At 40.4% G+C, this 60954-nt stretch overlaps 2 protein-coding genes across 2 annotated transcripts; one reads left to right on the top strand and one right to left on the bottom strand.

Moving 5' to 3' along the window:
- Window positions 1-707: 707 nt before the first annotated feature.
- On the top strand, window positions 708-31507 carry fggy (FGGY carbohydrate kinase domain containing). Its single transcript, XM_056264673.1, has 15 exons — window positions 708-913; window positions 990-1101; window positions 1167-1318; window positions 1403-1491; window positions 6221-6336; window positions 6415-6543; window positions 8881-8984; window positions 9063-9170; window positions 16657-16718; window positions 16788-16938; window positions 17620-17694; window positions 17783-17903; window positions 30712-30806; window positions 30997-31058; window positions 31185-31507. Exons 1-15 carry the CDS (start codon window positions 734-736, stop codon window positions 31297-31299), a joined length of 1671 nt encoding a protein of 556 aa, XP_056120648.1. The 5' UTR covers window positions 708-733; the 3' UTR covers window positions 31300-31507.
- A 19707-nt stretch (window positions 31508-51214) lies between these two features.
- LOC130097676 (bifunctional apoptosis regulator-like) lies at window positions 51215-57576 on the bottom strand. Its single transcript, XM_056264619.1, has 4 exons — window positions 57329-57576; window positions 57026-57128; window positions 51463-51639; window positions 51215-51376 (listed from the first exon to the last, which is right to left on the bottom strand). Exons 1-4 carry the CDS (start codon window positions 57574-57576, stop codon window positions 51215-51217), a joined length of 690 nt encoding a protein of 229 aa, XP_056120594.1.
- Window positions 57577-60954: the final 3378 nt, after the last annotated feature.

The raw sequence follows: 60954 nt of genomic DNA, 5'->3' as shown, positions 1-60954 counted from the left end.
TCTCTCTCTCTCTCTCTCTCTCTCTCTCTCTCTCTCTCTCTCTCTCTCTCTGTGTTTGTGTGTGTGTGTGTTTGTCTGTCTGTCTGTCTCTCTGTGTGTTTCTCTCTCTCTCTCTCTCTCTCTCTCTCTCTCTCTCTCTCTCTCTCTCTCTCTCTCTCTCTCTCTGTGTGTGTGTTTGTGTGTGTGTTTGTCTGTCTCTCTGTGTGTGTGTGTTTGTCTCTCTCTCTCTCTCTCTCTCTCTCTCTCTCTGTGTGTGTGTGTGTGTTTGTGTCTCTGTGTGTGTGCCTCATACATCAAAGCAACAGGTATGAGGATAAAGAAAAGAGGACATTAAATGGCATGGTTAATTTGTACATCATTGTAATGTTTAATCATTGTTTAATAAACACCTATGGCACCTTTTCCCATGTCTTCATAACGTCATAACTTTTACAAATATTTGGAATAGAATTAAAAAATATATTTTACCACAAAATTGGTAAGTCTGAAGCCTTGCAATCCTGTCCGGCCACTGGCAGAGCTCACCTGTCCGATGCTTGGAGCGGTCGGGCAGTTAAAATAAGATAAGAAAAAGATAATTAGATAATTAACCTAATTGTCATGGGAGGAGCTCATCCAGTCAACTCCAGTGCTCTGGTTTCGGGCCAAAATCTGTTCCAAATCCAATATATTATTACAGCATCAGCTGAGGGTGCCCTTGCGTGTGTGTGTGTTTCCGCAGGTGTCCAGTGAGATGAGCAGGTATTATGTGGCGGTTGACGTGGGCACTGCCAGTGTGCGAGCGGCTCTGGTCACTCCGGACGGTCAGGTCAAACACACAGCAGAGGAGCCCGTTGTCATCTGGGAGCCGCATGCGGAGCATTATGAGCAGTCGTCAGCTGATATCTGGAGCAAGTGCTGCCGGACAGTGAAGGTGAGGCGACTATCTGTCTGGCAGGGACTCTGTTGGTGTTGTGTTGGTCAAACGGGCTGTTTGCGTGTGTTTTCAGAGAGTGACTCAGGACATTGACGTGACGTGTGTCCGAGGGCTCGGGTTTGATGCTACCTGCTCACTGGTGGCTCTGGATCGGCACTTTCAGCCCGTGGCTGTCAATCACACAGGTGAGGTGCGTTTATCACTCGTCCCGAGAGCGGGATCCGGCACTCTGACCCAGTGTTACTTGCAGGCGTCCGGGAGAGGAACGTGGTTATGTGGATGGACCACCGGGCCGCAGAACAAGCCGCTCGGATCACAGACACCAAACACAGAGTGCTTCAGGGGGTCGGCGGGGTGATGTCGCCCGAAATGCAGCCGCCCAAACTACTGTGGCTCAAAGAGGTGAGGAGCGCTGGGATCCTGAGGAAGAGCAAGAGGACTATAAACACTTGTGTTTCAGACGCTTGTTTCTTCTTCTACGCTTAGAATCTGCAGGAAACCTGTTGGAAAGAAGCGGCACATTTCTTTGACCTTCCAGACTTTCTGTCCTGGAAAGCTACAGGGTCCTTATGCAGGTGAGATGCAGGATCCGCACAACTGTTTCATAGACGACATTCATTCTGTGATAAAACACCTTTAGGGCCATACTGCCCTACAAAGGCAAAATACCTTAACTTGCTAGAGTGTGGAACTGAGAAAAATGACTTTAAAGATTTTAAGTTGTCCCGCCAAATTAATTATAGGTAGGACACTGGAAATCTGGCAATTAGATGTTTAAGTAATGAAAATAATTTACAGTACATAAAAAAATCTTGAGCTCAAACTTGACTTTTGACCACTATTTTAAAGGTACTGTACTCTGCCTTTGTATTGTCAGCAAAAAGTGAGAAGTCATGCCAAGACAAAAGGCAGTAACTTCCACATGATCAATATTTGGTTGCTGATCACCATTAACAAAATCATTATAGTAACACCTGTATAAAATCTAGTGATCATGTCATTTATTTTGAATGATTTACAATTACTTATAGCCATCTTATTGTGCTTTGATTGCATTCTCGTGGCCCCATTAATATACTTTAGACATGACAAAATACCTCCATATTGGTAAAGAGTAGGCTATCTTTAATTCGCTAGTTGCATAACAACGGAAATAGAATCTCCGGTTTGTCTGTGGTGAGCTGGATCACTTCCGGTCACTGCTTCCGTCAATGGCACTCGCTTACTTAACCGACCGTTCAGCATAGTGTAAAAAAAAACACACGAGTCTTTTTGGTATTAAAACAGGTGTTGTACCGAATTCCGACTCGCGGACAAATCACACGCCCCTTCCCGTGCACGCGCCTCTCACATAAATACGCGCTGAAGCGAGTTTGAATGCACTTCCTTTGCCATATGCGTTTATCGATTGATTTTTCTCACAGCAAGCACCCAGATCCTGCATGAAAGCTTTGTCTACACTTACATAAATTAACAGAAAGTGAACTAGTGTGGATAAAAGATGCAAACAAACAAAAACGTATGGCAGATCGATTAAAACTATAAACTTCGACGGGTAAAGCTACCATAATAAAGCTACCAGCTGTCAAAACATAACTGTTAATTTCACATAATTTAACTGAACGTAACTTTTGTGTGTTAAACACGATGTGGTTCATAGGAAAATATGGTATCACTCTCCCCATTGCACAAGAATGTCATTAAAAATAATATTTAACCTTTTTCATGAAGATAGGCTTTAGTTCATAAAATACATGTCTGTATATTGTATATAATAGACTATAGCCTATATGAGGCAAATACCTGTTTTTATGTTTGTTTTGTTTTTGCTTAATTGCATCTTAAAAATAGAAATTATAATTATAATAATGTGATCATTGACTAAAGCTAAGGTTAAATAAAGCTAAGGATGTAAAGAAACCTTAGACATTTTTTTTTCCATTATAGTTATTTTCCGGCACATTAGGACCACAAAAAACATTATTTATTTCATTCATTCTTTCAATTTCACATCTTGCATCCTAGCAGGGAACGTTCTCAGAACTTTGGCTATAACATTCCCTACAAGTTTGGTTTAAACTTGTAAAGCCCTACGAGGGTACTGTTTTAAAGAAAACATTTGAATGTAATGTTTTAAGGATGTTTTAACTGCAACATTTTGAGGATGTTTTGGGAATGTTGTTGAGATCACAGATTATACAAGGTTCTTTTTGGGAACAAAAATAAAACTACCCGCTGAAAACATTAGAACAGAACAAAAAAAATTCTAGCTGGGATTGCTTATGGATATACAATTAAAATAGCTGGAGCAATTGTTTTGCGTTCAGGTGCCCTTAAAAACTGCTGCCATATTACAAAAAAATAAAGATTGAGTCCATGCATAATAATTTGTTTATGAACTAAAGCCTATCTTCATGAAAAAGGTTAAATATTATTATTTTTAATGACATTCTTGTGCAATGGGGAGAGTGATACCATATTTTCCTATGAACCACATCGTGTTTAACACACAAAAGTTACGTTCAGTTAAATTATGTGAAATTAACAGTTATGTTTTGACAGCTGGTAGCTTTATTATGGTAGCTTTACCCGTCGAAGTTTATAGTTTTAATCGATCTGCCATACGTTTTTGTTTGTTTGCATCTTTTATCCACACTAGTTCACTTTCTGTTAATTTATGTAAGCAGAGCTCATCATAAAAAAAAATCCCCACTGGCCCCCAGGGCCAGTAGATCAGAGTTTTGCTGGCCCCTTCTATATTTTTACTGGCCCTGAAAGAAATAGAATCAAAAGCACTTTTCCATTAAACTGTATTTATTGTATACATTAGGATTAATTTTTCTTGTCCCCTCACAATGACAGTAAATTAACTTTATAACAAGTTTAAAGCAGCTTGCCCTGTCAGATGCTCTGACAGATACTGTTTACATTATAACACATTACATGAGTGATGAGTTACATGGGCTATATTTTCACTTCAAAATGGCGAAATTAGACAAAAGTGTATTAGTTTGCCTGATTATTTTTGTCATACGTTTAACATTTATGACCAAAAAACTGTCAATGAAGAAAAAATGAAGAACGCGCTGAATCTGATTATAACAAGACTGAAGCGAACACAAATTTGTGTAGCTTACACTTAATCACACATTTTTAGGGGGGCTAGGCAAAAGTTTAGGGGGGAATTTGATTACACTATTTTTAGATAGCCCGTCGGCACTCGGCAGGCCGGTTATGCATTTTGGTCGGCTTTTGTTGTAAATTTCCGGCAAACGATACATGCCCTCATTGCCTTTCTCCACCCAGGTGTACTGCGTTTTCCATGACACTAGGAATTAGGACTGGGCGATATGGCCAAAAAATCATATCTCGGTATTTTTTGGTTAAATGGCGATATACGATATATATCTCGGTACTTTCTACGTTTTTCTATTTGGATAAAGAAAATCTGTATTTATTTAGAAAAAAATATTTCACATCCTGCTTAATGATATCCAAACAATGTTGATATTGAAGGATATGGAAACAAATATAGTGAATGTAATGTAGGCTATGCAATATATTACGTGCAAAAAGGTGGTTAAAATCACATTACATTCTAACATTACAATCTAAAAACAAAAATAATGCTAATTATAACTAATTATATTAGCCTGCATTTGATTACCCGTTATAATACTCACTTTCATAAAAATATAGGCCTATTTTTAGGTTTAAAATTACACATATGGCACATTTATTGTCTCCAACAACAAATATTTTAGCAAGATGTATATTTTAGTCAGAATTATTGCGCTACTCTTCTATTGTGCTCCTCTGTTAGGCGCGCGTGCTCGCGGCAGCGCTCGTTCACGGAAGCCTGAATTTAAGCGGAGATTCACTTGCAGAAGCTCGTCCTCTCCTGACAGTGAAATGGACATATTTGTTTGACTTTCTAACATTTACGGATGGAGAATATACCTGTAAAATGTAAGTTAAGCACTGAGGAAAGCACCACGTCTCAAACGCATTAAACAGCGCAAGTAGGCTATTTATCTGTCAGTCAGCAACAGTATCTGTCAGAGCATCTGACAGGGCAAGCTACTTTAAACTTGTTAACTATATCTTACCAGTTATTTTGAAGTGCTTAATATAAGCTTGTGTCATGTTTAGGACAAATTGTAGGCTACTACGTTTTTTCACTGCAGGAGCTCACACTGCGTACTCCGCTATTTTTCAGATGTGCTCGTATCAAACTACTGTATCGAGATAAACGGTATTGCCTCATTCCATATCGTTTAAAAAAAATCGATATATTGTACAAACTCGATTTACCGCCCAGCCCTATAGGAATGTCCTCTTTCTCGTATCAGCCTCGTAGTTCTTTGACATTTTAACACGTTATTATAACCTGAAGTAACATTGACACTCTTCGCGCCACTGTATATGACGTTTGCTGTTTGTTTTGCTGATGGCCATTCACTGGCCCGCGCGGGCCAGTGACTGGCCAATCAACTAGCCCGACATACTCTTTTACTGGCCCCGGGCCATCGGGCCATTGCTTATGTCGAGCCCTGATGTAAGTGTAGACAAAGCTTTCATGCAGGATCTGGGTGCTTGCTGTGAGAAAAATCAATCGATAAACGCATATGGCAAAGGAAGTGCATTCAAACTCGCTTCAGCGCGTATTTATGTGAGAGGCGCGTGCACGGGAAGGGGCGTGTGATTTGTCCGCGAGTCGGAATTCGGTACAACACCTGTTTTAATACCAAAAAGACTCGTGTGTTTTTTTTTACACTATGCTGAACGGTCGGTTAAGTAAGCGAGTGCCATTGACGGAAGCAGTGACCGGAAGTGATCCAGCTCACCACAGACAAACCGGAGATTCTATTTCCGTTGTTATGCAACTAGCGAATTGTACCGAGTGGCATAAGACTTGCTAAACATGCGTTCAAAATGATCACAATAAAACCATAGACTGTAAGAAATAAAACAGATCCTCGCGCATCATTGCGACTTCCCAACTCGTAAATACAAAATTCAGAGGAGGACTCGAACGCACCACTGTTTTGAAAACATTATCCATATAAATGGTGATTTACAGACAAAGCATAACGAAATAATTTACTGACGGTTTGCGATGCAGCTGCTGTCAGATCAAATACAGTCTTCATCTGTCAGCAAAGCTCTGTGCCTCGTTTACAACACAATCTGCAGTCAAATGCTCCGAACAAACATATGTTTGATATCTTGACCCCTTTAAAGCGAGACATAAAGAGAGTTATGTCAGTGATCCACACAGCATCTCTTGCTCTCCTGATGCAGGTCTCTCTGTACTCTGGTCTGTAAGTGGACGTATTCTCCGTCCGAAGGCTGGGACGACACCTTCTGGAGCGCCATCGGCCTGGAGGACCTGATGGAGAACAGCTACTGTAAAATCGGTGGGAGAGAGTAAAGCTCAGGTGTCTGTGTGTGTTCAGCCATTCGTGTTGACTGATCGTGTGTGTGTGTGTGTCCAGGTGAGCAGACGTGTTGTCCTGGGACTCCTGTAGGACAAGGACTGAGCGCAGAGGCGGCTGCAGATCTGGGCCTGAGACCGGGAACGGCTGTGGCTGCTTCACTCATAGACGCACACGCAGGAGGGTTAGGTATGATACGCCACGCCAGCTGAGTGCTAATGCAGTGCTCACTCAGCCAGGGCTCTTTGAAATGAAGAGAAAACTGTGTCATAATGAGCGCATTTACACTGCGTTAAACTTCTATTTGAGTGTTTGACCTTCGACAACCCGCTTCACTCCTAAATAGATCAGGTCTTTATATAAAATCTGCATAATGTGAGCGTAACTAGTTGATGTGCGTCTTGTTCACAGATGTTGATACTGTCAGCTGAACCTCAGAGAAACAGAGCTGTAAACTAGAGGTCGACCGATTCAAGAGTGCGCTGTCATTACACAGAGCGAGAGCGGCCTCTAGAGGACAAATAAATACTTTCACTGGCTGAGTTGTTTACATGAACACGTGAGGCTGCACGGAGAGAACGCTTCAGGGAGAGCGCTGACACTTCAGATGCGCATTTAAACATTGACAGCGAAACGGTATGAATACAGAACACTAAAGTACATATTGCCATATCATTATAAAGTAATTAATTTTTTGACTAGATGCTGCATTAGCAGAGAAATAACAGCAGTATGTTTGCCGTCGAGTCTGAGAGGACTAACATTAGTAGTGGCTATACCTCAAGCGGTTAAAACAATGTGACAAAAACACATGCAAACCTCACCCAAATGTTTAATGTCGCAATTTTATATCCAGCTGGTCACTTTTATGCATTCATTAGCTGGCGAGTATGCATATTTAAAGCTAGTGAAGTGATTGCTTTCTCAACATTGATATGTTCATGTAGCCGGCAGAAACATAACTTCAATTGAATGCGTTTCTGATTTGTTTCTTTTTTTTTTATCACTACAATACATTTGTTATTTTGATTAGATAATCATCACGTGTTCTAAAATAGAAGCAAATAAAGTGAGAGACTATACATATAATATAGGTCTGCATTTATGTAAATGTAATGCTCTGGCCTTTGCAGATATTTAAAATGATGGCCATCTTTAAGCTCTTTGGATTTACATGAAAGGTTAACACTTTACAATAAGATTACATTTTTAGGATTAACTAAGGTTAATAAATGTTGTAGAAGTATTATTCATTGTTAGTTTGTTAATTTCCACATTTACTAATACATTTTAAATTGAGTTTTAATTTTTATTTTATTTTATTTTATCTGTTATTACCTTAGTCAATGAACTAACATGAATGATCAAGGTACAATTGTATTGCTCAAATATTAATACATGCAGTAAAAACATATATTGCATAATGCATATAGTTCATGAAAGCTAGCTAATACATCCTTGTTAACAAAAATGGACTTGCAAAGTATTACCTATGAAATTTACACATGTTCTAGTTTATAGCTAAAGAAACACACATTTGACCTGTAATATTTTAATGTTTAAATTATTAATTTAGTTTTATTTAATTTTAATATATTCATATTTATATATTTATTTCATTTAGCACATTTTAGTTCAGCACTGTTTTACTTGGAGTGTTTGTTTTTAATCCAATATCCATTTTAAAAATTATCGGTTGAATAATCGGTTATCGGCATGTACGGTCAAACCTAAATATCGATATCAGTAAAATCCACAATCGGTCGACCTCTACTGTAAACAACATGGATAAGCAGGAACACTTTAATTTCCTCATAATATCCACTGCAGCATCAGCTCTTTTCTCTCAGTGTCGGAAATGCTTCGATCAAGGATTCAGTCTCTCTAAACCCCTTTCTAAAGATTTCACAGGCAAAACCAGGGTTGTTCATCCACTGGTCAGTTTTGAGCTCTATTTTGCTTCCATAGCATGTCTTCTTTCAGACTAGTGGAAAGAAAACAAGTTTATTTTATTGCACTTTATCTATTAGTGTCTGTAGATTTCAATCTTTAAAGGCGGCGAGTTTGAGTCTGAATTCTCCACTTCAGCAGCCAACATTTTACAGTTTTATTCATATCTATATGAAAGTTTTTTCATATATCATTCACCACATTTATGCAACATTTTTACATTTATACAACTGCTAAAAACATGATGAAAATGTATTTGTGTCTGTCTGTTGACAGTAGTTTCTGATTTATGGAGTGATAAAAGAAAAATCAATAATCCCCGCTGGAAAAAAACAGCAATATGTCAACAAAATAAACAAAAATTATGAATCTGGCTTTATCCAGTGTTCAGGTTTCTGGGCAGGAAATATATGAATAAGAGTGCATATTTAATCAGATAGTGACTCATTTGTATATTGCAATACAAAAACAATTGTGTTACTGTACTGTGATTAATCAGCTGGGTAAGTATCGTGAGATCTGTGAGTTTAAATTTATGTAGGAGTGTGTTATAGTGTCAGTAATATTTTGTTGTAGGGGTCATCGGGGCCGATGTGAGGGGACACCAGCTGCCCTGTGAAGAGCAACCGGTCACGTCCCGTATGGCTGTCATATGTGGGACGTCTTCATGTCACATGGCTGTGAGCTTCAGTTCCTGGACGTGTGTGTGTGTTCAGATAGTGTGACTGTTGATGTCAGCGTGTGTTTGTATCCCTCAGGTGAGCACACAGCCGCTGTTCGTCCCCGGGGTCTGGGGCCCGTATCTGTCCGCCATGCTGCCGGGACTGTGGCTTAATGAGGGAGGTCAGAGCGCCACGGGACGACTGGTGAGTCAATCACATCTATCTTTAATATGGAAGGAAATCCCAGAATGCACTGGACAAAATACATATAGATTTCATTCAATACTGAAAGCATAATTGCAAAACAAACCAGTCTAAGAGACCATTCACACAGAACGCATTTTTGTGGTTAAAAATGCAAGATGTAGCGCAGTGGAATGGAAAAATCACTCTGTGTGAACTGGCCCCTACCTCAAAATGTATTATATCACCTCTCAAAACAAGAAAAACAAATATATGTGAACAAAATGCACGTTTTGGGCTCTTGTGATCCACATACAGCTCCTGCTGCAGTATTTTAATCACTACAAACAGCGGGACATTAACATGAAAAACACTTCAAGCTCCTTAACATACCAAAACAGTGACATTAAAATATCAAATTCAGTATACAGCTTTGATGATGCAGATGAGCACAGAACGTTAACGCAATGCTAAAAGTTTAACTATTTTCTTTATTTTGGTTTCCTTTCGAAACGTTTACTCGTATTGCGTCTTTGCTCGTAGCTATGGGGGAAAACTTCTTTTTCCTTTTATTTAATAACGCAGTGCTACTGCACAGCCATAATATTGCGGAGATGCACGCACGCTATTGGCTAGGCAAGTGGGAACTGCACAAACCTATGGCCAACTAGCATGTCTGCGCGAGCCAATCGAGGGGGCCGTCCCGCCGAACTGAGCGCAGAGCCCGCCAAAGAGGGCGGGGCATCTGCCTATACAGCAGCTCATTTCGCCATAGTAGCTGATCTCATCTTTTCCCCTGCGTTCATACGGCGAGCACATTTCAAAAGAGCTTTTTTTTTAAAAGAGCAAATTTGCGACTTTGTTGCAAATGTCACACCACAAGTTGGGTACATGCAGTGCTCCTCTGCATCCCGCCGACCTTCACCGTGTCTGTTAGGATGTACCAACGGCCAGAGGTATAAATGACGTGACAAGGGCAGAAAAACACAGTCCAGAGTGGTTTTAATTCCAAAAGGTGCAAAAATATCAATATCCAATAGGAATAGGGAAATAATAGAAAAAACAGATTATCAAAAATTATAATACTAAAGAAAATAAATCAAAATTGTTTACAATACACGGATGTAAGTTGGCTATGCCAATGTACAGGCCCACAAATACAAACGAGATTCAACCTCTCCACACCAACCTTCTCCCCCATGAGGTCAGAATCAGATGGAGTAATCTTCCATGAGCACATACTAGTTTAAATATGGCTACTTTCCTTGTGTACTGGTTTGGCAAGTGAGGGTGTACCAGAAGGTATGTATAGCTGTTTGAAATGCATGAAGTTAACTTGGTAACTGAATGAAATGAAATAAACCCCAAAATGGCTACAAACATACAACCACAAAAAGAATTGTGTATTTTGCCGGCATTTAGTTTGTGTGTATGTGTAATGGTGGAAACAGTTTGTTGTGTGCACATACCCATAATCAATCCCTTCAAAATAAAAGTCTTGGGTCACAGTCAGTCTGTGACATTTCCCCCTCCTTCTCCAGACACCTCTTGAGGTGTCCTTGAGAGAAAGTCAGCTGTGCAATTTTGAGTCCCAGTCCTGTAAAGCACTTCAAAATCAAAAGGCTGAATGGCCAGGAACCACCTTGTGATTCGGGCATTGGTGTCTCTCATCTGTCCTAACCAGGCCAGAGCCCGATGATCAGTCTCTAACCGGAACTTACGTCCAAGTAAGTAATAGCGCAGAGAGTCCAAAGCCCACTTAACAGCAAGACACTCCTTCTCGACTGTTGAGTACTTTGTTTCCCGATCAAGGAGCTTCCGACTGATATAGGCCACAGGCTTAAGTTGTCCTTGTGCATCTTGTAATAGTACAGCACCAATGCCCTGGTCAGAAGCATCAGTCTGTACCGTAAAAAGTTGTTCAAAGTCAGGACTCTGGAGCACTGGTGCTTTGCATAACGAGTCCTTCAAGTCCTGGAAGGCTCTTTCGCAGTCCGTTGTCCAGTCCACCTTGTTGGGCTGGCTCTTTTTAGTCAAGTCAGTCAGGGCAAGTGCCCGGGCTGAGAAGTTCGGTATGAAGCGTCGGTACCAGCCTATTAGCCCCAAGAAAGACCGCACTTGTTTCTTTGTGTTCGGTCTTTCTGCATTCTTAATGGCCTCAACCTTCCCGACTTGCGGCCTGACCACCCCGTGTCCCAGCACAAACCCCAAGTACTGAGTTTCCATCTTGGCCAGTGCACATTTGTCAGGGCGAATTGTCAGTCCAGCAGCCTTAATCCGATTTAACACCTCCTTAAGATGCCCCAGGTGTCCCTCCCAACTCTGGCTGAAGATGATGATATCATCAAGGTAAGCTGCAGCAAATGACTCTGTCCCACAGAGAATATGGTTCATCATTCTTTGGAACGTAGCTGGAGCCCCATGAAGTCCAAAAGGAAGAACCTGGAACTGATAATGCCCAAAGGGAGTCTTAAAAGCAGTAAGCTCCTTGCATTCCGGTTTCAGAGGAACTTGCCAATACCCCTTGCAGAGGTCTAATGTGCTGAGGTATTTAGCTCTTCCCAGTCGCTCCACCAGCTCATCCACCCTTGGCATGGGGTAAGGATCGAACTTACTGACGCTGTTCAGTTTGCGAAAGTCCAGACAAAACCGAAGAGAGCCATCCTTTTTGGGAACCAAAACAATAGGACTGCTCCACTCGCTAGTGGATGGCTCTATCACTCCCAGTTCCTGCATGGTGTTTAGCTCCTGCTTCATTACTGACAGTAGTCGTTCTGGTACACGGTAGACTGGCTGGCGAATGGGTTTGGGATCTTTTAGGACGATGGAGTGAGAGACTAGGTCTGTCCTACCGGGTGTATCCATGAAGAGCTGATCAGGCAAGCACTCTGACAGTTGCTGTCCTTGCTCCTCGCTCAGATGTTCTAGGCTCAGTTCACTATTGCCTTGCCGACCAGGGATATACTGCTCTTCGACCTCCTCCTCCTCCTCCACTGCTTTCACAAACAGGGCGTTGTCAACCACTGAGTCTGTCGCACCCCGCACAGGCTCTGCTGACTGTGCCCGCGGATGCCATTTCTTAAGCATGTTGATGTGGAAGATTTGAAGTGGTTGGTTCCTTGAGGGAATTTCAATTTCATAAGTCACTGGACCTACTTTCCGCTTGACTTCATAGGGGCCCTGCCACTTTGCCACCAGCTTATTCTCTGATGTGGGTAACAGTAACAGGACCTCCTCACCAGGTTGAAAGCTGCGTGTTCGTGCTGCCTTGTCATACCATGCTTTCTGCTGGGCTTGGGACTGTAGAAGATTCTTTTGAGCAAAAGCAGTGGTCTTTTGCAGTTGTTCTCTCATCTTGAGGATGTGGTTGAGGATGTTTTGCTTACTGGGCCTGTCTATGTCTTCCCAGCTCTCTTTCAGCACATCCAAGGGTCCTCTAACAGGGTGGGCATAAAGGAGCTCAAAAGGTGAAAATCCTGTTGAGGCCTGTGGTACCTCTCGGTAGGCAAACAAGAGGAAAGGCAGCCACTTATCCCAGTCCTTGCCTGTTTCAGAGACAAATTTCTTGAGCATTGCCTTCAGGGTTTGGTTAAACCTTTCAACTAAACCATCAGTCTGTGGGTGGTAAGGGGTGGTTCGTACTCTCTTAATCCCTAACAGCTGATATACTTGTTGTAATGTGCGGCTCATAAAGTTGGGACCTTGGTCTGTGAGGACTTCCCGAGGTATGCCTACTTGTGAGAAGAATTTTATGAGTGCTGTGGATATTTGCTTAGCAGTAACTTCTCTAAGTGGGAATGCCTCAGGGTACCTCGTTGCATAGTCACAAATGACTAAAATGAACCTATTCCCTGTCTGGCTTCTCTCTAAAGGGCCAACAATATCCACTCCAATTCTCTTAAAGGGCGTGTCAACAACGGGTAATGGTATAAGCGGAACATGAGCAGGTGTGCGACCAACAATGAGTTGACATTCAGGGCATGTTTTGCAATACTCTTTAACATCACTGTACATTCTTGGCCAATAAAACCTCTTAGAGATCCGCATGAATGTCTTCATAAACCCCAAATGGCCTGCCCAGGGGATTGAGTGTCCTATTGCTAACACCTCCCTCCTCTGTGTCTTGGGCACAACCAGCTGTGTTCCCTCCTCCTTACTCTCTCTGTACAGGAGTCCGTTTTCCAACACATAGGTCTCATCTGACAAAGTGGTAACCCCTCCCTTCTCGCTAACATGCTTAAAACAATCAGCTAAGGTGGGATCTTCTTGTTGGAGCTGTGCTAGATTGTTATGAATGACAATATCTGTCTCACACAGTTCAGGTTCCTCTGTCTGTATTCTAGCCGTTTCTGAGGTCTCCATTAACTTTTCTACCCATTCTCTACGCTGCTGCATTCTAGCTTCCTCAGTAGGTCTGGGTTCTCCTAACACCTCCTCTGAGCAAAAAGGCATCATCTGCAGAACTTTAACCGTTTCTGATGGTGGGGTAGACTGTACTTTCTGCTTGGCCTGAGCCCTTGTCACTACACCACACCATGCTGTTCCCTGCACCAATTCGGCCAAAACCGGAAAATCTGTGCCTAACAGAACAGGATATGGCAGATTCTGGGCTACTCCAACTTTCATCAGGTATGGCTGGTTGTGCACCTCAATATAGACTTCAGCTGTAGGCAACTCACTGTTATCACCATGCACACAACAAACAGTCACAGTTTCTTCCTCACTCCAGCTATCTCTGGGTATATATCTGGCTTGTATCAAAGTACGAGCACATCCTGTATCAACCAAAGCTGAAAGTGGTTTGCCATTCAACAAAACTGTGATAACTGGCTCTGTGTCATGTGTGGGAAATAATGTCTGCACTGGCCTTGGAACATAACAAAGACTAGTTGTGTTGGACTTTTTCAATGGACAGTCTGGCCTAGTATGTCCTGGCTCTCCACAATTAAAACACACAACTTGTTGCTGAACTGTGAGTTGTGATGTGGAAACAGGTGATGTGGGTTTAGGGTGGGTAGACTTCAGAATCTTAACACGGCTTTGAGAGGTTGAACTCACCCCAGACCCCTCAGACTTACCCTTAGAATATGGTAGTATGCCTGCATAACAGAAGTTTCCAGGGCCCCTCCTTGCAGCAATGTAGGTCTCTACTAGGATAGCAGCTTCGGCAGCAGTGGCTGGATTATGTTCCCTGACCCAAGTCCTTACATCTGGGTACAACACCCGCAGATATTGTTCAAGCACGATAACCTCCATAAGGTGATCTTTGCTATTTTGGCTGAATTGGACCCACTTGCAGAATAAGTCCTTAAGCCGTGTGTAGAGTTCTCGTGGTGACTCATCTGTCGGGGTGCTCAGAGCACGGAACCTCATCCGATATGTCTCAGGACTGATCTCATACTTCCTCAGTATAGCTTCTTTAAGCTGGTCATAGTCCTGGGTTTGGGAAGGGTTCAGGGCCACAAAAGCACTCCTGGCCTTGCCTGTAAGTAATGGTATGAGCCGAACTGCCCAGTCTCCCCTTGGCCACTGGTAAACAGCCGCCAGTCTTTCAAAAGTGGTCAAGAAATGTTCAATGTCATCAGTGTCCTCAAGCCTAGCCAAATGTGGCTCCTGGTCTAACACCCTTAGCACTGAACCATCTGGTGCTGGAGTTTTAACTCTGCTACGCTCCATATCCATCTGTAGTTGGGTGACCTGATGACTGAGTACTTTGTAGTGCTGCTCTCGCCGTGCAATCTCCCTTTCCTGACGCTCGTCTCGATCTTGCTGGAACTGCATGAACGTCTTGAACATCTGTGCAAGAGTTGTGATTGCAGCATCCCCTCCAGCAGTCAAAACCTCAACAGGTGGCCCGCTCTCTCCTTGGGTTCCTCCTACTGCACCTAGGTCCTCTTCCTGCACTGTGCATTCCTCAGGCTGACTCCTCGTTTTAGGAGGCATGTCAAAAAAAAAAAAAAAAAAAAAAAAAAAATCCCCACTTGTCACTCGACCGGTACTGAATCCCACTTCTGACACCACTTGTTAGGATGTACCAACGGCCAGAGGTATAAATGACGTGACAAGGGCAGAAAAACACAGTCCAGAGTGGTTTTAATTCCAAAAGGTGCAAAAATATCAATATCCAATAGGAATAGGGAAATAATAGAAAAAACAGATTATCAAAAATTATAATACTAAAGAAAATAAATCAAAATTGTTTACAATACACGGATGTAAGTTGGCTATGCCAATGTACAGGCCCACAAATACAAACGAGATTCAACCTCTCCACACCAACCTTCTCCCCCATGAGGTCAGAATCAGATGGAGTAATCTTCCATGAGCACATACTAGTTTAAATATGGCTACTTTCCTTGTGTACTGGTTTGGCAAGTGAGGGTGTACCAGAAGGTATGTATAGCTGTTTGAAATGCATGAAGTTAACTTGGTAACTGAATGAAATGAAATAAACCCCAAAATGGCTACAAACATACAACCACAAAAAGAATTGTGTATTTTGCCGGCATTTAGTTTGTGTGTATGTGTAATGGTGGAAACAGTTTGTTGTGTGCACATACCCATAATCAATCCCTTCAAAATAAAAGTCTTGGGTCACAGTCAGTCTGTGACAGTGTCTGTCTGGGGAAATCCCAAGCAGAAGCCGCACTCACCGAGACGAGCTGCTCTCACTGCGCGAGCATGTCTCTCTCATCTCTCCAAAAAAATGGCGCTTATGTTGTCATTCCCCTTCTAGCACGCGCAAGTGACGATTCGCTGTCAACCAATCAACGTTCTGCAGTGAGTCTAGCTCCACCCTTTAGGTACTGTACCACTGTGCTAGGTAACCCAACAGAAGGGTACCCAAAAAGTGGTACGGTACGGTTGTTGTTTTTCTTTGGTTTGTTGGTTGATTGGTTGTTGTTGGTTGGTTGGTTGGTTGATTGATTGATTGATTGATTGATTGATTGATTGATTGATTTGATTGATTGATTGATTGATTGATTGGTTGGTTGGTTGTTTTTTTGGTTTATTGGTTGGTTGGTTGGTTGATTGATTGTTTTGTTTTTGGATGATTGGTTGTTTGGTTATTTTTCTTGGATGATTGGTTAGTTTTCTACTTGGTTGTTTGGTTGGCTGATTAATTGATTGATTAGTTGGTTGATTGATTGATTGATTGATTGATTTGATTGATTGGTGTTTTTATTGGTTAGTTTGGTTGATTAGTTGGTTGTTTTCTTGGTTTATTTGATTGGTTGGTTGTTTTCTTGGTTGATTTGGTTGGTTGTTGTTTTTATTGGTTGTTTGGTTTATTGGTCTGATTGGTTGGTCTAGTTGATTGATCAGTTGTTGTTTTTTCTTGTTGTTTGGTTTGTTGGTTGGTAGTTTGGTTGCTTGGTTCCAGACAGTCATCACTACAGGACATTGTGACAAACGTTACAATAAACACATTATACGCTATATATACAGATTCATTTACGTGGAAATATATGAATATCTTAATTAGAGCGATGTCATGTGCTTTCAGGTGGACCATGTGGTGAATGGACACGCTGCTTCCAGGCAGCTGAAAGAGCAGGCGGCGAAGAGGTGAGCGTCAGTCGCTCTGATCCGTCTCTCTGATCTCACTCAGTCTGATCGCTGGGCTTTTCTCTGCAGTGGGAAACACTTTCACTCCTGCCTGAACCTCCATCTGGAGCACATGTCTGGAGACGCAGCACAGCTGGAGCAGCTGACGGCCGGCCTGCACATCTGGCCTGATTTCCACGGCAACCGCTCTCCTCTGGCCGACCACACGTCTCGGGGATCGGTGAGGAACGCTGTGCTCGTTACAGTGCTGATGAAAATATATATAATATAATATAATATAGAAACATAAGATTTAAATTTACAGTTACATTTTTGTATTTATTCATTATGTTCCCGTTTTCATTGTATTGCCTTTAATTTTTTAATTTTTTTATTGAATGAAGATTTATTATTAAAACTTGATAACTAGACGTACATTTTCTGCAGAATATGTGAGTGGTGCTTGCTGCAGCAAAATTTGGCTCCAGGCAGTTGCTCGGATGTTGTGGGTGGTTGCTAGGGTGTTGCTAGACAGTTGCTAGGGTAGTTAGTGTAGTTGGTAGGCAGTTGCTAGGGTGTTGCTAGAGTGTTGCTAGAATGAGAATATTGAGAATGAATTCCAAATGAACATTTATAGTTAAGACATATTATTTTATTATATTTTTGGGCTTTTTTCCTTTATTTCACAGGACAGAATGTGGATTTAAGAGGGACATTTGCTTAATGTCGTGAAAATAATGTTAATTGCCCTAGAAAGTACTTTTTACTTTATGTTCTAGAAAGACCGATTTTCTTTACGTTGCATTTTTCTTCTTTTAAACCATTAAGATAAAAAAAAAACACATAAGATAGTTTTAGCTTTTATAACTAATGTTTGCAGTGGTGAAGAGTTGTTTGATGATATCACTGCTGGTTTGTGCAGGTTGTGGGACTCACTTTATCACAGTCGCTGGATGATTTAGCTCTGCTGTATCTAGCAACTCTTCAGGCCATCGCTGTAAGACACACACACACACACACACACACACTAAATAAGTGTCCAGTATTACAGTGTTAATGTAATTCTGTGTCTCTGTTGTATGAAGCTCGGCACCAGACACATCCTAGATGCCATGAGAGAGGCAGGATATGACATCACAACCCTCTTCCTGTGCGGGGGGCTGAGCAAGAACGCGCTGTTCGTACAGACACACGCCAACACCACGGGTCAGTTCTCACTCACTCTCTCTCACACACACACACACACACACACACACACACACACTCATGTATCTGACATGACATGACCCACATCACTTTTCAGTGCTCACTCACAAACACTCATGTATCTGACATGACCAACACCACTGGTCAGTGCTCAGTCTCAGACACACACACACACACACACACACACACACACACAGACACTCATGTATCTGACATCACAAGACCAACACCACGGGTCAGTGCCCACTAGGAGTGGGCGGCTAGTCACCTTACCCACTAGCGACCTGGTAGCCCCAGGACGCGCCACCTTTGACTACGAAGCAACAAAAGAAAAAACAGCCCGAGGGCCCTCCGAGAGGCGGGATGGAAGATGGGCCCACAAGGATGGACCAAAAGGCAACGATAGGATCGAATAACGACAATGAGAAAACCCTCCGGAAGTGTGCGTGTGGATGGGAGAAGGTGACGTCAAGCAGGGGGTTGCGTATCCATTAGGGATGCATCGAATCCAGATTTGTGGGGTTCGGCCGAATACCGAATCCACTGGTTAAGATTCTGCCGAATCCGAAACCGAATACCGAATCCTACTCTCATCCTCAGTCCATTAACACAGTAAACACATTAATGAAGTAAACAAAGTGGATTTTTCATTTTATTTTATTACTGTAAATAATAAACACTACTTTTACTTTTATAAGTGTAAAAAAAAAAAAAAAAAGAATAAGCAACATTATGCATTTTAACAGCGGCGATGTTGTGTAGCCTATTGTTTAGAGTCCTTGCCACCATGAGACAAATCGGCATTGCAAATTGAAAACTTAGCTCGACTTGAATTGCCTTCTTTTCACTGAAAGTACTGCCAAACAACACTTTTTCTGCTCACGAGTTCCATTTTCACTTTCTCACAGCCTACTGCATTCGAACGGTGCACCTACTGTAACGAGTGGAAATAAGGTGTGGCCCCTTTAAGAACTGCGCGCTCCTGTTGAACTGTCTGCAGTCCGTATTGTTTGTGCCGTGCGCCTCGAACACATGCCCATGTATGCGGGTTATTTCTGTTTGATGCTCATTTTTACCTTATTTTGTTAAGTAACGCTGTGGAACATAGAACGTGTGACAGACAGTTACACAAGTTCGATTGTGGAATAAAGTGCGAGTTGTGAGATGCGAATCGCCTCCGTGAGTCTGTCTGGCCTCTGCAATAACTTTAGCTGTGAGCTATCCCTATTTTTCTTCCTGACACAACGCGTTACACTACAGGCTTGTTCGACTTGAACCGGCGCTGCACAGACAGATCAGTTTATGACATCAAAGTACCGCGAGAGCAATTCAAAAGCATAAGGAGCCGTCTGCTCTCTATTCGTTCACGCGGTACTTTGATGTCATTCACTGATCGGTGACTTCGACGTAGCGCGCGTAGTGCAAGCCTAGGGTTCGGTTCGGTGGAAAAAAATTCTGAGGTTCGGCAGAAACCGAACCCCGTTAAAAAGCCCAATATTCGTCCGAATCCGAATCCTGGATTCGGTGCATCCCTAGTATCCATCAAGGGAAGATGAGGTGTTCGAAGACGGAAGACCAGCAACCTCGCTCTGCTTAAGAAGCAGGTCAGACGATAGGGTCCAGAAGCCGGGAGTGCAACCACAGTGCTGCAGGATCCACTGGAGCTGAATCTCCGGAAGTGGCAGAAGAAACCCCAAGATGGAGAACGTACCCCACGAACACGAGGACACCAGCCCACCAGAGGACCACCCAACAAAGCCGGTAACAAAGCAGCCAGGTAGGCGCAACAAGATCAAATGACCAAAAGAGAATGACCGGGTGGCATGGCAGATGCTGACTTAAGGGAACTGTTGGAGCTGGCGTTGAGAGGGAGCGTCGAAAGCAAACTGAACATCATGGGGTACATCATCTTCAAGGTATGCAGAGAGATGTTTTGCGAGGTCAGGAGGAAAGAGCCCACAGCCCCAGGCAAAGGAAGAAGAGAGAGAGAGAGATCGAACAGCTCATTAAAGCAAGGCGCCAGCTCCGTCGGAACTGGATGAAGGCTGCACCTCAGGAGAAAGAAGGCCTGAAGGAGTTGTGGGATGAGGTCAGACAAAACCTTGCGAGGCTGAGGAGAGTGGAGAGGATTAGGAGGAGGAAGAGAAGAGAGAAAGAGAGAACCAATTTCTTTAGAGATCCCTTCAAGTATGGCCGGCAGTTGTTGGACGAGAAGAGAAGTGGAAAGTTGAACATCAGTAAGGAGGAGCTGGAGCAATACATCAAGAGCCAGTACAGTGACGGAAAACGAACATCACAGCTTGGTTCTCCAGGGTATGTACCACGGCCAGCCCCCCCAACTTTACCGTTCGACAGCTCTCCACCTAAGTTGCGAGAAGTGGAGGAGGTAATCAAGAAGGCAAGGTCAGCATCAGCCCCAGGGCCGAATGGGCTTCCCTACAAGCTTTACAAGAACTGCCCGCAGGTAGTCAAGGCACTGTGGAAGCTAATGAAAACAGCTTGGAGGAAGCAGCAAGTCGCAGCAGAGTGGCAGCAAGCCGTTGGTGTATTCATTCCCAAGGAGCAGAACTCCCAGACCATCAACCAGTTCAGATGCATTGCCTTGTTGAATGTAGAGGGAAAGATTTTCTTCTCCGTTCTGGCAAAGAGAATGACCAACTTTCTTATGGCAAATGGATACATCGACACAGGCTGCCAAAAGGCTGGAATCCCTGGCTTTTCAGGATGCGTCGAGCACTCTTCTCTGATTTAGGATCAGATCCAGTGTGCCAGGAGAGAGAAGACCGATGTGGATCTGGTTTGGTTTGACCTAGCCAACGCATACGGCTCAGTTCCACACAGGCTTATTGACTTCGCCTTAGCGTTCTTCCATGTCCCGGGTAGTGTAATGCTAGATACTTCAGCAACCTGCACATGTGTTTCACGCTAGAGAGCTACACGACGGGATGGCAGCAGTTAAAATGTGGAATAGCGATGGGATGCGCCATCTCCCCCATCCTGTTTGTGATGGCTTTTGAGGTAATACTCATAGGGGCCAGGCAGGTAGTTGGAGGTATCAAATTACCATCAGGCGTGAGGCTGCCACCCCTGAGGAGCTACATGGACGACGTGACAAGCATCCTGCAAACAGAAAAATCAAGAAGCTTGTCAATAAGGAAAGGCAGAGTGCAAGTCCAAGACAGCTTCGTCGTAGAAGGGGAGCCCATTCCACGGCTGGATGAAAAACCACTGCGAAGCCTGGGGAGGCAGTACATGGCAGACTTGTCAGACAGGCAGATGGGAAAGATAACCAAACATCAACTTGCAGAAGGTCTGGCAAAGATTGAGCAGAGTCAACTGCCCGGGAAGCACAAGGTGTGGTGCTATCAGCACATCCTGTACCAGCGTATCCTGTGGCCCCTAAAGATCTGCAAAATTGCTTCCTCAGATGTCAGCAGAATGGATACCCTAGCCAACAACTACATCCGCAAGTGGCTAGGCCTGCCCCGATGCTTTTCAGACGCAGGTCTTTTCGGTCGGAGCATGCTGGAGCTCCCCATTAAATCCATCAGCCTAGGATATAAGCAGGAAAAGGCTCGCCTTGTGCTGGACCTAAAGAACTCAGCAGACCCGCTCATAAGGAGTGTGAATGTCCCCATCCGCACAGGCTGCAAATGGAAGGCACAGGCAGAGGTGGATCGCACCATCACCAGTCTGCAACTCCGAGAAGTTATGGGGGCTCTCCAGACCAGTTGTGCTGGGCTGGGCTGGGGAGCAGCGCAGCAATTCTGGTCCAAAGCCACCAAGAAGCAGGAAAAGACCATGGTGGTGGACGACATCAGATGGAAGCGCTCCTTCTCCAGTCTGGTGAAGGCAATATATCCCAGGGCATGCAAGGAGCCTGGACGAGATGGGATGCTACCATCAACAGGCGTATAACCTGGGCAGATATCTGGAGGACTCCTCAATCCAGGCTCAGTTTCCTGTTGAGGGCGACCTACAACACCCTCCCATGCCCTAGGAACCTCACACTGTGGTATGGTGATGAAGTGGGCTGTCATCTGTGCGGGAGAGCCAAGGCAAGTCTCCAAACACTTTGTCAGGATGCAGAGTGGCACTGACCCAGGGACGATTCAGGTGGTGCCATGATAAAATCCTGATGAAACTGGCCGAGATACTGTAGGACTGTAGGGTGGCAGCAAACCGTTCACCGGCAACAGAAAAGCAGGCAAAAAGGGTTTGTAAAGCCTGGTGGTATACACCAACCTCTGGCTCAGAAGAAGAGCAGCATGCTCGCACCTGGTAAAGAGTGGCAAATGCTGGCAGACCTTAGGAATCAGCTGATTTTTCCAAGAGAGATCATGACCACCACTCTCCGACCAGACATAGTCATGTGGTCCACAGTGGCGAAGCGGGCCCTCCTCATTGAGCTAACCATCCCTTGGGAGGAGAATATGGCAGCAGCCCACGAAAGGAAGCACCAGAAGTACGCAGAGTTAGGAGCGGAGTGCAAAGATGCCGGCTGGAAAGCAACTGTTCACCCGGTGGAGATCGGCTGTCGAGGCTTCGTGGGAAAAGCAGCAGTCCAGCTGCTACACGGAGTGGGCGTAACAGGCTCAAGGCTGAGGAAAGCCACGAAGGTGCTAGGAGAGGAAGCAGAGCAACGGGAGCTACTGGCGTTGGTTGAGGAGGAAAGAAATGGGGTGGGGATCATCACCCCAGTGAAGGCAGCCACAGGGGGTGGCGGGGAGACGTCCCCAGCATGCCACCGGCCCCCCCGCCTGGAGATGTTCTGGTCTTGGGGGCGAAACATCTGTGAACAGCGGTGTCCAGCTGATGACCCTGCAGCTGTCCCAATGGAACCGGTGGAGGTGCGACAGGCGTGAAAGCTAGAGCAGGCAATACCATCACACCTGTACAATAAACACACACACACACACTACACTGCGTGAAAAGAGCTGTAATCGGGCATGTAAAACTCCTGAGTACTCCTGTGTACTCCACAAATAAACGGATGTGTACGGGAGTTTGCTGTCCCGTCACACAATCCCGAATACTCCTGGATATGTACCAAGTTTGGGGCACAGCAGGGAGCCACTAGGGCCATCAGTTACCATGGTGAATAATCCCCCGGTTGGGGTCAATGCCAGGGAATATTAGCATTTCACACCTTTGGGACACAAGGCAGTGGCCTCCTTCAATTGGTCAGAGATCTTACGGTCGGGCCAGCAGGATTGGGTGCTGAATGCTTTCCCCCTCCTCTAAACCCTCTAAACCCCTCCTCTAAAACCCTAAACCCCTCCTCTAAAACCCTAAACCCCTCCTCTAAAACCCCACACTATTGGTCCAGTTTAAGGCCTTATTTGGGTTTATTGTTACTCATCATTAATATTTATTATCATTGGTGTTCATGGTTATAATGTCAAGACAATCAGATAGACAAAGTTGAGTTTGTTATTTTTATTATTTTAAAATGACACGGGGCACATGACATATATATATATACACACAATCAAAATTCTATAAATAAAAAATATGTTAGCATAGAATACACTTTACTATTAGTCATACAATATATAACCCCATCTAATAATTAAGGCCTGTGTGTCTTGCAGGATGCTAGAGAGAGGGAGATAGTGAGGGGGGAGAATGTGTTTATTTATAACTAACTAGTCTATACAGTTAAATAGTTGTAGTCTTGGTATATTCTCTTGTGACTTACCTTTAACAACAGCAGGATCTACGTCCGGTACAGCCATGGAGACGCCATTAAAGAGATAGGTTGTGACCTCGAGGTTGTGGGGGGAGGATAGACTGTGGAGCAGTACCGGTAATTAAAGAAGGTTGATTAAAAATATAATTTGAAACAATAGTTTTAAAGATATAAGTTACCTTGTCTGTGGGTCATATTTGTGTGTGTTGTTTTCCCCATTGTGCAATCTGCGTACAGCTTCCTGTAAAAATCCAACATAGTATGAGAGCTCAATTCAAATACATTAATAAATAAAGCACACAAAGTTAAGCGGACACCGCAAAATGTTTGTGACTTAAAAAACTAAAATAAATAAAATAACTTACCGCAACAGATTTATTCCCAGCTCTCTTTAATTTCTTCGAAGCAGGCTCCTCTCTTGCCTCTTTGAGCTCATTGATGTCCGCCTCCATCTTAACCAATCTCTTGTCCATCGTCTCCAGCTTTTCAAATATCCGCTTCAAACTTGCATTCACCATATTCACCAGTCGGTTTTCGTTCGGACTCGGAGTTTGAAAAGCCACGTTGTCCCGGCGTAAAGGAGTAACATCTCTACTCTGCTCTCCGTAAAACTCCAGCGTTCTTTTGCAAGCCATCTTCGCGTTGTAAATAGGATACGGCGTACCTTTACTAACCTGTATATTTTAGATATCTTTTGTTTTATACATACTGGTAACACCCATCCACAAACAAAATTTGCCGCCTCTAAAGTTTTCAGGTAATGCTATTGGTTACTTTCACTGACACAAAACATAAACTGATTCCGTTGGTTGGAACTGGATGACGTCATTGTATTTCATCCAATTGCACGCTTGGAAAGTAGAAATACGGAAATCAAGCACTGTAGCGAAATAAACACAGCAACCTCAGTCACTCCTCAGTTTATCAGAAACATCAAACTACCGGATCGATAAAGGGTTTAACAATGTCTGCTCTGACGGAAATTTAAAAGAAGAAGAAGAACGGACCGGATTGCGAATCCCGATTTATTACAGAAGCGAATCGTAAAAAAAAAAATCTGTTTGCTTTCAAGCCATGGAGGGAACAAGGAAACGGAAGAGACAGTTTTGTGGTCATTGTAAAGATTTCGTTTCACATACGCTTTTTTATTCGCACAAGAAAACATATTTTTTAAATGGAGTTTGGATAAAAGACGCTACCGATAGGCCTACTCTGCGTGTTTCAGAAAGTTTGTTTATCACGCAACCAGAGGACAACGAACATGAACAACAACCGGAAAATGATGTGGACAACACTCTGCAAGGTATGAATAGGTTGTTTTCAGTAATTATAATTATGCCCAGTTCATTTCTATTTGAAATTTGAAAGCTATACTACCCAGCTGTAGTTTCAGTCATTATTTTACCCTGAACTAAGCCATGTGGAGGCGTAAATGCATATGGTAACCAAGCAACGTTAGCAGACTTGGGACCAGCTGACCACTTACGTCTTAACAAATCATGAATGCATACATGATAAATATATCCAAAGTAACATTACAAGTAATTATTTTTCACTAAAAATCTACTCAAGTAAAAGTACAAATATGTTGCATTCAAACTAAGTTACTTGTGGGATACCGCAAACGTTTGACCAAAGTTACTGGAGAACATTCTTTATTTGTTACATTTTGTGAGAAATATTGTGTAAAATGGCTCGTTTTTCTGTTATAGAGAACTTTGATTATGAAGATCTCAAGCTTCCCCTGGGTGCCAGTGACTCTTCAGATACTGCCAGTGCTCCACTGTTGCCATCAACTGTGTTTTGTATGCAGCAAGGGGACAAACAGACTGATATACAAGACCAAGAACTGTACGAGGACTGCACTTTGCAAGGTAAGATTGTGCACCTGTCAATAGTCTCAAAGCCTGTAACTTATAACCTACCATAATTCTTTGGAGACTGTTACTGTGCTAAAGCACCCAGAGAAGTCTGTGGTCCTTCTTTTGTATTTACAATAGTTTGAATGTATGATTACTCCTGTCCTCCTTAGTGATGATTTTGTTTGTGTGGTTTTCAGAGGTGTCAAAAGTATTCACATTCTTTACTCAAGTAAAAGTATAGATACTAGGTTTTAGAAAAGACTTCTGTAGAAGTTGAAGTATCAACTCAAGCTTTTTTCTAAGTAAAAGTGTAAAAGTACTGGTTTCAAAAACTACTTAAAGTATAAAAGTAAAATTTCTACTTAAGTAAGGTAACAAAGTATTTGTACTTAGTTACTTGACACTTCTGGTGGTTTTAAAATGGGTGTTGTGTTTGGGTTTCAGATGACAATGATGATGAAGACTTCGAGCTTTTCCTGAGTGCCAGTGACAGTGAGTCTTCAGATGAAGATGGCTACTATGACCAGGCAGACAGTTTCATGGAAGAGGATCAGCTTGAAGAGACTGACATTTTTGGGGAGGAAAATATGGATGCAGATGGGTTCAGGGTCACAGAAGACAGCCCTGAACATTTGATGTTGAAACTGCTTGCATTTATGCTTTTGGCATGGCAAGCTGTTTTCAAAATATCAGACCATGCAATTTTTGCACTCTTGCAGTGCATAAGACAATTAATTTGGCTCATGGGACATATTCTGTGTGTGAACACACTCTGTGGGCTGGCTGGAAAGATCCCTAAGACTTTATATTCACTCAGGAAATGGACTAACATCTGCAGAGACAGCTTTAGCCAGTTTGTGGTATGCCCAAAGTGTATGGTAACATACACAATTGAGGAATCATACACCACCTCTAGATCCGGTGCAAAAATCATCAACACTTGTTCTTCTAGACCTTTCCACAAACACCCACAAAAGAAATTAAGAAGCAAATGTGGAACTCCTTTGATGAGAAAGCTTATTGGCTCAAGTGGTAAAGAATACCTGTATCCCATCCGTGTCTACTGTTACAAAAAGGTCCGTCAGTCTTTGGAGACTTTGGTGAGAAGGTCTGGATTTTTGGAGAAATGTGAGCAATGGAGACACCGCAGCATGCCTGATTCTGTCATGGGGGATGTATATGATGGGAAAATCTGGCAGGACTTTCAATATGTAAATGGTCAACCATTTCTATCAGAACCTAATAATTTTGCACTGATGATGAATGTTGACTGGTACCAACCCTATAAGCACTCCCCATATTCAGTCGGTGTTATATATCTTGTCGTTTTGAATTTGCCGAGAGAGGAACGCTTCAAAGATGAAAACATGATTTTAGTTGGAGTGATACCAGGACCCAAAGAACCCAAACTCAACATGAATGCATATCTTGAGCCCTTGGTTGATGACCTCCGAGAATTGTGGGAAGGAGTTGTTCTAATGGACTCTTCACCCTTGGGATGCCAGGTTTACAGAGCAGCATTACTCTGCCTCTCATCTGATATTCCAGCTTCCCGCAAGTGTGGTGGTTTTGTTGGCCATGGAGCACTAAGAGGTAAATTCTGATTTATTATGCTGTTTCACACTATTGCTCAGCTTTTTCCTATTGTGTGCAATAAATCTAACTTTAAAACAATTATTATCTTTTCAGGATGTAACAAGTGTCTAAAGAAATTCACGAAAAAATCTTTTGGGGGAAAAACGGACTTCTCCGGATTTGACAGATCAACCTGGACTCTGCGCACCTCTGAGGAACACAAAAGATTTGCAAAGATGACAGAGAAGGCTACTACAAAGGCAGCCCAGAAGAAACTGGAAGCGCAGTATGGTGCCAGGTGGTCTGAACTGTTCTTCCTGCCATACTATGATGCCATCCGGTTTGTTGTCATTGATCCCATGCACAATTTACTCCTCGGAACTGCTAGACATGTTTTCAAACTCTGGATTGAGTGTGGGGTATTAAGTATCCAGAAGCTTGAAGAACTCCAAAAAAGAATGGACTCTCTCAAGGTGCCACAGGATGTTGGAAGGATTCCTCTCAGAATTGCATCAGGGTTTAGCGGGTTTACAGCAGACCAGTGGAAAAACTGGACAACCATCTATTCATTGTTTTGTTTAAAAGGCTTGATTGAGGATCCAGATTATGATATGTGGTTTGATTTTGTGCAAGCCTGCATTATTATGTGTTCAAGGGTCATCTCACATGATAGGCTTGAAGTAGCTGACTGTTACTTGCAAACATTTTTGTCGAAGTTTGTTGAACTGTATGGATCTCTTCATTGCACACCTAACATGCACTTACATTTACATTTAAAAGAATGCTTGTTAGATTATGGTCCCGTCTATGCCTTTTGGTGTTTCTCATTTGAGCGGTTAAATGGAATGTTGGGACAGTATCATAACAACAACAGAAATATTGAGGTTCAGGTCATGAGAAATTTCCAACAATGTCAACAGCTCCAGATGCCACTGCAAAGCGCCTATGCAACTGAATTCATCAACATCCTGTCTACAAAAGATGTGGGTTCCTTGTCAATCCATGACACCACTGATGTAATGTACATAAAACAGTATTCATGTATGTCATCTGCAACACTTGTTTTTCCAGATGTGGAGATGGTTAAAGCACTACCCCCATTTAAGAATGTAGTATTAACAGATTCAGAGAGACAAGCTTTGTTGTCAATGTACACACAAGTGTATCCTAACAGCTCCGTCTCAAAGGTTGGTCAATTATCAAAGACATGCTTTAGAGTAAGAAGCCTTGGGGTGACTTTTTGTGTAAGAGGCAGGGCTGAAAGGTCAGCGTGTGTATCTGCAAAGTGGTGTGTTTACAATTCAAGTTTTGAAGAGCCTGTCCTTGATCCTACTGCAGAGGTGCGTCCTGGAATAGTGAAACAATTCTTTGTAATTTCTGTGAAAACACAAACTTCCATTATTCAGCATGTAGTGGCAAAAATAATGTGGCTGCACCCTCACCCAGACAGGCATTTCTTTGGAAAGCCTGTGGAAGTTTGGGGTATCAAGGGAATAGAGTCTAACATTGCCTCATCATTCCTCCCTGTTGAGCGCATTACAAGCAGATGTGTTCTCAGTACCACAACTGTGCAGTTAAGTCACACTAGGGAGAGAGTGTCTGTGGTCATTCCAATGTGTACAGTGGTAGAGATTTAAAAAAGTTGTATCTCTGAAGTGACCATTTGTGTGTGAAACATTTTTGTTTACATTGTTTTACATTGTTTATTTTGTAGGTTTTGTATTGTTTGAGTGCATTTTACACTAAATAAATTTGCATAATCCTAATGAGTATTTCTCCTTTGTTATGAAGAGCAGTGGACACCCAGATACAAACTTCTTTTAAGGTACAGTCTTTGTTGTAGATTGACACAATGTAAAGCACTTAGCAGCCAAATCACCTTTCCTGAATAGTAAGGAGGGGGGCAGGGGAATAGGGGCAATCTTGAGCTGCCAGTCCCAAAACAAATTAGCATTTACAAAGCCAAGCCATCAACTAACAGCAGGGGGTCAGACAAGTTCCTGTTTTCGGGCATTTGCAGGCATTTACAGGTACGCATAACAAAGTTCCAAAGCTCCATGCTAAAGAGCACATTTAGCGGGCGTATTCATTGCCTGAATTCTCCCGTTTACACCTCTTTTGACGCAGTGCTAGGGATGCAGCGATCACCGGATTTCACAATTAACCGCGCTTTAAAACGTCACGGTTAATTAATCGTAAAGACTATGCTACACCGAGTGTTCTGCACAGAACGGAACTTTTGCAACTAACACAAAACGAAAACTAAGCTGGTGCACCGCTGGTGTAACTTTAAGTGCGGTGCTCATCAGCCACTATGGCAGAGGGACTAAGCAGCGACGCTCTATTTCCTCTGAAAAACGCCTTATGGCCTGTTCACATATCGCGTCTTTTGCGCACTCAAGTTCGTTATTTCAAATGTATGCGCGCTCACAATGGAAGCGACACGGTCGCGGTGCAACGCGCTCGTTTTCTCCAAGCGCGTCCGCGCTGCATCGAGATAAAAACATCTCATCTTTTTAGAATGCCGCAAGCGCTTTGATTGCTTAGCAACGACAGACGCCTCCGGAGCGCAACCGCCCTAGCGCTTTGGAAAAAGGAGAACGCGCCGCGCTTAGCGTTTTCTACGCGTTTTTTTAGGCGCTACATGTGAATTACTCTCAAGAGTTTCAGTCAGTGAACATTTAACTTAATATCCTATTGCTTTCTCCTGTCTGTGTTGTTTGTAGTTTTAATATGCCCGGTGTAAAACACTAACATAAGATCAGGGCCGTGTAGACTTCTAGGACTAAGCTACCAATTAACTGCATTCACACGGCATGAGAGATGTTTTCAATTTCTTTCTATAATTTTAAAAGTCAGCCTTTGACTTAATTTGTTATTTTTAAAAGAAAAATACTGGATGTTTACAAAGCACTTCTCTTTAATTCCAAAGGAAGAGATTGATTATTGTTTGTCATTTTATAATTTTGTACTGTGTAGTGGCAGCAATAAATAACACTTTAAAATCTAGTGTTGAGTGTTCATGTGATATTATACATTAGTAGTGTTGTGAAATTAATTGATGCATGATAATCGTTAAATCGTGATTATTTCTCAGACAATAATCGAACTTACAAAATCTGTAATCGTTGCATCCCTAACACACACACACTCAGGTATGTGACATGACGTGACCAACACCACGGGTCAGTGCGCTTCATCTGTGCGTCACATGACTTTATACACTGACGTCTCACGGCTGTGACATCATCACACGACTAACATCAGTCCGTCAGCTTTGTGTTTGTTTGTTTGTGGTTAGTTAGTGGATGATGTTGGTAAGCTTAAGGGTCATGAAACCTCCTGTTGAAACCTTAAAGATTTCCATAAAACAATTCATGATCACATGCAACAAAATCAACACATATATTATACATGGTTTCTAAGCTCACGTAAATGTGACGGCTTTAATTTAATGCACAAATAAGTGCTTCTCTTTTATGAAGTGACACACACACACACACACACTGTTCCGATCTCAGGAAATGTTCATGATGATTTAATGTGAATCTCTAGAGCTGTGAGATCATGAGCAGAACTGACTCCATACATCCACTCAAATCACCAAAACACATTTAATGATGAAGATCCTGCAGCGTCTCACACACCTGAGGGACGTGTGTGTGTGTGTGTTTTTCAGGGCTGCCGGTGGTCCTGTCGGCCGAGCCAGAGGCCGTTCTGCTGGGAGCCGCTGTGATCGGAGCCTGTGCTTCATCTGACTGTGGCTCCATACAGGTACAACACACACACACACACACACACACACACACACACACACACACACACACACACACACACACACAGCCGCTGTGATCGGAGCCTGTGCTTCATCTGACTGTGGCTCCATACAGGTACAACACTCTCACACACACACACACACACACACACACACACACCCTGAGGAACACTCTGTCTCTCTTCTCAGGAAGCAATGATGAAGATGAGCAGAATAGGGCATGTCGTCAGACCAAACCCTGCTCTAGAAAGGTGCCGTTTAATGATGTTTCTCGTAATAAAGCATTAATCCACGAGTAGCAGAGATTTAACAGTCATAGATCAGGATTCATGTCTCCTGTATGAGTAATGAATGATTATTGGTCTTTGTGTGTGAAGCTTTTACAGAAGGAAGTACGCCGTGTTTCTGCGTCTTTATGATCATCAGAAGGAGTGTGTGGCACTGATGGAGGATGATGGAGTTTCAGACACAGACGGCCAGATTAAACACTAGAAGAGTCCGCTTCAAATGACCAAAAACACTAGATGTTCATTCAGCTGTCCTTTAACTGAACATTATAAGTGTTCAGCCTTTTACACACATGAGCAGGAGTGAGGAAAATATCTCCCGATAAAACCACTTTATAAACAAGTGTCGACCATAACTGGAATCAGTGTTGAAATATGCATTTCAGAGCAATAAAAGGCTTTAAAAAAAATAATTTTGCAAGATTTATTCTTTTGTGTGTGTGTGTGTGTGTGTGTGTGTGTGTGTGTGAGAGAGAGAGAGGGAGAGACGTGCGCAGAACTCCTCAGGGAAGGAAGGACCAAAAAGGGGGGAAAAAAGTTCCTTTTATTTCTTTTTTTATCCTTTCTTTCCTTGGCATTTTATGAAAAGATGTTGATACAATAAGAATGCATAACACATCAAACGAACATAGGGAAATGATAATATTACTATTTATTTACTTTACCAAACAAAACAGTGAGAATCAAGTTTTCATTTTCAAGAATAATTTTGTTGATGTTGTAAATTGTATGTATTATATGCATGAAGTGTTAGCTATCATGAAATCAGTAACACTTTATAATGTTTCAGTAGTTAAATTTGTTAACATAATAATGAACTGCACCTCTACAGCATCTCTTAGTTAATATTAATTTCAGCATTTACTAAAACATTATTAAAATCAAAAGTTGTATTTGTTAACATTAGTTAAGCACTGACTGTAACATGAACAAACAATTAACAGTTGTATTATTATTAACTAAGATTAACAAATACAGTAACACGTGTTGCTCATGATTTCATGTTAGATACATGAATAATAAACAAATTAACCTTATTGTAAAGTGTTACTATGAAATCAAAGATATGAATTCCTTACAATTTAGAGTTGGAGATGGACTTAAGATTTAATTTCAATGTATTTCCCCAAGCTAATAACACTTGCCTTGGATAAAAACACATGACATTGACAGACTCGGAATGCGGCTGAAATCGAGTTACACCTTTATTATAGTTAAAGAGATAGTTCATCCCAAAATGTAAATTCTGTCAGTAATTACTCACCCTCATGTTGTTCAACCCCGCAAGACTTTCGTGCATCTTTGGAACACAAATGAAGATATTTGTGATTAAATCTGAGAGCTGGATCACTCCTCCATAGGCTTCTGAGTGATTGAAACTTGCCGGCCCAGGAAAGTTATTAAAGAAATCATTAAAATAGTCAGAGTGACTACAGTGGCTCAATCTTAAGTTTATCAAGCGACAAGAATACTTTTGAGCGCAAAAAACAAACAAAAATAACGACTTTATTCAAGTATTCATTTCCTTCTTTCTTGGCCTCGAGATAGTTTACGTAGTGTAACAGCGCAGCGCGTCTGTGTTGTATGTCACACGCAGGCTCACTATTGGCCGACTATAAGGCCTTATAGATTTTTTGGGTCGAATAATAAAGTTTCTCGGATCTTCTTGAAACTCTGGATTCGGATAGAGGGTGTTGAGACATCGACAGGAGTGCAAGATTCGAGACTCTAGAGCCTTCCAGAGCTGAGATATAGAGATCCCACGTAGCATTTATTACATTGTACAAAATAGTGGCTTCACGGACAGTGGAATTTTGGGATGAAACTTATGCTACAGACTCTGTAGCATAACAGAGTGCTGATAAATGGGTTTCATCAAAATATTTCGTAAGCTAAGCTTAAAAAACACTGTGTTCGTGAAGCCACTATTTTGCCGCCAAATAGTGGTTTAGCGGACACACCTTTTTATGCAAATTAAGCACTGAAATGGCCCCATGGCCCTGAAATCGCTCACTCTGCTGTGTCGGGCCCCCTGATCGACGTACCGAAAGAGCCCGGGCCTGAATTATTTTTTTTGTTATCATTTTTTATCCATCGCTCTGTCTGCCATTGAAGTCAACAGGCCCGTTTTCAGCCAGACACTCGTCCGGACTTGAAACGCTTGGCAAGCGGCGAGGGCCCTCAAACTCTGGGGCCCGACTCAGGGGCACTAGACGACGGGTTTCGCTGAGTTCCTACGACCTTCCGTCTCCTTACGGACGCGTGTTCCTTTTTTTGACCCCTGTAAGTGAATGACATTTTTGAATGGGGCCTCATTCGTTTTAAATAAAGAAAACGTGTATTAAACCACCTCTAGTGTACTTAGCATGCTCAAGTGGACATGATCCACTAATTTGAGTAATTTCAGTGCTTAAAAAAAAGAAAAGAAAATAAGGCCCTGGAAGCTAATAACAATGAAATGAATAGTTTCTATTAGTAATGATAGTTTCTGTTCCTTTGTCATTTTTAAATGAAGATCAGACACCAAATATCAAAACTAGATATTGTAAGCTTTCAAATGATATGTTTTTTTTATTTTTATTTTTTACTTTAGGTTTAGACTAAGAAATAATAGTTTTAAATGTAAAACGTCAACATTTTTGCTGTGACCCTCCGGGACCTTATTCAGTGTAAAATACAAAACATGTATACTAAACATAAAATACAAAACATGTATACGAAACATAAAATACAAAACATGTATACGAAACATAAAATACAAAACATGTATGCAAAACATAAAATACAAACCAGTACACAAATAGTGGTTTCGCGGACACTCATTTTTGTGCAAATTAAGCACTGAAATTACTTGAAAGTTAGATGAATGTGTTCAGTTGAGTGTGCTTATAAAGGTGGTTTAATCAACGAGAATCGACATCACGTATGACGGGAAAGCAAAAACACAAAAATGTCCCAGATCAAACCTATTTAGTGGCCGCCCAATAGTGGTTTCGCGGACACTGCATTTTTGAGCAAATTAAGCTTTGAAATAACTTAATTAGTGTGATGTGTTCAGTTAAGTGTGCTTAGTACAGTAGAGATGTTTTAAATAATGAGAATCGACATAATTTATGACGGAGAGTAGGGCTGGGCGATAAAACGATAATGATAACGATAATTATCGCAATATAATTTTTTCTCGATAAAACGATATCAAGAGTTTGATAAATGTTCGATAATGTTTATGCGCCAAAAGCGGAACGAAACTTATTTGAACCGCGCGCCACACGGACTGTGTGTCCGCTCGGCTCAAAGTCCAGACGGCAGCGCAGCGCAAGCTCACTAGAGCAGACGCGTTTACTCTGATCGTCTCGCTCACAAGATCCAGTGAGAAGCGCTTGAGTTCAGCGAAGAACACAAACGTCTCAGTGATTAAAACCAGTTTAAAGGCAGATGAAACAGCACTGACGAACAGGAGAAACACTGTGAGACACGATACAGTCAGAAGGGTTTTCCGTCTACAAACTCCCATCATTTACCATGGATTTACTGTAACGTCAGCCTAGTGATATTAACTGCACCATGAAATGTGGGATATTCACAATAGCGGTTTTGGGCACGGGCGATCCGGGCAGCCGCCCGGGGTGCATTTTTTCATGACACATGGGGGGCGGCACGAGCAGTTAAAAAAAAAATCCTCTGCGCTGCGAAGCAGTTTTCTATTATCTATCACTGGGGTCTCCTGTCTCCAACACGCCGCTCGCGAGCTACCAGTTCGTGGCCTGATTGGAGGTAGCTCGCCAAGGGACCGTTTACATATCGCGTCTTTTGCGCGCTCAAGTTCGTTCAAATGTAGGCGCGCTCATAATTAAGCGGCGCGCTCATTTTTTTCCAGGCGCAGTAAAATGAAAAGGTCTCTAACATGTGACAAGAACCAACTAATCAGCTTCAGGCTTTCCGTAACAACATTGAAATCCATTAGCTACTAAAACTTCTTTGTCGTTGTGTAGAGTGCAGTGCATGGTTGCTTAGCAACGACAGACGCCAAGGGAAAATCCAAGGGGGTTATCCACCAGCCGGAAACTGAAGTGTCGCCGGGGGCCGCCATCGGCTAGCAAGCCTTCACCTGCTGTTAGCATTCCATTGACTCCCATTCATTATGGCGTCACTTTGACAGCAAATAACTACATCTGAGGCGTTTAAAGACTCCATTTGTCCATTGTTTATTTGTAAAGAAACACGACAATGTATAAAAGGCTCCATTACCTTGTATCTTACGTTGTGGCCTTGTAGAAGCAGTTTTTGTAAAATAGGCTAACGATTGCGTCATAACACGCGACTCTCTGTTGCACACTAGAGAAATTACCCTATAGACAGAAGTAGAAGCTCGCGCGCAATCGGGGGGGAAGGTGGAGGCATAAAGTCAAGGGAGAAGCCCATAGAGTGTCATAAAGTTGCTCCCGCTGCTCATGGACAGCTCCTACTCACACTCTCAGTCTCTGCAAGATTCGGAAGGGAATGATTCAGATTCCTCTCGGCACCGCTACTAGAAGATGTACAACTGTGAGACAGGTTGCTCACGTCACATCTATGTCATCCAACACAGCATGCGCAGTCGCTCAGCCATCAGGAAGTGAGTGCTTCTGAAGTCAATTAAGTGAGTGCTTCTGAAGTCAATTTGCTGAAATATGTGAGGTTTATCTTTTTATAAAACCTTTTTGTCAAAGCTTTATTTGAACTTACATGTTAGTAGATAACATGGTGCAAGACACTCTTTTGAAATCTGGCAATCATTTTTAATGTTATTATTTTAATGTTTATGTAAACAAAAAGTGCATATTGATGCTAATTTTATTTGTTAATTGCAAATTTTTCGACCTAAAACTTGTTGAATTGATTTCATTGTGTAGTATTAGGCTACTTTTTGAACAGGATTCTGTAACCGTGATCATTTTGGTCACTATAAGTTAAACATGAAATTAATTGTTCATGCCATTTCATCTCTAGTTATGATCAACTATGATCAACTATAATTATGTAGCCTACTTTTACAGTATAATATGCAAAGTACAATTTTCTATAAAACATGAATCTCTGATTCTGTTATTTTCTCTGACATTTAAGGGTGACATATACAGGCCTACAAAACTCTTTTTAGGTATAAAACAGTTTGGATAGTTTTTAATAGGATAGTTATGAGACATTATTTAAGAGATTTACCCTACTAAAGATTTAAGTATTGTATTACATGAGTAGCTCTGCCACTTTCATTTGTAAAAAGTAGCTCTCAAATGAAAAAAAGTTGGAGATTACACACAATTAACGCTCTGGTTTCTACAACTTTCACTTAGGAGCAAACATCTGCCTTTAAACTTGAAATAAATAAAGATTTGACATTTATTGTGATAATTATCGATATCGAATAATATAAAAAAAACTATTGTGATAATCTTTTTTGGCCATATCACCCAGCCCTAACGGAGAGCAAAAACACAAAAATGTCCCAGATCCTACGACTTTCGTCTTTCTTTTTTACCTTTTGACAACAGTCAGCTTAATGACATTTTTCAAAGGGGCCTCATTCATTTTAATACTAAAAATTAATTTAAAAAATTGCATAAAAAAAAAACACAAGACAAATGGAACTTTTCAAACATTTATTATAAAAAAAAAACATTGCATTAACACATAAATTGGAAAAAGAATGAATGAATTGGAAGAATTGAGAGGGGTTCTGGGAATGAAGTCCCTCTGCCGCGGCTTCGCTGGGCTCGGCTCCTCCTGCAAAAAGTGAGAAAACCAAAGAGTCAGCGAACATGCCCACTCAAACTTAAACAGACCCACCAAAAGATGGACTTACCGAAGCGGACTTCCTCGTATCCGTCTCCTCCGCGGGTAATCTCGGCGGGGTGGCGGTGGTTGGGGTCGGCCCGGCCGGTGCCTTACGGCTCCTATTCTGAAAGGTCTCCTTTCGCCCAGAGGAGGTGTCGGGGGCTTAGGGGTCCCAGGAGAGCGGACAGGTGTCTTTCTGCGTACCTCCTCAGCCGGCGGTAGTGGCGGCTCACGCCTCTGAGGGCGTGAGCCAACACAATGTAATTCATAAAAAATTCATAATACTAACTTCTCATCCTCTCTTGCTCCCCCTCCTTTTTCCAGAACACAATAACAACAACAAAAACATGACAACGGATCCAGAATTTAAACTACTCACCAGAAAGCTATACAGCTACCTAAAAACCTTACACCTTAAAGGAGTATCAGGAAGATTTAGTATCAATACAAACAGACATCATGGCCACATCCAGAAACAGATGGAGAGAAGCTTGGAAAATGGCGATAAAATGGGGAAACCGTAATTTAAAAACTCTACAAGAACATACCATCAAACAAGCCACAGAAAAAATCTCAGCATTTATAACCATACAACCCATAAATCAAACATCCCCAGTTACACAAGAACCAACAACAAAAGAAAAAAGGCTGGAATCAATCAGAGAAGACAAAACAGTCATAAACCTCTCCCAAATTTACACCTTATTACTAGGGCTGCACAATTTGGGGAAAATGTCATATTGCGATTATTGAGGTCAATATTGCGATTGCGATATGCGATTGCGATATAATTAACAAATGGTTTCATGAGTCAACTTGCTTGGTTCTAAAGTAAAATGCACACACAGATTAGTGATCATTCTGTGTATTAATGTGTATTTCTCAACTCAAACTAGCAACAACAACTGAATAATTGATAACACCTATAATGATCGACCTATAAAAACGACGACACCCCCCACATTTTTAACATTAATTATAGCCATCCAACATACAGTGATTCCATCAATACAATTGAAAGCTATCAACTTTATTAGGCTTAAAAAAAAACAGCTTTTAAATTTAGTGAACTTTAAACAATCCTCACATAAACCCATAATAAATGCCATATTTACCTGTGCCCTTCCTGTCTTAACAGGTAGGATTGAGGATTTATACAGATTTATATACAGAAATTGAATAAAGTTATCAAACAGTCTGCGCTGCATAAATTATAAATTATATATAGACTAATCCTTATTAAAGCTACAAAACTTCTTTAGTCAAGAGCAGTGAGTAATTTTCTGTTCCCTTTGTTCTTTGATTAACTTTACTGACAGAACGCTTTATTCGCTGCTGGCCCTTTAAGAGCAGCCTTTGCCGAGACGCGGATCTCACACGCGCCTCATTCTCTCACAAGCACAACTCTTTTCGTCCATCATAAGACTGCTCTTATGTTATGAAGATAATCGACAAATCGTCATTTTGGCATAATTGTGTGTGTTATTGTTCGTTCAAGCTCGAAAGAGAACTGTATTCTGGCACGCGGTCTGTGCATGCGCATTATACTGGCGCGCGTTTTTCTGTGAGTCACATTCAGGACATTCACAGGCAGCGCGCTCTCTTTTGACTTCTTGTCGTGCAAAATGGTTTTAAGGCATTTGCACGAATAAGAGCGGGATCATGTAACACTAGTCAAAGGATGACAAAAAAGAAGAGATGCTGTGTTAATAGCCCTAATTTGTTTATTTTATATAAAATCGCGGCATTTTGCGTTATATAATCGCATAGGTTTGACATTGCGATTACGATTGCGATACGATTAATCGTTCAGCACTACTTATTACCAGCGGAAATATCACTACTTAGTAAAGGCATATCCTTTATTCCCTACCACTGGACAAAAGCACAAGATAGAAGACCACACTTCCCATCCTCGGCTACCCAAGCCTAACTTATCTCCTTCAGAAATACGAGCCTTGGAAAGATTAACCAACAGAAAAAACATAGTTCTAAAACCAGTGGACAAGGGTAAGACAATAGTAATAATGGATAGAACAGAATATATATTACAGGGACAACGACAACTACAAGATACAAACTTTTACGTAAAAATCCCAAAACCAATTTATGTAGAAACCATCCCCCAAATCAAACAAATAATTGAAAAAATGGGGAAATAGGGTTTCCTAGAACCAAAACAAGTAAAATACTTATTAGGCAAACACAACCCTAGAACAAGAAGATTCTATCTACTACCCAAAATCCACAAACCCAGGGAAGAATGGCCAACCCCCTACATGCCCCCGGGACGCCCAATCGTATCAGATTGCGGAAGCGAGTCCTATAGGATCGCAGAATTCATTGAGCACCACTTAAATCCACTATCAGTCCAACACGATAGCTACATCAGGGATACATATGACTTCATCAACAAAATCAAAGGGATACAAATCCCATTAGGGGCTACTCCCTTCACAATGGATATAGTTAGCTTATACACAAACATCCAGACTCAATTAGGACTACAAGCAATAAGGGAGATTTTTGAAAAACACCAAGACCATAGAAGACCAGAGGAGGCAATTCTTCAACTATTAGAAATCAGCTTAACACGCAATGACTTCGAATTTGCAGGAGAATATCACCTTTAAACAAATGGTACAGCAATGGGTAAAAAATTTGCCCCTTCAAATGCTAACATATACATGGCACACTGGGAAGAAACAGCCTTCCCCAAATGCAACAAACTACCATTTAAATACTATAGGTATTTAGACAATGTTTGGGGAGTATGGGAACATAGTAGGAACGATTTTCAAGAATTTCTACAAAACCTAAACAACCACCACAAACTAATCAAGGTCAAAGCAACAATAAATTCCATGGAGGTCAACTTCCTAGATACCACTATCTTCAAAGGACCAGAGTTCAACTCCACACAAAAATTAGATGCAAAAGTATTTTTTTAAAGACACGGACACACATGCATTGCTCCACCATAATAGTTTCCACCCAAAACACACCTTTGAGGGAATAGTTAGGGCACAACTGTTCAGATTCTCTAGAATTTGTATGAGAAAAAAGGACTTAGAGGGGGCCCAACAAATCTTATTCAAGGCTCTCCGGAGCAGGGGATATACCAAGTCCAAACTTAAAAGAATATACAAAAACTATCAACAGAAACAAACAAACCCAAGGGTACAACAAACTCCAGACAAACAAACACTAGTCCCAGCAGTCTTCACCTTTACGCCTACCACAACAAAACTAAACAAAAAAATTAAAAATAATTTTACAAGAATCTTCAACGGCGCACAAAACATTACCATAAAAATTTTTGAAAACACAACAACACACCCAAAGTAAAAACTAAAGGAACATCCCGAAATATAACCACTTAATCTGATCCTAACCCTAAAACCCAAGTCTAATCTAACCTTAATTCCTCTGATCAAAGTATTATCTCATATACACGTGTGTGTGCATATATATGTATATATAAATATACATATATATACTAATCCAAAATCTATTCATCATTTCAGCAAACATGTCTGCAGATGACCAGTTCAAATTACTAATTAGAAAACTATACAACTACCTCAGAGCATTTCACCATGCCAAAACACTGGAGGAAAAATCCCAACAAAACACAGTACCACGCCGACTAAACAGGGTAGCGGATAACAAGGTAGCGGATAACTTGAATCTAGCCATCAAACCAGCCCTGATATAACAAAATTTAAACACAGAATCATGGATCTATGCGAACGCCAGGAATTGGCTGCACACGGGTCTTGAGATCCTCAAAGAACATTACCTGGGAACCCTCGAGAGCACACAGACTTCCATCCTCGCGACATCCACCACAAGGGGGCAAGAAGCATGGCAGATTGCTATAAAATGAGGAAGAAAAAAACTCAAGACACTAAAGGAAGCAAACATACAATTAGCATCCAGGGTGGTAGAAACATTTATGAATGAACAAACCGATCCAACCCCAACCACAGCAGACCCCCCAAAAATACGGAAAGACCAACACACACCGAAACAAGAAACAGAACCCAAAACTTGCAACAACACGACCCCCACACCAAAACCAAAGAAGAATCCGAAAATCAAAAAACAAAGTCCCAAACGAACACATCCACAAAGCACAGAGGAAGATCCCGACATAGCTTCCAGACATTGGGGCTTCTCAATGGGAGCCACAAAAGACTCGGACGACGAGGTCTTCTTTCCTACAAGGGAAGATGATAAATGGGAAATGGAAAAACCACCCACACAAAAACAAGAACAAAAAACCACTACCTCAACCCCAACTATCAACAAATCCACCAACGACCCCCAGACAAAGGAACTGATCCAAAGATTCGGCATTTTTGAAAGGCAGGAACATCACCAGAACAAGTTCGAAAACTGGTCTTTAAACCCCAAAAACCAATCTTACTACTGGGAGACTCTAACTTATCCCGCCTACCCCAATCCAAAATGAGAAGGTGCAAGTAGTCTGCCACCACGTGGGCCAAATTGGAACACATATTCCATGTATTGAAAAATAAAACCATCTTTGCCCCAGAAGTACACGTCGTGGTTTTATACTTCGGTATGAACAATAGGGAGGAAAGAAATGCAACCAAACTACAAAAAATAGTGGAATGAGTGAGAGGAGTGACCAGAGCACAGTTTGCAACAGCAGCAATTTACTTCCCACTAATCAACTACAACCACACACTACCTGCATGCATCATGGAGAACTTGGACACCTTAAACCGGATAATACAAGAAACGCTTAGAAAATTTAAATCCCTAAACCATGACGCAGAATCCAACAATGATCAATTGAGATTCTGTTAAATACCCGAATTAGAAACTGTCTAGGAGACATTCACTGGGAATTGATCATCCCAAGTGGGCCGCCTCAGAGGAGAGTGTCTGGTTGTCGAAGGTGCCGAAACACTCAATGATCCTGAGGTACACCACTGATAAAATGTCTCAAATATTTCTCTCACACTACCAGTTTTGAGGGAATAGGACCTAATAACTAGTGAAACCATTACATACAGTTAGACCATAATTAAATAACCCACATAACCCAGATAGGCAGGCGAGAAAGTGAATGACCCAGACAGGTCTAACACTTTCAGTTCTAACTAAAAATAATAAACTAAATGTCCAGACAGACAGGAAAGTGGATGACCCGGACAGGTCTAACAGTTTCAAGTTCAATAAACTAAAAATAGTATCTTACCACACAAAAAAAATTTGTGCTGTCAAACGATTAAAATATTTAATCGCGATTAATCGCATTAATGTCATAGTTAACTCGCGATTAATCGCATTTAATCGCACATTTTTATCTATTCTAAATGTCTCTTGATTTCTTTTTGTCCCATTATTTTTTCTCATTTTAATGCTCTTATCAACATGGAAAAGTGGATCGGCTTGCTTTGTGCAAATGTTTTTTATTGAAAACAACATTGGCATATATTGTGTTCAATTTCACACTAAAACATTCTTACTTGGAGCAAATAATCTCTCACACAATGTAACACTGTCCATCAATAAAAGGGTGAAAGAAATACTGACGAGGTCCTGATATTGACGAGAGGGCGGAGAATTCGCATCAGCTGTGTGTGTGTGTGTGTGTTTTGCCATCATCAAGTGGTATTTCAGACTGGACGTGCTGCGATGATGATAGCTCAGTTCACAACGACAAAACACACAGATCACTTTGGTCTCGTCAATGGAACCATTTGGCAACTTTTTAAAAGTAAACGTTCCATTCAGAATCTTATTGGCATCCATTTCGGTGTCTCGCGCTCGTCATCCACTCAAAACTGGACGTTTTGAACGTTCCTATAACATTCAGAAATAACGTTTTAACCTAAAATTGTTAGCTGGGGAAGAGGAGAGATTCGCGATTGCACTGAACACGTTTTAAGTGTAGGCATATTCTCTGAGCGAGCCCAGAGAAAATTCTCAAGAGCAGCGTGTATCTGAGAGCGCGCGACTCGAGCAGAAAGATTCGTGCTCGGCACATTATATTCCGCGCGCGAGCAGAGAGATTCGCGCGGCTCGCAAGCCCAAACAAGTGTGTGCGGCGTGCCTGTTGTTTTGTTTCCGTTCTAGCTAGATCCGCTTGCGCTTTCAAAACGTCCTGTTGCAAAAGCTTGTGAAAAAAAACTACAAAGTTTGCTAGGCCAAAAAGACCGTTAATCGCGCAATAAAAAAATTAACGCAGTTAAAATGGGTTTGCGTTAACGCCATTAATAACGCGTTTACCTGACAGCCCTAAAAAAAAAAAAATAGTCTTTCACCGATAGATGAGACTAAGGAATGAACCGAACGCCGCCCAGACAGGCAGCAAAGTGGGTGGCCCAGACAGGTCTAACGCTATCAGGTTCATTAAACTAAAAATAATATCTTACCACACAAAAATATATAGTCTTTCACCGATAGACGAGACTAGGGAATGAACCGAACGCCCAGACAGGCAGGAGAGTGGGTGAACCAGACAGGTCTAACACTTTCAGGTTCATTAAACAAAAAATTATATCGTACACCAATAGATGAGATTAGGGAATGAACCGAACGCCCAGACAGGCAGGAAAGTGAGTGACCCAGACAGGTCTAACACTTTCAGGTTCATTAAACTAAAAATAATATCTTACCGCACAAAAAACATAGTCTTCCACCAATAGATGAGACTAGGGAATGAACCGAACGCCCAGACAGGCAGGAAAGTGAGTAACCCAGAAAAGTCTAACAGTTTCAAGTTCAACTTAAAGAAATCTTGAAAGAAATAACAAACGGACCGTAACTAAACAACCCGGACAATTTAGAGTAAATTTAGTTAAAACTTACAGCAACTAACCATGTATATACTTACATTATAGGGTATTACAATCTCATTATCAATTACAGCAAATGTATTTTAATTTTAAAGTATGTAATATCACTATAAATAAAAAATAAGGATATACTTTATGTGGGTTTACAGCAAAAATGCTGCATACGCAGGAAAGGGTTACTCACTTTCCTGCCTGTCTGGGCGTTCGGTTCATTCCCTAGTCTCATCTATTGGTGGAAGACTATGTTTTTTGTGCGGTAAGTAACTAAACAACCCGGACAATTTATAGTAAATTTAGTTAAAACTTACAGCAACTAACCATGTATATACTTACATTATAGGGTATTACAATCTCATTATCAATTACAGCAAATGTATTTTAATTTTAAAGTATGTAATATCACTATAAATAAAAAATAAGGATGTACTTTATGTGGGTTTACAGCAAAAATGCTGCATACGTTTTTCATTTTTTTATTTGTAATTAAGCATATCATTATATTTTTTGTAAAATATAATAATTACTGTTCACCTCTTATTTCATATCAGTAATTTACATATTTTAAATAGTTTTTTGTTTATTTGTTTTTAACCACAGAAGTTACAGAAGTTCACTTTCATGCAGAAATCCAACAACTACATATGATTGAAAAGATGTGCCAAATGGATGCATTTTGAGGCCCCAGTAAAATAAATGCTATAATTTACATTGAGATCAATGTGATGTCAATATGACATCAACTGAATGCCTATAACACAATGTTGATTTGACATCAACTCAATGTCAAACATGTTGGCCTATACTCAGCAACATAAAACTGCAACGCAAGGCTTGTTGTGTGTGATCGGGCCTTTAAAGGCAGTGCTGTGCGCCTTGAGTTCTCTAACCTAAAAAACACATTTGGTGTGATCGGGGCCGAAGAATACATTTATTTGAATGTAGAGAGTGTGATTGCGTTGTATGTGCAGGGTCTTTTTACTAATAGTGAAGCTGTAGTTGATATTTGTGGTGATGATATCCGTAGTAATGATAATAAAGAAATAAAGAATTAAATTTGCAAATAATATTAAGATATGAGTTACAAGAACATTATTTGCAATAGTAATAATATCAATAATATATGCACAACACACACATATTAGAGTATCAGGTCTGTATAAATATCAAAATAATCAATGCAAAGTGCAATAATACAGCCAATACAACGAAACAACTGTAAAATAAACACTGGCCCAGTATGCTAATACCCCTGTGGCTAATGCTAATTAACGCATTTCTAAAGCCAAATTACAACCACGATAAAACGCTCAGAACTCAGATTCAATTCACTCCCTAATTTCTTTGATCAAAGTTGTCACTTCACATTTGAAACTATCAAATGCCCTTCTTGAAAAAAGAAACATATATCAGTGAGCTTTTCAAAATCATTCGTAAAATATCATTTCTCAGGTGGATTTTAGAGCTTGCTATCATGTTATCATCAATGCATAACAATTAATGAGATTAAAACCATGTTTTTGTTTCAAACTTACTTTATAATGTAAGTTGAGAGTTTTAAATAACCTTATGTGAACTGATTTGGCTGGATAAAAAAATCAGAGAAAATATATATTTTTATAGTATTCTAGACCATGATAAATGCTATATCGAATGGCATTGCATTATAAATATAATATATTGTTATGAAAATACCCGACGTGGCTTTAAGAAAACACATAAATCATATATCGCTGCAATCATGTTTATTGTCTCCGAACAAGTGATAAGCACCTGACTGAAAACTGCGGCTACCTGGAAAACCTGTCACCTGGTGATGTCGTTTTGGCAGATCGAGGGTTTACCGTAGGAGATGCTGTGAGCTTGTACAGTGCTCATCTCAAATCACCTGCCTTCACTAAAGGGAAACAGTAACTGCACCCAAGTGAACTTGAAACTACAAGGGGACTAGCAGCTGTTCGGATCCATGTGGGACACATCATTGGTCTTGTGAGGAACAAGTACACAATGTTGCAAAGCACAATACCCATCTCTCTTTGCCAGACTACAACTCCAGGAGAACGTACATCTCTTGACAAGACAAGACTGCTGTCCTTTGTGTAACATTTGCACATCTGTTGTGCCCTCAGAGTAGAGACTAAATAACTGTGTTCCCAGTGTAACAATATGAACTGTTGTTTGTTTTTATACAAGTCTGGCTTGGGGATGGGGGATGGAGGGGATGGAGGGCCAGGTCCATGCAGGGGAACGGGACCAGGGTATGCAACAGAGGTGTCAAAAGTATTCTCATTTGTTACTCAAGTAGAAGTATAGATACTAGGGTTTAAAAATACTTCTGTAGAAGTTGAAGTATCAACTCAAGCTTTTTACTCAAGTAAAACTGTAAAAGTAACTGGTTTCAAAACTACTTAAAGTATAAAAGTAAAAGTAATGCAAGGAAAAAAATGCCTTAACTCTGAACATCACAAAACACGCCACTGAAAGTCAACACAAAAACAACAGCCAAAATTAAGGCAAACAGTAAGTATTAAAGAAAATAACCAGACAATTCAGCTGTATAATTTATTCATTCTGCAATGCATGCTGGGAGTCATGGACCTTTTTTGTACTATGCTAATACCCAGCATGCATTGTGGCATGTAGCTTTAGATTGTCACCATTGTTGATATTCATACGCCGAATCTTGACGTCTGTGTGACTGTTTAACCCTCTGGGGACTAAACCCTTTTTGGTCCGTTTTCTCTATTTTTACATTTGGGCTTATAAACCATATGTAATGGAGATGGATCACTATGTGTTTGGTATCTATGGATTCAGAAGACCTTAAGATAACATACGCATGCATGTAATGTGTTTATAAAGGAAGTATGAGTGAATTTCAAAAACGGTAATTAGATTTTTCTCATTTATTTCTGAAAATCACACATCACACAAAAATAGTGAACAGTTTTTGAACAAAAAATTTATTTGTCAAAGCCTTGGCTTGACAGACATGTGTAATTGTTAAATCAAATGTGTAAAGAACAATGAAAAATGTAACTTTATTTACAAATAGTCCCAGGCGTTTTTCTTAGGAATGCTTAGAATTTTCTAAGCAATGCTTTCTCCTCGTCACTCTCCAGTAATTGTTCCAGAGCTTGTTCCACCGTAAATCGTTTACTGCTTGCCATCATAAAAGTGCTAAAACAATAAATAATGCTATAATTGTATGTATGTGTGTGTGTGTATATATATATATATATATATATATATATATATATATATATATATATATATATTATAATTGTTCTGTCTCTCTCTCTCTCTCTCTCTCTCTCATATAAATATCTGATAATCCGCCCCGTAAGCCTCCGTTCGCTCTCTCTCCTTCTCTCCATTCAACGCTGTTTGCGTCATATCCCTAACTATATAGTACCACCCCTTACAAGGCTACAGAGTCCTCTGATTTGCTAGAAAGGTCATGGTAACCTTCCTCTGATTGGGTAAGAAAAATATTTCTCCATCGGCAATTTTTCAATTGGTTGTTGTTCGCGGAATCTGCCAAACAACATCGATTTCATTGGCCTTTTACATTGTGGTATTGCGCAACAAGGAAGTGTGTATATTTACAAAGCCGGGTATCACTGTTTTCAGCGGAATCTGAGGAAGACGGTAAAAAAGACTGCAGCTCTCTATCATTAATAGTTTTTAAGATAATTACACATTTGTAAAAGTATGCCATTTTGGGCGGTACCGCCCAATCCGTCCCCAGAGGGTTAAGCACAATCTTTTTTTTTTTATCTTTTCATATTATCTCATCACTTAACAGACATATCTATAGAAGCACACGGATGCAGTAATCAAAATTATATAACATCACCAATATAATTATAGATTAAATTCTAAATAAGATCTGTAAACCAGACTACGAGATAATGATTTTGCCCAATAATAAGTAGCCAACATCATCTGAGAGCGTTTTCTTACTGCTTTTTTGCCATAACAAGTGTATTTTAAACTGATGGTTACAGCAGCCAGAGGAAAGCTATAATAATATTCAAAAGCCAAGGGTCAAGAGCCCAACACTTCACTTTACAGCAAACACTTGATATATAACTCACACTAACTTTGGGCCAAGTGTTGGAGACATTTAGTTTTCAAAAGCATATAAATCTTAATCCTGCAAGAAAAAGGAATGTTTGTTATGATTAATTAAAAAGTTGCTTCACAGGTTTCAGCTCTTGGTTTTCATTGCTGTGCCCTCTTAAAAAAAGATTCCCAACTCCAGATGTGAATGATTGAGCTGAAACAGAATCCAGCGTAGAATTCAAAGTCCCAGTAGATCTGAGGGACCACAGGCCACAGCAGCACAAACCAGAACAGACTGAATATCCTCTCCAAACATATCTTAGGGAGGATTCTGAAATATACACACAAACACACACAATATCTGACTTGTGAATGTTGAGTATATAGCTATTTTCTCAATATGAGGTGTAAACAAAATCATTAGTTTTAAGATATTTTCTGGTGACTTAATTACAAGTGATCAGCAACAACCCCAGTCAACACGTTGATCTCACAGTGATCTCTCCATATGATCACAATGTGAGCTAAAAGTGTAACCGCACTGTGCACTAGTCACCCCAGCTAGAAATGTTATTGGACATGGACTCCAACATCGCCGAGACGTAAAATTTGGGTTGAACATTAAAATTGGGCTGACATCTAAACATTGAATGTCAGGCTCCAACGTCATTAAACAACTCCACAAACAGCATTACCAGCTTCACTTATTACAAACCAGATATACTTTTGTCATATGTGTACAAAAGTCCTTGGTTTAGATGTTGATGATTTATTAAAATTAGTAGTTTGGTTTGATATCACCATTATGGTGATCAGTGTTTACTTAAAGGGCATATTGCAGGTTAGAGGACCCAACGAGTCAATGTATAGAAAAATAATGTAGGAACTAGATTTTCTTTAAAATATACTTATAAATACGCTACAGAAGCTTCTGGAGTCGTTTTTGTGAGAAAATTTTACTTCCGCGTCTGAAAATGGGCGTGGCGGGCGTGACATAACGGGCGAGCGGTTGATTCAAACAACAGGAAAACAATGGATCGCAATGACATTTCGGACGCTGAGGAAGTACTTACTCGTATGACGGACCACAGCCATACAATTATGAGCCTGCTATGCTACCAAGAGAGCAGGACAGGCCAGGACTAATGTCAGACAGAACGGTCAGAGACACCATGAGTTGTGGTGTCAGAACCAGTGGAGAACAGGACAGGTGTCTTGGTGAGAGACGTGCTGATAGATATACACGTTCGCTAACGATATACACTGTGCTCACAATATTGTACAGATTATTACCATCGTATATCAGGCCAGCAGACATTAGTATTTTTAGGGTAGATTTATACTAGGCTATTAAATGTATAAAAACTATACTTGAGTATATTTCTATTGTACTAAAAACATACCCAAGTACATTTTTAATACAGATTTTTCACCTGGGTTATAACATAAACAGAAAATTAAAGATTTTAATATTTAAACAACCTGAGTAATTTTGTTTTTCAATTACAAGTTGCCTCTATTTAGGGCATGACTACCTATATCACTATTTCATGCCATTGGTACAGTATTAGACGATCAATATTTTTGCTTCGGCATCCCATCATGAAGTCCATCATATCGCCTGGATGATAATCCTCCTATCTGAAGTGAAAGCTACACTCGAAGCCGATGCGGAAGAGAAATCCCGTCTCTTCACCTGCACACACCGCACCAGGCACGAAAGATATACAACACCGTCCCTTTTCTGGTTATGGAAACCTGTGGACTCGATGTCCTGACAGGCCGGAGTTTTTGCAACCTCCACAAACAATAATTTACCATGACGATGATAAATTAAAATACAAAAACTACCGAAAACACACCGACTCACGGCCGCTCTCACTGAACGCCAGCCTACTCTGCACTGAGCCGAGGCTGAGGCTCCCTAGCGTGAGGTAAAATGACGCGATTTTGAAAAAAAAAGAAGCCGTTTTTACGAGCAGTCCAAGAAACGCTCACTTTATCTACTAAATTAGTGCCCTTATGTCGTTTTAAAACATTTTAAATCCTGCATTAACTTTTCATATGGTATTTTCATACAAGGTTATATATTAATTTAGTTTTTTTTTTTACCTGCAATATGCTCTTTAAATTGGGCAGTTTGACTCTTGGTGTTTTAATGTTAGATTTTTCTAACATTGGCTGCTGTAACTGTTTGTTATGGCAAGAACGGTAAGAGAAAATGTGATCAGATGATTTCAGCTACTTGATGATGATGATTATGGTATTATCATCATGTAGTGCTCTGATCACTTCCAGACTGACATGTGTGTTATTAATTTCATATAAATGATTATAGTAATGTTTCTACAGCAACGATATCCAACAGTGTTTAAATAAGAATATCTGTATAATAATAAAAAAACTAAACATTTTGTACTATTGGTTGACTTAGTGACACACTCAAACCTCAAGAATCAGTGTGTGAATCTCAATAACAGTGACATGCTTCATGCCGCAATGCATTCTGGGAGCCACTAATGAGTTTTGTATGATATACCCAGAAAGCATTGCGCCATGAAGCATATCACTGTTATTGAGATTCATGAGATTAGGGTTTGTTTTAATGAAGGGTTTTAAAACTTACTGGACACATATTTTTTATATTAAATACTCCAGATTTCTGATTAAAATGCTGCAAGATATCATGCTTTAGAAATCCTGGATTATTATGATCACGTAAAATTGATACTACTCCCTGATTAAAATCAGACCACCACATAATATATAATATCTTTATTATTCACAAGTAGCCAACATACTTAATCATATTTTCTCTTGCTATAACAAACACTTTCAGCAACCAGAGAAAATCTAACATCAAAGAGTCAAGGCCAAAGAGCTCAACTAAAGCAAACACTGACCTCCACATTGGTGACCAAACTATTACTCTCAAACAAACTCTTTTAAGAGGTTTAGTCCTGTGTCTGCTGGGAAACTTCCCGCTAAAACTTCAGAATGTCAGGGGATAATGTTCTATCAATGTTATCAATAAACATGTTTAAAATGTTTTAGAGAGTGTTATACTACCAGAACTTTCTGGTAACAAAAAATAGCTACAGAAAACATTAAAAGAACATAACATAATAGTCACAAAACACTCATAGAACAATATTATTTCTAGCTGGGATGAGCTCCTATTGTGGCCATAGTATAAGCACACAGTGAGTTACACTTTTAGCTCACTGTGACCACATGGTGACATCACTGTGAGATCAACGTGTTGACTGGAACAACATCTAAACATTCTAAACATTTGTGATCGAATCACACAACTGCTTGTAACCACATTACATGTACAGGTACAGTATGTATAGTAAATGTATGTGTGTACCTCATCTGTCTTCTTCTCCATAGTATCCAGCTTTAAAAGAACTCCAATATTGTCATTAACATGGCATTAACAATGACAATCCGTGACATCCAGTAATGAACGCTCATCCATTGCCACGCAAAGTCAATCAGTAGCAGATAGGGCAAAAAACATACCTTCACCCGAAACTCCATCCATTGATGCTGGCTTGGCTCCTGCTACATACACACAATTACTCTGTTTTCTTATTTTCAGCTCAGCTGTTGTATGTTAACAATGGTGAGAGTTCTCAGACACAAACCAGCATGTTGTCGGGCAGGACATCCTGCACTTTATTGGTTGTGTGTGCAGGGCAGCAGGTGTGTATGAAGGGTAGAAAGGTGTCTTGATAATCAAACAGGTACAAGTAGAGAAAGGTGAGACGTGGGAATTCTCTCAGACCAAACTGGAGAAACAGGGATTTTCCAAGATTTGTAGCCTTGTGCAGGAAAGAGAATTACACACAGACATGAGAGAAATACAACTGTTGTTATCCATGAAAAGAATAGAGAGTAAACATTTTTAAAGGTGACCTATAATTCAAAATTGAATTTACCTTGGTATAGTCAAATAACAAGAGTTCAGTGCATGGACATGACATAGAGTGAATCTCAAACTGGACTGTTTTCGCGTTCTCATTTAATTCACGTTTATGAAAAACACCCCTCAAAAACGGTCGGTTCTCCACACAATACCGACTGTGACGCAATAGTCGGGATCATTAATATGTACGCCTCCAAATATTTGCATAATGCCAGCCCTCAATGCCAGGCGGAACTGCGCAGCCGAAGCATGGCAGTTGCTCAGTGTGGATGTAAACATGAACACAAAAGTAGGCTATTTTTTAGTTCCTTCATCTGAGCCTCTGAAGAAACAATGGGTTAATTTTATTTTCTCTGGAAATTTCCAAACATTTCACCGAGTGTTTCCTCAACTTGGGCCAATACAGAGCTGGCCTCGGATCGAGCTACCAAGCAACACTTTCTGATGTGTAATTGTTCAAGTTCAGACAGGTAATCTTTCTCTCAAAATCGTTTAATACTGTTTTGCATCAGTAAGTGAAGCCAGTGACTAAAATATCAGCTTCACATCGTTTCTTTTAGTAGGATGAAAATAATCGATTTAAATTGTGAACAAATTATATACAGAAAGCGATCAAAGAACAATCTTTCCACACAGCGCGAGTTTATCTGGACACTTGCCAAACTCGTTATGATATCAATGACGCACGTTACTGCACAACGAAGCTCTTACTGTATTTACATCATCGTGTTTGCATTGGTGAAAGCAGAGAGAGTGCAGAAACTGCTTTGCAATGATAAGATCTTCACTCTCGCGATCAACACTGTCATCTGCTCAATGCTCATCACGGCAACATTTTATGTGATGGGAATAGATCTAAATACTTTAAAAACATCTCACGATTCGTTAATCTCGATAGCTGTTATAGTAAAAACGTATAATAGCAGTAGTAAAAGTATTCGGGAGAGAGTTTCACATGTAATGCGTAGCTATTTCATATGCAAGCATGTCAGCCAATCACAGCAGTGGCCGCGGTTACACTGAATCCCACAGCAGACACGCCCCTTCAAACAGAGTGTTCAAATCAGAGGCTAAAAGCAGGCTAGGAAAAATGCCATTTTTTTCTAAATTATGATTATTTTTTATCTAAAAAACATACTAACATTATAAGGGTAACCCAGGAAACATTATAAAATAATTAAAAAAAAAACATTCTAGGCACCTTTAACCAACTCAGAAGTAAAAATTGGAGTTGGCAATGGAACAGAAATAAAACAGCAACTAAAGACTGCACTACAAAAACTATAACTATAAATTAAAAATTAGTGTTTATGTTTTTGAGAATGTGAACCCACCCCCTCATTCCAACACTAAATATGAGGACTGTTATTGTGGTTGAGGTCTCATTAAAATTTAGTTTGGGGGACAAGCTTAAAATATAAGGATGAAAATCAATAAATACTTTTGGGTAACACTTTACTTTAAATCCTTTATGTATAATGCATTATAAAAGTATTTTAATGCATTAATTATGCCTTGTAATGCGCCTTATAATGCATTGTGTTGTAGCAACTACGAGAATGAACCAAACACAATTGAAGCTTTCATACATAATCATTGTAGCCAGGGCCGGCGCTAGCCATTTGGGTGCCCTAAGCACAAATGCTTGGTGGTGCCCCCCCACCCCACTCACCCCCTCACCCACCCAAGGAATAACAACCATTCAGAATTTCTTAGTCTGATGAAGCACAATATAATAATTCTGTACATAATTTGTAGGGCTGGGAAAAGATTAATCGCGATTAATCGCATCCAAAATAAAAGTTTGTGTCTACATGAATGATATATGTGTGTGTACTGTGTATAATTATTTTGTATATACACTACCGTTCAAAAGTTTGGGGTCGGTACGATTTTAAATACTTTTAAAAGAATTCTCTTCTGCTAACCATGGCTGCGCTTATTTGATTAAAAATACAACAAAAATCAGTTATAGTATTAAATATTATTCCAGTGTAAATCAGCTGTTTTCTGTGTGAATATATAGTAAAGTGTAATTTATTCCTGTGATCAAAGCTGAATTTTCAGCATCACCAGTGTCAGTGTCTTCAGTGTCAAATGATCCTTCACAAATCAGTATAATATGAGGATTTGATGCTCAAGAAACATTAATTATTATTATCAAATTTTGAAACAGTTGTTGGTCTGTCAGTTGTACAGTTTTTTTTTTTTTTTTTTTTAGGATTCTTTGATGAATAGGGAGTTCAAAATACTTTTGTAACATTATAAATGTCTTTACTGTCACTTTCAATCAAATTAACTATTCCTTGATAAATAAAAGTATTGATTTCTTTCCTCCAAAAAATAAAAATAAAATTCTCACTGACCCCAAACTTTTGAACGGTAGTGTATATAAATACACATTTGCATGTATGTATTTAAGAAATATTTGTTATTTATATATAAAATATTTAAATTTATATATAATATAAATTATATATAAATATATACAGTATATACATGCAAATATTTCTTAAATATATACGTGCATATGTGTGTGTATTTATATATACAAAATAATTATACACAGTACACACACATATATCATGTAGACACAAACTTTTATTTTGGATGCGATTAATCTTTTCCCAGCCCTAATAATTTGACAACTCTGTGAATATGAAAATATACAAACACTGAGATTGTGGGTTTTTTTTTCTTTTCTAATTGCAGTTTCACCAACAGATGTCGCCCTTGGGCCTTGGCCTCTTGAAAATGAACGCATTATCCGCATAAAACAACAACGAAAAAACGTATCTAAGCGGTCTTCCTTTTCTTCTCAAACAAACTAACTGCATCTTAAACAGCCCAAGTTTAAAAAAATTCCGGGGGAGAAAGCCCCGGACCCCCGTTAAAATAAAAGATTCAACATGCAGGGCTAAAAAAGCCCCGGATCATTTGCACTACTAGCGACGCCCCCTGGACATGCATACACGACGCAAGGGCGCCCGCGCTACAAAACTAACATTTTTATTTAAAACATTGTCTTACCTGCAAAGCGACGCGCGAGTATCATCCCGCTGTCTATTCTTTTTCCTTTTTTCGCCCCCGACTCTTGGTGCCTTTCCGAGGCCATGTCTGAGGTCGGTGTCTGCCAAATTTGACATTGATTGAGGCATATTCGAACAGACCACTGGGAGGTGGGGAAGGGGGGGCACCAGAGGGAGACGAAAAATGAGATTCACCTTTTTCTCGACTAATTTGGTCTAGGCCTATATTACTTTTGTATTGCTTTTGTATATTAACATGCTTTAGACATATTGTATTTGTTATTTATACTAGTAGCCTATTGTGATGATTTTTCACGACCCAGATTTTTTGGTGCCCCCCCAAGCACTTGGTGCCCTACGCGCAGCGCGTGATGTGCGTGTGCGGAGCGCCGGCCCTGATTGTAGCGACTGACCGAATCCTGATTGTTTTCCTTTCACTACTGAACAAATATGAACACATATACGTTTAATTCACAAAACCTTGAATCATGTGATATGGTGCCCCAATGTCTGCCGGCAGGTCATTGATTAACTTCGTTTATGACGCATTGCGCAATCAAGAAACAGGTCCCCGTTGTTCTCGAATCCTTACCCTGCGTGTAATGTGTGTTCAGTCACAAAGAAGAAGAATGCTCCATTCAGGGTCTCGAGCTAATTTTTCCCCCCTCATCAATTATTATGTCTCCTTAAGGCTGATAAGTGGATGTACATACAAAACAACCCTTTGTCTTGAAGACAACTATTTGCAAACTAAACCCTCACGTGGTACACACCACGGATGCGACAGATGTTGACCATAAGGATACCCACACACACACACACACACACACACACACATAAGGACTTTCCTCCAATTCTCCAATATCCTCATTGAAAGACTGGTACTATGATATATTCAATATGTTTTTATGTTTGCCCATGTTCCATTTAGATTAGATGTGATATGGTAGTTCTAGAAGAAACAGAGGTGCCTATGCATTTTTAATGTAACTGTGTTTTCCTTATAATGTTTATGTCGTTCTTCATATCTTTAGAATCCTCTTGATCTGACTAAATCATATATGTATGTGTACGAACCGTAAAATGTATGTTTGATCATCTCTGTAGTAAAATTGAACGCATTTGTACGTCACTGCCATTAAAAGATGCAAAGTTGGTCTCGAGGGAACAAAGGAACGCTTATCTGAACACTGTTCTCCCAGCTGATTGGTGTATTCACGCCAGAGGAGGTGTGATCCAATGTCTTTAAAGAGACGCGCAGAGTTTCTGGTCGCACGCTAGTAACTCTCTTGTGACGCTCTTCTCTCTCATGTGACGCTCTGGTGGATCTCTGGAGCGCCTGGCTGCTTCTTCCTTCATCATGTGACGCTCTCATGACTCTCGGCCACTCTCTTGCCCTCGCCCTCTCCCTCGGAAAAGGTCTCGGCAGAACAACAAGCCGGGTGGAGCCGACGATGGTTATGGTAACCATGTAGACACAGAGACAAACGACCCAAAATTAAGATCAGAAGAACGGGTGCAACAGTTTCATTCAGACCATCTACTCGTCACACTTTACTTTCTTTTCCTTAGTTTTCTTTTCCATTAAAAGTCTCGGTTTTAAGTTAAGTTTTGCTGCAAAGTTTCGTTTAAACGTTTCGACTGCAACGCGCTTCCAACTTCAAAGACTTACATCCATCCGCCAACACACCACGTGACTGGCTGCCCAAGATCTAACAAGGAGACCGCTAGCCAAGCAACGGACCCGGGAAACCCCTTTACACCTACAAACGGGAACCCCAAAGCAAGGACAAGCAAGTAGCCTCCAGACTAACTGAACTGGCGTTTAATATAAAATTTAACAACCTGCCTAAGAAACGATAGAAGGGTTAAAGCGATGATTGATGGTTCGTTCAGGTCATGTCTTTTAAGTGCATATAGAAACTTAGGATCTTAACATCTGACTCCTAAAACCCATTCTTCCTCACTATGTTCCGGTGTCCAGTTCCTGCCTTCTGTTCCTGTTCTGCGTCTTGTCGAGTGGTTTCTACTGTCGTCTCACTGTCTCATCATCACTGCACTTCTTCACGGATCCTGACCATCAAAGTCCCTGCGTCACCCGTCACATCTGTTTGCACTGTACATCAGAGACTGTTCATTAAAACTGTTACTTGCATTTTGCTTCCTGTCGTTCATCTAAAAGTATGACAATAATACTAAAGACATTTGTTAATATAGCCTATCTCTATTCCTTTCCCTTTGTAGACCACACACCCATAACCATGTAAAGCCTGTGTACTGCAGTGTGGTGTACAGCCAAAGACTGTCAACAATAAACCTCCTTTGCCTGGAACTGATCAAATCCAGTGTGTTCTGACTGACACCCCATTGAGGAAAGCTAGATATGAACCATCACCTATTACAGTAGGCCTATTCAGTCCTACTATCGAAGAGGGATATTAACACAAACAATATAATATAGATTTTTTTTTTGATCATACCCTCATTGGGGGCTGAGATTGAAATCCTAGAATCACCCCTGAGCAGATGTCCAGTAGATAGTAATGGTTCTCTCACCTGAGGAGAATGTTGACTTTGGGAAACCCCTGCCAACTCGCTCTGCATTCTGGGCATTCGTTCCGTTTAGAAGAATGCAACCACTGCGCCACACAATGCCGACAGAAACTGTGGCCACAGTTGAGCGTAGTGGGATCTACGAGGACTTCATAACAACAGTGGCATGTAAACTCAGGTGCTGATAGTACGTCAGTGTCCTCATCTGACTCAATGAGGTCTGATTCTATTGTGATGTATTCATCCGTCATCTTGCCAACGTACAGAACTGAATAGAAAAGAACAGAAAACTTCTGAAAGTAGTTTAGGCGATAGTAGAAAACCAAAACAATACTGCTAAATCTCTCACTTAACTGATTAGTTCAGTTGTTACCAGTCTATGAGACAAAATTGTTCAGCATATATACACAACATAATTTGTGCTGTGATCTTTGTACTTCCATTCAGTTTGTTCTTCTCCATCAGCCACAGTAGCACACAAAACGAAAACATCACCACATTTGTCCATTGCCTCAATTGTATATAAATGTTTTTCTAAGTATATAATTTTTAGTGTGCATCTTACTGTCTAAATCGTAGCTGATTTTCAGATCTTCCGGTCTCATCTGGTGACTGTTACTGAGATTAAACAGAAACAGAAAGTCCTCTACTTGTGCACATGATCAAACATAAACACGCCTAACCTGGCAGAAATACTTTCGGTTTTAGTTTTCAGTTTTAAGATGCATGATTGCCATGACAATAACTGTACATTCAACCAGCACTTAGGGTTTGATGGGATGGAGATTAGCAGATGTCAGTGAAACATATGGACTGAAGCTCTTTTGAGGGAGGGGACTGTTTTATAGTGTTGAATGAATGAATGTTTTACTTATTTTGTGCTTTTCTGACTCTTTATTCAAAGTGCTTTACATTTTTTTACATTCATGCCATTTTTCTCAAGAAGAATAAAGGAAGCCTCACAAAACGTTTCAGTCAAATTATATTGTAAAAATAGCCGTGGAGATGGAGTAATAAATACAATCTCAAACCTGAAACATCCTCTCATATCCAATTCCAAATCCTTGAAGTAAATCGTTCTTTCAGAGTTGATATAAAATAAATGTTTAAAAGACACATTTACTTACTTTAAGCATTGAGTTGGTTCATTTGAACATACACAAACAAGTAGTGCTGCCGCGATTAGTCGACTTAGTCGATGTAATCGACCATGCAAATTAGTCGATGTAATCGACCATGCAAATTAGTCGATGGCAATTTTTTTAGTCGACGTGTCGTTTTACTATTGACCGCTAGTCCGCTATTTATTTTTGGTCTCCCGTCACAAACGGCTCACTGTAATTCACCTCCACACACCAGTCTGTGCGCCGTGCGCGCCCTGCTGGTTTATCTGCTATCATTTTCCTTCACGTTCCCGCCCGCCTTCACTGCTTTGATATGAAAAATTGCGGAGGCAGGTGACGGAGCTTTCACAGTGGGCTCGTTTGCTGCGGTCCGAGTCCGAGCGTGATTGTTCCTGGCGCCCCCCGCAGCGTTGGTCTGGTTTCACACTCAATTCTATCGAACCCTGTTGAGTTTGCGTGCATCTTATGCCATCGCAAACGTGCACGGCGCATGATAGAAAACAGAACGCGGGTCAATATACCGGTATTGTGTTTTTCAAACGGACTCTTTTGAGGAGACAGTGGCTTTCCAAATGTGTTGCCCTGATTGCACGCGCAATGCGCGAATACACTGCAGACTCAACTCTCGCGTATCCAAGGTAAATCATCAACACTATCATCCCTTAATTACATGTGTTTTATTTAACTAAATGCATCATAATCAGCTAAAACGCATGGGCAGGTTACTTAACTTCCTGAACAAGCGCTCCCGAGTCCGTGTTGCTTTCACATTCACGCGAACCGCGGCACGGGCCCGCCATGCACGCAAGTCTAAACGCGAGCTACATAACTGCGTGCCTGCCTGCTTTCAGCGCGACTCATAGTGGGCTAGTCCAGACTCTTTCAATTCAATTCCAATTTATTTGTATAGCGCTTTTCACAGAAAATGCATTGCATCTACTTTACTATTCAGAGTGATGTTATCAGTTATGCTTTTCAGAAATGTACATAAATTAATCATTATTAGCTTACTGTACATTTTTTAAGGCAGAACAAAGAGCTAATTTAAGTAATACATACATGTTTGTTATTAGAGGATTAGATTAGGACTCTGACTAATATGGAATAGCCTAATGGAAATGCAGATATTTAATGCTTAGATTGTTAATACATAATGTTTTTGAACAGGTGACATTTTATGTTTTGGCCCTTCAGTTGAGTTCAAAATAAAATGGACACAACGAAATAAACACTTGATTTTTTTTAATTAGTCGTTTAGATTAGTCGACTAATCGAAAAATTAGTCAAAAGATTAGTCGTTAGAAAATTAGCCGTTAGTGGCAGCACTACAAACAAGTTCACATAAACGATTCTGAGCCTTAGCACATTGCTATTTCTCTGATATACTAATATGTATAATTAAATTTCACAAAAAAAGAAACTCATTAAATACAGGTGTAAACAGTGTATACATTGTTTTATGATAGGATCCAGGGTTTCCCGCAGAAAATGTGTTAGTTAAGGTGGTGGGTGGGGGTGGGGGTGGGGTACAAGGGTTTTGAATTGCATAACTCCTGACACAAATTAAGACAATATAGTATTTATTTATTTTTCGTAAATGCTTATTGGTCTTAGTCACATTTGAGTCATTCTGTCTTTCGATGATTAAATTGCTTAATTTTCATTTCAGTGCTTCTAACTCAGTAGCTGTAAGTGGGTTAGGAATAGGATTTCAAGTTATTTTGAAAAAATGTACAAAAAAGAGAATCACATACCCCACCTTTAAAAAAAGAAAGATTAGTTTGAAAAAAGAAAAATTAGTTAGAAAGAAAGAAAGACAGACAGATAGAAAGAAAGATTAGTTAAAAAGATTAGAAAGAAAGAAAAAAGAAAGAAAGATTAGTAAGAAAGAAAGAAAGAAAGATGAGGTAGAAAACAGAAAAATTAGGTAGAAAGAAAGAGAGATTAGTTAGAAAGAAAGATAGATATAAAGAAAGAAAGATTAGTTAGAAAGAAAGAATGAAAGAGATTAATTTAAAAAAGATAGATTATTTAGAAAGAAAGAATGATAGAAAGATAGATTAGTTAGAAAGAAAAAAGAAAGAAGAGATTAATTAAAAAGAAAGAAAGATTATTTAGAAAGAAATATTAGTAAGAAATAAAGAAAGAAAGATTAGTTAGAAAGAAATAAAGATTAGTTAGAAAGAAAAAAGAAAGAAAGAGTTTAATCAAAAACAAAGAAAGATTATTTGGAAAGAAAGAAAGATTAGTTAGAAAGAAAGAAAGAAAGATTAGTTAGAAAGAAAAAAAAGATTTGTTAGAAAGAAAGATTAGTTAGAAAGAAAGATAGATTAATTAGAAAGAAAGAAAGATTAGTTAGAAAGAAAGAAAGATAGATTAGTAAGAAAGAAAGATTAGTTAGAAAGAAAAAATGTTTGTTAGAAAGAAAGATTAGTTAGAAAGAAAGAAAGATAAATTAGTTAGAAAGAAAGTTTAGTTATAAAGAAATAAAGATTAGTTAGAAAG

This window comes from Rhinichthys klamathensis, unplaced genomic scaffold (assembly GCF_029890125.1).
Source record: "Rhinichthys klamathensis goyatoka isolate OS25496 unplaced genomic scaffold, OSU_Roscu_1.1 h1tg000223l_1, whole genome shotgun sequence".
Classification (NCBI taxonomy): Eukaryota; Metazoa; Chordata; class Actinopteri; order Cypriniformes; family Leuciscidae; genus Rhinichthys; species Rhinichthys klamathensis.
This window is presented reverse-complemented; position numbering and strand designations above follow the sequence as displayed.

Bases quoted from the DNA above. Each gene is read 5' to 3' on its own strand.
- LOC130097676 (XM_056264619.1), bottom strand. From the start codon at position 57,576: ATGACGGATGAATACATCACAATAGAATCAGACCTCATTGAGTCAGAT. The intron at 57,129-57,328 runs GTGAGAGAACCA...ATGGGGTGTCAG, and splicing joins AAAGTCAACATTCTCCTCAG to TCAGAACACACTGGATTTGA. The intron at 51,640-57,025 runs GTGTGTGGTCTA...TTCCTGCACAAG, and splicing joins CAGGCTTTACATGGTTATGG to GCTACAAATCTTGGAAAATC.
- fggy (XM_056264673.1), top strand. From the start codon at position 734: ATGAGCAGGTATTATGTGGCGGTTGACGTGGGCACTGCCAGTGTGCGA. The intron at 1,319-1,402 runs GTGAGGAGCGCT...TTCTACGCTTAG, and splicing joins AACTACTGTGGCTCAAAGAG to AATCTGCAGGAAACCTGTTG. The intron at 17,695-17,782 runs GTAAGACACACA...TGTTGTATGAAG, and splicing joins CAACTCTTCAGGCCATCGCT to CTCGGCACCAGACACATCCT.